The sequence below is a fragment of the Vulpes vulpes genome, chromosome 12, assembly GCF_048418805.1.
Source record: "Vulpes vulpes isolate BD-2025 chromosome 12, VulVul3, whole genome shotgun sequence".
In the NCBI taxonomy this organism is placed as follows: Eukaryota; Metazoa; Chordata; class Mammalia; order Carnivora; family Canidae; genus Vulpes; species Vulpes vulpes.
Genome location: NC_132791.1, coordinates 153,900,674 through 153,969,481, shown reverse-complemented (window position 1 = coordinate 153,969,481; position 68,808 = coordinate 153,900,674). Strand labels below are relative to the sequence as shown.

Here is a 68,808-nt window from a genome sequence, read left to right as displayed (position 1 = left end):
TGAGGAAGCTCCTTCTGGGGTAAGTCTAGTCATCTAGGCGGGAGATGACAACACTAGGGTTAAGCAGGTGCCTGGATCACCTGTGAACCAAAACCACCATCTGAGCCATCCCGCCTTCCTGTCGCCATAGCCGGAGAACCAAGGCCAGCATCTGCCCCCCACCTCCAAGGATGCTGCATCTCCAGCAGTTTCAGAAATCACAATACACTGGCAGGGCAGTTTCAGAGGCAGCAACCCCTCCCCAGATCAGTGCCTTTCCCTCTTCAAGAATGCCTGGCTCTCGCCAAGCAAAAGGCATAAAGCTCGTCAAATGTATTTTCCCTCAGGTCCTTTCAGGAGACCTATAATCTACGGCTTTATAGGTAGCAGATGTAAAAACATGGCTTAAAGATATAATCTTCAGCTTGACAAGGTGTCTTTTGGAAAGTAAATTAATGACAGACTGAGAAGCAATAAGGAGAGGCTTCTTTTCGCTTTTTCTTCTTTGAGAGAGAGGAAGATCTAAAGAGTTCACTCAATGAATCTCTTCTGAACTGTATATGCCTTTAGGGTGAAGAGAACGGACAGAGAGGAAGGATAGGCTGCAAAAACCACGCTGCAGAAATGAAACCGTCGGGAGTCAGGAAGGGAAGGGGATGTGATGCGTATGAAGGCAATCAGGGCTGCTACCCCTTCGCTTGGGAAATAGGCGAAGCACCCGGGGGAGCTCAGGGTGCTAGGCCCCTTGCCAAGTGCCAGAGATGCAGAAGTGAATCGGATGTGGTTCTGACTCTGCAAGAACCCCAGTCTGGTGCAGGAGGCCAGGGATGGCTACAGGTCTCATGCCAGTGGGAAGCCCAGAGGGCTGCGGGGGCTAGCCCGGCTGGGGGAGCAGGGAGGACAGCCCGGAGGAGGAGAGGATGGCCAGCGGAGTCTAGGAAATGAGTGGGAGTTAGATAAGCAAGGAAAGGTGGAGAAAGGGCAGAGGAAACAGCATGTACAAAGTCACAGGGGTGGGAACCCATGGGGTGGGGTGGCAGGGGTGGCAGTTTACTGTTCAGCGCCTTGTTTTGGATGCTGGTCCTTCTCAGGCTGGGGACTGCTGAGTTCAGACCTTTGGTTTGGTCACTGAGCCTTTCCTGAGGGCAGCTGGTGCTTGGTCCTGGGGAAATTTCTGTAGATGCCACTTCCCTGTCACTTCCCTGCTCATCTCGGGCACTCCTGGTGGTTAGTACCCCAGAGCCCAAGTGCTTTTAACTGGATTCATAAGGTTCTCTAGGATCTGATGCCACTCCATCTTCAGCTCCTTTTTTAGGTTCTATGAGTGACTTATACTAAAAATCTATTGCCCTTACAGGATGTACAAAGCCCTATACGTCTAGCTTTTGGCTCTCTTTGTTTTCTTCTATTTAGTCCTTCCTTCGATCATGTTGCTCTAGCCATAAAAGCCTGTTTGTGGTTCCTCACACATGCCAAGCTCTCTCATGCCTCAGAACCTTTGCATCTGCTGTCCCCACTGCCTGAAATGCTCATCCACTAAATGAGCTCATCCAAGACTCATGCTCTTGTTTCATTCAAGTCTCTGCTCAAATATTACCCCTCCAAGGTCCTTACTCCTATTTATTTTTCTTGTATGGCACTTAGCACTACCGGAGATTATAGATTTGCTTATCTTCTATTTTTCTTGGTATGCCTCCCCCATTAATACGTAAATTTTTTTCATGCCTAGATCCAAGGTGCCTAGAATAGCATTTGCCCTTAATGGCAAGGGGGGGGGGGGTGTGTGTGTCAACAAATATTTGTTGAGTGAATGATTTCCCATTTAGTTCCTCAAACATCTCAGGCTTTTTGTCCCCTGCAGGTTTTTGCACGTACTACCCCGAATGAAGCACCCTACCTGCCAACGCCCCCTTCTCCTAGCTCTTTGCCAGTAATCTTCAGGCTAGAGGTTAGGTGTCAACTCCGACCCCTCCCATTTGCCTGCACTTCATCAGGTGCCACTCCTTCCTATGGTTCTGTATTCCAGCACTTTCCAGTCTATCACTATGGCTTACTTGTCTGTCTCCCTCACCTAGTAGCATTTGTAGAGCAGATAGAAACTCATCTTTACTTTTGGAACCTCGGTACCTAGCATAGTGTCAGGCATGTAGGAGCTTCCTAGTCAAAGTTTATTGGATGCTGTTCTCTCTCTGGTCCCTCTGTGCTAGAAGCAAGGGCTCTGAAATGACCTTAGCATGTAAGGTCAAGAATTTGTGGGAGAGAACCCCATGGAAGATATTCTCATAGGACTTCCAGGTCCTGCAACCCTCCTGGTGTATCAGAGGAGAGCCCACACCATTCCAAGAGGCTGTGTAAACTTGAGACAGAGACCACCTTTTCAACCTTAGTGAAGAAAAGCCCATCAAATCGAGTTAAAAATTCTGCATTAGTGGCCTTGGGGGTTCTCCCCTCCCCTGGGAGAGATAAAGGAAACTGCTTCCCTTCTACATTAGCAGCTTAAAATGTGAGATAAATCCTCCTGCCTAACCAGTTTTTAACAAATGGACTTTGCTGTCCAGTGGCATGATACATGTCTGATGGATCTATTTATCCATTCTATTTCTTTAGAGATAGCAGCTAAGAAGTTTTATCTATTTTTCGCCTCCCTCCTCCATTCCTATTTTCCTAACCAAGCATGTAGAGCCAGCAGTTGATGGATGGATGGTGTTTGGGATAAAAGGGACCAGAATCAGATAGTTTTCAGGATATGAACAAACTGGCTTATTAACAAGGAGGCCCGTCAGGCAGGAGGCAGTGGGGGGAAGAAGGAGTGGATACCAGACAATGGCCAGTGATGGATGAAGGAACACCTGGGGTTGCAAGGTGGAGACGCGAGATAACCGGTGGGTGCAACCATGGATAATGGCAGTGCCTGGGCGCTGCAGCGGCCTCCCGCACAGAGGTGAATGTCAGACCAGCCATTTGACTCTCTGACAATCCTCCAAGAATTTCCTACCGCAAATGCAATCCCTGTTTCTTCCCCTTTTCCTTTCTGTAAAATGCAACCTACATGCCCCCAAAAGAGACAGATGTTAGGCAGGGTGAGAAGAGGCAGATGGTAGACAGGGTTTATTTGTTTAGCACCCAAGAATGGAAAGGCGGTTGAGCAGCGCCCATGTGCCACGCACCTGGGTGATGGCCGTCCCTCTGCTCATGCCATGTCATTCAATTCTCACATTGTGCCATGAGGACCACTGGCCCCATGTTCTTTTTTTTTTTTAAAGATTTTATTTATTTATTCATGATAGATGAGAGAGAGAGAAAGAGAGAGAGAGAGAGAGGCAGAAACACAGGCAGAGAGAGAAGCAGGCTCCATGCAGGGAGCCCAACGCGGGACTTGATCCCAGGTCTCCAGGATCAGGCCCTGGGCCAAAGACAGGTGCTAAACCGCTGAGCCACTCTGGGATCCCCTGGCCCCATATTCTGATGAGGGCACCAAGGCACACAGGATAAGTGACTTGATCATGACCACTCATCTAGGAAGTGGTGGCACTGAGTTTTATACCTCTGTCTGCCTGCAAGTCCTCCGAAACAGCTCTGCTTCCCTGCTGCAGGGATGCCAGACTGGGGGCCTCTCTCTACCTCTTCTATGCAGTGGGCAGGTGGTCAGGCACCTGCTGCATAATGCAGCTGGGTCTGCTTCTGTTGTGGCAAGAAACTGGGGTGCAGCCATGGGACTGAGGCAGGTCTGCCACTTTGCAGCTGTGTGGTCTTGGGCAAATTGCTCAGTCTCTCCGAGGCTCCTTCTCATCACCTGTCAAAGGCAGATAATAAATCCTTCCTCTTGTAGCCATTGAGAGGATTAAGCTGGATTAGGTATGTGAAAGTTCTTTGTAGCTGGTAATGCCCTCTGCAAATATTAGTTATTATGCTGTTACATTTTCCCTTAATAACCCACAGCTTGGGATACAAAAGCCTTCCATGTCCTTTATGAAGACATCTCCTAGGAGCTAAGCGATTTTACATCTTTCTTGTTCTCATGGTTATAGTGGGTTTAGCACTGAAATGTTTTTAGAGTAGTCTTGAATGACTTTTAAAAAACAAACCAACAAACCATCAAACCACTGCCCTTGTTGATGTTTTGAGAATCCCCAGAAACAACAACGTCAGTGACATAGCTAACTCTGGAGTGCTGACTTTGTGCGTGTTCACATATGCTCCCCGAGCCCGAGGAGGTTGCTGCTGTAACCATCCCCATCTTACAGATGAAGAAATGAAAGCACACAGATGGGTACCAAGCTTGCACCAAGCCACAAAGCTAATAAGCCGCAGAGCCAGACAATGCCTCAGAGGCAGGCAGCGTGGCACCAGAGCACACGCTCCCATAAACCAGGGCACTCAGCTTCTCTTCCTATGTGTCTCCAGTTTGGCCTAAGAGGTTGTGCCTTTCCCTGGGCAGCTCAGTAAACTCTAAATTTCTGAATGCCTCTGTATGGAATCTGGCCTGCCATTCATGAAAAATAGCTCGAAGAGGAAAACATTATACAGAAAAATATGATTTCGTGACAGCAACATTCAATAAACAGGGAATCCCAAAGACTTATGGTGGGGGCTACTCCAGTGTGTGGCTGTTGGGTTTTTAGGTGGGCGTTCCAGGTTTCAAATGAATCCATAGAGGAAAAAATGAGGGGGAAGCAGAATACCAGAAGACAAAATATTGAGGGGGTTACTCTTTGTTCATTTCCCACCTCTGCCACCTGCTGGGCCGGCCTTTAACCCCCGGAGCCTTGGCTTGGCATCCTCTCGAAATGTGCTTCTTAGATTCACCCCACCAATGGTTGCAGAGTTTTCTGCTTTCTTCCTCAATAAAGTTGCCCTGAAGGTTTCTGGCGGTCCCCAGTGGGTGTCACTGACACCCCTACCTGAGGATCATCAGCCCCAATCTGTTTTTCTCTCTCTTCTTTTTCTAGCTCTTTTATATTGCTACCCACAAAGCTGGCTGAGGATGCCTCCCCCAGCCACTGCTATGGGGGTTGTCCCTTCCCTCTGGGTTGCTGTACACCAAATTTCATGATGCTGCCGTCATGTGCCACGAATTCACTCAAGTTTCTCACCAGCCTGGGAACGTTCTGCCCTCGGCCCACTCACACGCCTATTTGTAGTTAATTAATTCATGCAACAATGATTTATTGTTGCCTGCTGTGCCAGGCACTGCGCTGGGTACTTGAGACCTCAGAGTGCAGTAGATACTATCCCTCCTTCACGGACATTATATTTGAGGAAGATTAGGAGATGGTACATGAGTAAATTATAACAAAATGTCCTCAAAGCCTAGAGATGTTGGCAAGGAGACATAATGTCATTAAAGACATCTTCAATCCATAAAACAAAATAGTTCTCCACCACGAGGCTAATCAGAAGGTCCCCAGGGAGACCTGGCTGGTGTCCCAAGGGCTTTCTGCTGCAGGCTCACTCTTTCCCAAGAGCTTTTCAAATAAGTGCTTGGAAACAGGCCAAAGTCCTCTTCTTTAAAATAAAGATGGCATGTGCCTCTGGATTCAGCATCAGCAGATGCTCTTTCTCCCAACTTCAGCAGCCCACCTTGACTTCCACAGTGAGCCCATTCATGGTAAGGATCTTGCTTCCCTATGAAGCTCTCTCTACACATCACCTGATGATTGTATTAATATCTCCGCCCCATCAAATTCAGATAAAGATGTACTGAGATCATGCAGGTTAAAAGACTCCATAAACTGAACAGCACTGTCTAATTGGCAGCTGTTATTATTATTACTATTGTTAAAATAATTATAATAATGATTATTCCCGTAGAAGTTATGTGATTAGGCCAAGGTCACACAAGGAGCAAGCAGAGGTGGAGAGCCCCCGCCCCGACATCAAGTGCACAGCATCACTCATGGCATTTCAGAGATTCATGCTCTTGGATGCAAAACTCTCCCACATCCAGGTATCTGGTGGCGTGTTCAAGCTTCCAGGACCACTGCCAAACTACACTGCCTGGACTGTGCCCCACGGACACTGCAGTTCTGTCCCGGGTACGCCAGCGTGAGCTACAGTTGCCGAGGGTTGCCAAAAACACAGCCTGCATTTATTTTGTTTAATTCTTACACTATGTTTCAGCCTCCTCCTAAATGCATTTGTTTGCAAAAAGAGCCACGAGGGGAAGTTCAGCCCACAAATAAGAATATAATTATTACACAGTTTAGCAGTACCTGGGCGTCACCCGGGTATTCACCGGCACTCCAAAATTCAATAGTTTCTCCTTCAAGACCGTATTTAATAGGATAAACAATTTCTGCTAAATGCAATAAACGTGAACCTGGGCTGTCATCTCCATAATCAACTTAAATTTCCCATTAGAAGCGGTGGCTGTGATTGAGATTCAGAATTTAATTTGGCAGTGCTGGCTTCAACGTGCTAGCACAGGCTTCCTGGGAGCCTCCCATCAACCAAAGACAGAACCACTCTTTCCCGTCTCTGGGGAACCTTAAAAGAAGATAGATTATAACTCAAGAAAATTATACAGCTTCGGTATAATGAAAGAGATAAAACATTATTGAATTAGCTTGTTGAAATAACAGCAGACGGCAAAGCAATAATATCAAGGCAAACAAGCCTAGGCCCATCAGCTCAGGGGCAGGGCTGTGGGGGACAAGAGAGGGGACAGGGCAGGGAACCTACATGCTTGCTGCAACAACCCCCAGAGGTCAGGACTGGGCTCCAGATTCTTCTATGGACTCGACTCCAGATGGCCGGGTGGGCCAGACTGGTGGGTGGCCGTGACCCACGCTTTGGTGCCATGGATGTGTGAAGGTCTTAGGCACCAGCCACCTAGCCCAGAGGCAAATGGAAGCAGATGACACGGCTGAAAACAAATTGGTTTAAAAAGAATAGGATGAACCAATTCACCTTCAACCACTGTCCCCCCCGCCCCCCGGGCCAATTTGATTTTGAAAACTCACATGAACTTCTGCAACCAGACAGGGAGCATCCAAAAACAAACAGATCCTAAGGGCTGTTTCAGTGTGATGGAATGGATGAGAGCAAGAAAGCCTGAATGATCACCTTGACTCAGTCTAAGAAACCAAAGTATTTTGGTTTTTAGTGACTTGAACATCAACAAACTGCCCAAGAGGGGGCAGAGTTTCTCTCTGCTCAAGTACCTTCCTCACCCAGGTGGGATTCGGACAAAAGCACAAGTGAGCAAAGTGAGACGTACAGAGGTAGGGGAAGGTGCATATTGCTCATTGCTCGACCCATCAAATTGAACTTTCCCTTGATGTTCCTTCTTCCAGCCACTACATCTTCCTTCCTTCCTCCTTCCTCCCTTCTTCTCTTTCTCCCTCCCTCCCCACTCTGTCCCTTCCTTCCTCTTTTCCCCCTTCCTCCTTTCCCCCTTCTTTTTTTCCTTCCTTCCTTCCTTCCTTCCTTCCTTCCTTCCTTCCTTCCTTCCTTCCTTCCTTCCTCTTCCATTCAGTGATCAGTATCCCTTGCTCTTTTCTCCAGCTCAGGACCTCCTCTGGGCACCCACTCACATCACAATTGAACTCTGTCCCAAAACTCTTGCTTCAGACGTGCCCAACCTTGCCCTTCCTTTGCTCAGCCTCAACGGGAGCGGAGGAGCCAGGATCACCCTCCTCAGGACGCAGGGGGTGAAGACTGTCAATACCACACACATACACCTAAACTACACATAAACTACACATACATCCTAAACTTCCGGAGCCCAAGCGCCTGGGCTTGCAGCCCAGCTTTGCCACTTCCTAACTGCACAACCCCGGACAAGCCACTTGGCTGTCGAGGCCCCAGTTCCCTCAGCTATTAGATAGGGCTCCTACAGCACCCACCTCATAAGGCCGGCTTGAGGATGGGATGAATTAACACTGAGCAGTGTGGCTGGCATAGTAATCATTCGATACGTAGTCACCACCATTGTCACTGAATGAGACCATGTTGTCCTCAACGGAAGAACAACTGAATAGCCATTCACTGATTCACTCCTGGGTACCTACTCTGTGCCTATCACTGCTGGATAGTAGGACTTCAGTGTGAACAACTCTAGCACAGTTCCTGGCTGGTTAGTACATGGGAGAGGCATAAAACTACACACGAGAGAAGTGAGCATTTCCGAGATTCTTAAGCCTTTAAGGAACCTGTAGTTTATGTTTAACTCATTATTTGTTCAAATCAGGGTGCATTTTGCAAATAACAGCTTTATTTCAAACACCCTGAATGGCACAGTCCTCTACCCTTGGGCCGGCCCCAGGTGGAAACTGGTATGAGGTATCTGAGCCGGAGTTCCTAAGAGCTCAGAGCTTTTGCAGTGAGCAGCCCACAGAAGTATCTACTAGAAGCTCTTCTTCCTTAACAGTTAAGTGTTTCTGAAGCAGGGCCCAAGCAGGGGCTGCCTTCATTTTGAGGAGGTGGATTGTTGCACTTCCTTTGTCTTGTTTTATGTCCTCCAGAACACGGAGACCAGTTTGACCAGCAATTCCACCTCCCATCAATGGGGACATCTAGAAGAAAGATCAGTGAACATTAGTTAGCCCTTGTTACACCCTGGTGCCCTATGGAGGGGTGGGGCCTATAAGCCAAAAGGCTCTGGGAGTCAGCTCTGATCTCCCTCCCATCAGCTGTCCTTGCACACCACTGTACTTGCATGCTCCCTTCCACCACAGGGCCTTTGCAGATACTGTTTCCCTGGCCCAGAATACTCTTTCCTCCTCTGTTCATCTGGTCAATCCCATTTACCCTACAGATCTCAGTCCTCTAACCTCCCACCAATTCTTCATATTTCAAGCTTTCAAGCATTTTATAGCAGTTACAACTAAAACTTTAAATGTATTTCGGAGACAATTCAAATGATATAGGTCTTTCTTTCTGAACAGCAGTCTCCATGATGATTGGATGACTGGATTTGCCTACCACTGAACCCTAGCACTTAAGCTGGCACATATGAGGCCTTTGGTAAACATCTGTTGAATGAACGGCTCTCCACTTAGTCATTTCCCAGCCACAGGATACTGGGTAGTTTACTTCTTGTCAATGTATAACCTGGCAGCTCTGTTATCTACCTATCTGTGGGTGTTGTGTGTCATATGAAATAATAACAAACAATGCACTCTCCCCTCCCTGACATTTGTCTTTACCTTGAGGATTTTTTGGTTGTTGATGAGATTGACATGTAATTGATTCCATCCACCACATATATCATGTGTCTGGCTGAGCCTCTGATGGGCAGTACAATTCCACATGCGTTACTTAGTATCTCTGGGCCTGCCCACTGGTAAAATGAGAAGGCTACAGTAGGAGGTGTCCAAGGCCTCCTCCAACCAGGAGAAATCCTATGGTTGTGCACCACACGCTCAGGGGGCACAGCACTGTGTGGGGCCTGGTTGCATTGTAGGGCTGGAGGTGGGTCAGGACAATCCTGAGCATTTCACTAGGGAGGAGAATAGTGCAGGCAGGAGTTGAAAGCAAAGGCTGTGACAGACCCATTGGACCTGAACCTGGGGCCCTACATTCACTGTGCAACCACTGAGGAAACTAGTTAGTGACCTACCACACCTCAGTTTCTTCATCAATACAGTGGGGATATGGATGGTACCTATTTTGCGGTGATATTGTGAGGACCAAAAGGATCTGATATGTGTAAAATACAAAGTAACACTGTTCATTTTTCCCTAAAACAAACTAACCAACACTTATTTTGCCCTTATGATGTGTTAGGCATTATTCCAAGGGTTTTATATGTTTCATGAGAAACTCAAGACGATACGAACTACCTCTAAGAGGTAGTTCGTATCGTCGCCTCCATTTTACTGATGAGGAAATTGAGGCACCAAGAGGTCACTTAAGTTGCTCAAGATCACAGTTACTGAATGATAGAGATGAAACCCCAACCCATGCTGAGTCTGAGCACTCAGCAAGGTGCCCGATACACAGTACAGTGCCTCCTTGTTTCTACTGGGTGTGTCATTTCCTTTTTTAATGGTACCACCGAAAAGAAAAGAGAAAGGGAGGGGAGGCGGGCAGAGAGAAGGGAAGGGAGGGGAGGGGAAGAGAGGGGAGCAGAGGGAAGGGAAGTGAAGAGAAGGGAGCATGTTGAGAACTCAGATAATAAACTGGCCAAAGAATTTGAGAGCTGGAAGGGATCTTGATGATAGTCCAGTCTTTCGTTGGTTCATTCAGCAGCTACCACTGAGCAGGAACTATGCTGGGCCATGGGGACACAGAGATAAATGGAACATGATCTCTGCTCACACACATAGGGGAGACAGACACACATAATCCAACATATAATGTACTAAGTACTATAAAAGCATATGTTCAAAGTGCTACGGGAGCACATAGGAGGAATTCACTAATTTTACTCAGGGGCGGAGGGTTAGAACTTTTACAAAAGAAGGTGATTCTGTGCTGGATTTTGAGGGTTGAATAAAAGTTCAGTTTTAAAAAAAAAAAAGAAGGTAAGCATTCCAGAATGATTCAAAGAAATGACTTGTAAATGCCACGCATTAATAGTCCTGTGAGATGAAGCACTCTTGGCTGTGAGAACAACAAAATATAAAATCAAGAGCCAGGATGTATCTCAAATGTCATAGCACCCAGCTCCCAACCTGACATCCCCAACCTGGGGGGGGGATGATGCTCTGGAATTCCCTAGATTTTCCTTTTTTTGACCTCTGGAATTCCCTAGATTTTCCTTTTTTTGATCCTCTGGAATTCTCTAGATTTTCCTTTTTTTGACCAACTCTCAGTCTCCTTACTTTTCTCATAGGTGACCTCGCAGGCTGGGCCCCGGGATCCAATAGGACAGATGCAGTCACAGCGTGATTCTGGAAAAGATGATGCACAGTGAGTGTGAATCATACCCTGTGAAGCACAACTCCTGAGCTCAGCCCTTCACAGCAAAGGGGTGACACTGTGCCATTAGATTAAAGTAGGAGAAACATTTAGTTGAATGGTTTTAGTGCCAAGGATACCTCCTCCTTCCTTGAGCGCCTTTTGCTCATGAAGGGCATTTATTGCCATCATGGGGAATCACACGGCATTGTTGAGAATTACGCGTGAGCTGACATTTGACCCACCCAGCATGGTAAGTTTCTAGCATCAGAAGTGATGTGAGTGTTCACTGAGGCCCCTGGTCATTGGTGCTCAAGTTCACCACGAGGCATTTAATTGTCCAGCCTCTGCTTGAACACTCCTAGTGTTGGGGTGGAGGTGGGGGGAATCTCACTGTCCTTAGATGTCTCATCCTATCTTTGGCCAATTTTGACCCTTTGGAAGTTATTCTTTATGTTAATCTGCAACAGGTCATCCTGGAGCTACTCTCATCTGGATCACACAGATTACTTTCGCAGGATTATCCTTTCTAGGTGAGGCCCATGAACACCTCAGTCTCTGCCCTCACAGTCTCCCTCATACCAGTGCACCTTCTCAGGTGGTTCCAATTCTCACACAAGGGGATTTCAGCAACCCTAGATCAAGCCCTTGGGCTGATGGGCTGATCCAATTTCTTGCTCACTTCATCCCCACTTAGGTGTCCCTATCCCAATGGCAGAATTTCCCAGCCTTAGGCTCTCACTTCTGTCTGCTTTGCTCCTATCCACTCTGTCCAAGAGTCTCAGTCTCTTTTGGGAAGAGGTCTCTGTGTCCCCTCTGTTGAGCTGGCTCTGTCCACATAGGCTAAGTCCAGGTTGGACCCTCCCTGGGTGGGGATCTGCTGCACCCAATTGCTCATGACACCTTGTTTTGGCTTTATGCTGGACTGGACTCTTCCTCAGCCATCATGACAGGAGCTTAAGGTCCCAAGGCTTAGCAAATGCCAAATTTGCTGTGTCCATTGCAGGGCCCTGGAAATGGCCCTTAAGTTAGGAATCAAGTTCAAGTGGCCCATCCTTGCTGCCAATCCTCCCTCCCATCCCCCAATCTTCTCACCAGTTATTGGTCAGGACACGCACCGCCCAGGGCCTCTTATTTGGCCCAGAGAGATTTCCCACATCCATCCCACCCCTTGTTACAGACCTCACAGTCTCAGCCTGCTCCTTCGGTTTTATGGGCTGCCCTGTGATGCACAGTGAATGTGCATCATACCCTGTGATGCATCATACCATCTGTCTTTAGATGAGACATCTAAGGACAGATGGGTTTTACTGTGTCCCCTGCGACTGGATCTTAGGTATTCTGGTGGCCAGAGCAGCAGGACCTAGTTGCCCACATTCTGTCCTCTTAGGAAATAGAATAACACTTGTTCTAATGCTTGGTACACTTCAGTGTGACTCTTTGGTCAGGCCCAGCTCCCCCACTAGCTTGTAAGCTGGGGAAATCATGGATCCTGTGTGCCAGTGAATTCAGCTGTAGAGCAGCTTCTCAGCCCTGACTCTACGGTGCAATCATCTGGAAGGGTTTTTCAAAGGCCAGTCCCAGTGATTCACTTTAGCTGTTCTGGGTTGAGGACTTTGTGTTTGTGCTAAAGTTCCCCGGGTGGTTCTCACATGCAGCCTGGGCTGGGGTCTGCCTTAGAGGCACATAGTGCTCTTTGTACCTGAGCTGCACCTGAGTGTGTGTGGGGGGCAACTTGGTCCCATGCCACCTCGTTGTGGGACTTTAGCAGTTGTGAGTCACACCCCAGCTGCAGATTAGAACTACTTGGAGATGGTTTACCCATCCTGATGAGGGGCCTTCTTGAGAGTCACACGATCCAGATGGGGCCTGAGCATCAGTAGCTCTGAAGGCATCAGGTAGTTCTAATGCTTAATGAGAGTGGAGGAGGTCAGTTTAGGAGGCTCTGAGTGGCCAGGGGGCTCTTTTTTTTTTCCCTCTGAGAAAATAAAGAGGGCTTTATGATAGTCCCTGGGACCCCAGATAGAGACCTTGGGACTGACCTAGAATTCTTCTGGAGATACCCTGGGCGGTATGTGGATTTGAAGACATGTTCTGGCCCCCAGCATCAGCCCCTCCAGATGATGTCTTCCACAGAGACACCAGCTGCCTGGAAATGGTACCTTTCAGAACTGGGACTCCATTCCCTTGGCAAGGAGCACAGCGGCAAGAGCTGACTTCCTTCTGGAACTCCTCCAGAGCCTGCTTCATGTTCTGTCTTACTGTGCTAGAGTAGGCAAAGTCCGTGGCTGTCACCAGTTCATACAGAGGCTCTGCCTGGGGAGAGGAAAGGCATGGATTTCAACAGAAAACCTCCAACAGAAGGATGGAGCACGGTTCCAAAGGGGTGAGCAAAGAGTGCTCACTTTTGCATGGAGACATGGAGTGCATGGAGACAAGTGGGTTGATCGGGAACTGGCTGGATGCCCCAGTATGTAGGTGGATGCTCCATCCTCTAGCTGTCCCATCCCACTCAATATCCACAAATAAATTCATTCGAGTTCAGGTCAACTCTTACTGGATACCTCCTAAGTGTCAAGCATTAAGCATAAGGAATGAGTAAGATAAAATCCACACTCTCAAGAAACTCGGTATCCAGAGGGAAAGAGACGCAGTAACAAGTTCTTACACCATCGCAGTTAGAGCATGAGTGCAAACTTGGAATGGGGGCAGAGGAGCAGGTGGTCAGTCTGTCTTTGATGGAGGAGAGGAAGTGATTTTTAAGCTGCTCTTTGAAACTCTTATGGAGCTTTGTCCCAACATCGCTTCCCTCTCCAAATTTGGCAAAATCATTCACATCATGCAAACACCACCATCATGAAGCCTTTCCTGAGCTCCAAAGCTCACAGAACACCTTCTCATCATGAAGTGTTCAGGATACAGTCCAGTGCTCATCTGATACAAATTCTCTTTGCTCCTTTGTGGTCATTATTTTTTTTTTTTTAAATGTGTTGAAATCTCCTTGTTTCCCTTCTTGAGTTAGAAGGTAAGCTGCTGGAGATCAGGACTGTATCCTGCTCAGCCCTGTGTCTCTGGGCTCTAGCCCCAAGCTTAGTGAGAACAGCTAATAAAAGTGGATGGGAGAATGAATGGGGGATGGGAGACCTCATCAAGGCAATAGCGGGGGGAGAGGAGCTGGACAGGAGACATGTAGACAAAGAGAGAGTGATGCTGGTCTCCCCTGGGCATGGCAGTGTTCCACAAGAGGAAGTCACAGGCCAGTGTGGTGATGTTGACAGGCTAGGAAAAGCCTGAGGCAAAGTGCAAAGAGGTAGTTAAAAATGTTCAGAGCCTCCTGGCCCTACTTTCAGCTCCAGGGCCAGGTTCCTCTCCAGATTTTGTTTGTGATCCTGCCCTAATCCAGCTCTGGAGAGTTTAGGGTCTGTCTAAATGCAGGCAATCATGCCTAATAGAAGCCTCCAGTGGGAAGAAAATTGCTTCCATTTCTTAATGCATCTGACGCTGACCTTCGCTCCAGTGGGCAAAGCAAGGTCCCTTGGTGGTCCCATTGTCTCACCGTTTTGTGGTCAATGAATTGATCCAGAGGCGGTTTGCAGAACCGTCCAGCCTGCTGGCCACACGTGGGGGAGGGATGGTAGAGAAGTGGGGGCTTTGCTGTACACCAGTGTGAGCTCCTCCAACAATCTGCATTCCCTGCCACAGCACCTTGAAAGGCTGCCTTTAGCCCCCCAGGCATTATCCTACCAGCACTGAGATTTGCTCCAGGACAGAGAGCAAGTCGGTGGCAAAACCAGAATAAACCTCCTACTTGTGTGCAGGCAGCTGTGCTGGTGGTTGACAAACGTGATCCCACTCCATCCTCACAAGGTAGCAATGACTAGCCTTGTTTTCAGATGGGGTTAAGTGACTTGAACAAAGTCAAAGAATTCATGCAACAGTATTGCCAAGATTCTGAACCAAAGCGTTCGTTTTTCTTACTAGTTTATAATAATTCTTGATAAAAATGGCTTAATTATTCCCATTTCCAATTTCTATGTCAGTGTTCTCCAAGTTTTGTGGACTGCAGTTTGCCTTGGGACTGAGCAGCACCTCCTAGACTCCCCAGCTGCCTTTTTATTCTCAGTCAGTAGGGCATAATTGTCCCTTCATTTGCTGGGCTTTCCCTCCTTTCTTTCGCCTTCTTTTCTCCTCTCTCTCTCTCTCTCTTTCTTCCTTATTTCTCCCCCCAACACACAGTCTTACCTACTCATATTGACCATTGGGTCCTAAGCACACTTGCCCTTGTGAAAACTTTATCATATCATGGCAAAAGGATGGTGCTCACTACTTATTAAACTCCATGCGGTTCCCTGTAATGGACCCTGGTAATTACCATTCTTTTGTTTGGAGGGCAGGGCAGAGGGAGAGGGAGAGAGAATCCTCAAGCGGGCTCCACACCCAGCATGGAGCCCAATGTAGGGCTTGATCTCGTGAACCTGACTTCCTGACCCGAGATGTAATCAAGAGTCAGATGTTTAACCAACTGAGCCACCCAGGCTCCCCAGGTGATCACCATTCTTAATGATAATAACTAACCATTGCACTGGCAGCAGTTACTAGCTGCTGAACCAAGTACATACATTATCTAACTTAACCTTTACAACAATCCTATGAGGTGGTAGTCTTTTGTAGCCCCATTTTACAGATGAAGAGGGTCAAACACAGAAAAGTTAAATGGATATACCAAAGGCAAACAGTCAGTAAACGGAAGAAAAGGATTCAAACTGTTAGCATTGTGGTTTGTGTCCTTTCAGTGTATATTTTTGGTTAAATGGACAGATATTTATACCAAACTGGTGGCATAAGAAAGCACAGTTTTCCATTACCTCAATTAATATCCTATTATGAGCATTTTCCCATGCCATTCAATATTCTTTGATAAAACGATTTTTTAGGGTTGGATAGAATCCTGTTGTATCGACGGACTACAATGTAGTCACCTCTTCCCCTGTTATTGTCTGTTTCCTTTTTTTAAAAAAAGATTTTTATTTATTTATTCATGAGAGACACACAGAGAGAGGCAGAGACACAGGCAGAAGGAGAAGCAGGCTACATGAGGGGAGCCCGATGGGGGACTCAATCCCAGGACCCCAGGATCACGACCTGAGCCAAAGGCAGATGCTCAACCACTGAGCCACTCAGATGCCCCTGTTTCCTTTTTTTTGCTACTGCAAACAACATAAAAGAAGGCATGTTTTTATACATACATCTTTAGCAACTTTTAAAATGATTCCTTTAGGGGGATCCCTGGCTGGCTCAGCGGTTTAGTGCCTGCCTTTGGCCCAGGGCGTGATGCTGGAGACCCAGGATCGAGTCCCACATCAGGCTCCTGCATGGAGCCTGCTTCTCCCTCTGCCTGTGTCTCTGCCTCTCTCTCTCTCTGTGTGTGTGTGTGTGTCTGTCATGATAAATAAATAAAATCTTTAAAAAAATGATTCCTTTAGTTGATTATTGCATTTGAGACTTGGATCAAAAACTATAAACATTTCTAATGTTATGGGTATAATTACATTCTTTTTCTAATGTGTTGTATCAACTTCTGTTCTCATCTTATTTTATAAAAGTGCCCATATCATCACTCTCATTGACACTGAGTATTGTAGATTTTTAATCATTATCAACTTGATAGGTAAAAAACATTATGCAGTTACTTTAATTTTTTATTCCTAGAAAAGTGAAACACTTTGCATATTTATTCACCATTGTAGTTCTGAAAGTTGTCTATTTCCTTTGAAATGTGTCTTTTGTATAAATTGTATCATTCATTCCTTACACATTAAGGATTTTATTTGTGGCAAAATTATTTTATTTGCGTGTCATCTGCCACTTAATTATTATTCATGGTTTCCTTATTTGGAATTCAGAATTTATTTTTGGAGGTGAGATCAGTAGCCCAAGTCCGACATTATCTTAGCATGGAATGTTACCTCAACATCTGTATTTTAAACCTTTTTCGGGCAGAGTAATTTGCCTTTAGAGAATCTGTGAGTACATTGCTTTAGAAAGTTATGATGGTCACATCTTTAGAAAGGTGTGATTATCACTGCTTACCAACTGATCAGCTGCTTTTCTCTCTGGGTACATAGCAGGGATGCCATTCCCTGACATCCTTAAGGGCAGGTTTACAACGTGACTTGTTTTGAGCAATGGAAAGTAAGCAGAGGGTAAAGCTCTCAGAGCAGAGTGAGGTGACATTTCCCCTTCCTTTACCACTGCTTTGGTGATTTCGGGAGCACATGATCACATAAAGCCTCCATCTCCTGGATCCCTGAGGGGCAGTTCAAACAGCCCCCTCCCCAATATGCTTTGGGCATGTTTTGTGATTTAGAAATAAACTTTTGTTGTATTAAATTGCTAAGATTTGGAAGTTTTCTCACTGCAGCATAATTGAGGCTTTCCTGGCCTCTATATGAGCACCATTCACAACTCTATCTTTTCCTTCTACCCCGGGCAAAGCCTGAGCTCTGTACAATAGCTTCTCCATCAGCTTGGACCTCAGACCACAACCTAGCCACCCTGACTACTTATAGAAATGTACCTGGATGGTAGAGTTTGTGACTAGCATTGCCAGTCAAATACAGAAAGCCCCAGCTAAATTTGAATTTTAGATAAACAACAAATAATTGTGTAGTACAAGCATTTCCCATGAAATATTTGGGGGATGCTTATACTTTAAAAGTTATCCATTGTTTGTCTAAAATTCAAATTTAACTGGACACCATGCATCTTCCTTTGCCAAATCTGGCAACTCTTTATGTGACTCCATTACTAATTAGAAAATGTCTTTGGGATTGTTCATCCATCAGTGACCATTTCACTGGGCTATGAGTCTTTCCTTCACAATCATGGTTGTCACTCCACTAGTCTTTCAGGCATTTAGTGTTTTGAAGAATTCTAAGACCAGTACAACTTTTATTTTTGTAGGATTATATTTGTTTCTAAAAGCAAAAAAAAAAAAATTACAAGGATATGCTTCAGTATTGTTTTGTTTTCCGTACTTTTGACTCCTTTTCAGTGAGTTCTTCATGTTGCATTATCAGCTCAGGGAAGTCTCTCTTATTACGTCCAGGATTAATGCATCTTCAAATTTAATCTTGTCCCCTTCTCAGGAAGAAGTCCTTGAGTTTTAGATTTCTCCTTCTGTCCTCTCTTTCCATCATATTTCTTTTACATCATTGTTTTAATCTCTTTGTCTTTTGCTTGTACATTATAAGAACATTTTTATGGCACCTTCCACATCACTGACTCAATTTTCTGCAGTGTCAATTCTGTTCTTTACAGTTTCCAATGTAGGCTTTCACCTGCTTTTGTGCCTGTGGTTTCCTATAGTCAGCCACTTCCTTTTTCATCTGATGAGTGCTCACTATCTCAGCTTCTATTTTTTTACTTCCTAACTTCTTCATTTTCTTAAATCTCATTATTATCACAAAGCAATGCATCCTAAAATTTACTTTTATTTTTCCACTTTTCAATATAGGCTGGTCTCCTGCATCTTCAATGTAATTTCAACCTTTTGTGTTTGGGACTCTCTTTACAAGACAGTCACTGCTATTTTTTAACCCTGAGCAAAGAGCGATTTCTCTGAGTCTAGAGTTTACCAGTAAACAGTGAGAGTGGACTCTTCAGTGCTCTTCTTTCCTGTCCACCTCGCTCTTATGGGAATCGTGCTGCAAGTCTCCATCTTCCAGAATGGTTTATGTATGTAACCCTGGCCAACACTCTACTCTGTATCTAGGAATGGCTTACCCAGTGGCCTCTGCCGTCCTGGAAAGCAATCACTCCTCCAACTACTTGGTGAGCTGACTTTGCAGAGAATTATGGTGAGATAATATGAAGCCATCTGCAGTTTTCTCTTGCCAGAAAGAGTGTGTGCAAGAGTGGGATGCCCAGAATGTATGTTTCCAACTCAGGTCTGAGACTTGCAAAGGGAAGGTTTCAAAGCCTTCACCTCCCCAGCTCCTGGAAACATTTCTCATTCTTTCATGCTTTCCCCTGGATAGCCCACACAGCCCTTCACAACACTGCACTGACAGTGGCTGTGATACTTTCCACTACATCACATGCAGGCCGGGAAGTCACTGGCCTTTGGTAGAGTGTAGTATTTCTGAGGTTGTTTGCAGATCTGATCAAGATGTTTAGCATGGTAACCTGTCCTACCTCTCTTCCTCCCTCCCTACCTCCCTCAATCTCTCTCTCTCTCTCTCTCTCTCTCTCTCTCTCTCTCTCTCTCTCACACACACACACACACACACACACACACCATATCATACCACATGCTTGGCACTTGACACTCCCAAAGCCCAGTCTGGCATATCCAACCTATTTAGGTGGGTAACCAGGGAAAACTCTCTTAAGTCTCAGTTATAGAAAAAAGATGCAGGTAAAATATAAGTGTTAAGTAAAGGCCAGGGATCTGCTTTCCCTTGAGCTCTGTTCATTCCCATGCCCCTCTGTGATACCAAGTGATGTCACCACACCAACAGCCAATCCCAGATTTCTCTGGATCTGCCTACAACCTACAGCTGACTTTATCTTCCTTGATGCTTGTTAACATAGTGACACTGATAGTGTCACTATGGAACACACAGCAGAGGAGAGAATTTGAATGGCAGCCTTCTTGTGCCATAGAAACTATGTATTTGACATACAAGTAAAGACACCATGGGCAACTGCCAGGGCTGGGAACTGCAGAGCCTTCTGTCAAGAGCTCCAGTCCCTTGTTGTCCCTCCTTGGCGGCAAGACTAAATCTCTGGGGGTGGTGGGGGGTGGATGCCAGACAATCCATGACTGTACAGATAACGACAAGAAGAAGATGGCCAAGGATGGAACACGGACACCGTGCAGAAGTTCCCATAGGCAAGGACCCACTCTTGGTGCTGTTCATGACAATCTTGTTCAAGCAAACATCTATTTAGTTTAAGGTTTCAAAACTGCTCTTGTGTGGGTGACAGGTGGTTTTTATTCACCAAACCCACAGGAAAGTCTGGAGGGGAGGCAAGAGGTCACTTGGGTCGAGACCTAATGGAGGCTCTCAAGCAGCCACAGACGGATGTATCACCTTCATGACCTTGATTTTCATCAGCCACAGAATGGAGATCAACATATGCAATCTGCAGACTCATGAGGATTAGATTGAAATAACACTTCTAAAGCCACTGGCAGAGTGTTATGAATCCAGTGGTGCTCGAAATGTTAGTGATCTCCATGAGGTATTACCCTGTCCTGTAAGACGGTTGTGCCTGGATGTGTCTTACTGCTCAGCACAGACCATATGCTTCATCCTTAGAGCTCCTTGTGTTTTCCTCCATTGTTTTAGCTCCTGTCACATTGCAGGAACTTAACTATTTGCTGGTTGAATGAATGAATGCTAAAATAAATAAATAATGGAATGAGCAATTCTCTGATGAAATGGAAACATTATCAATTTAAGAAGCTGGAATTAGAAGCTGATGGTTAATTTCCTTTAGCAAGTTGGGGGCCTGAGTAAGGCAGACTCACGGTTCTCTAGCTCATGCTGAACAGTATATTGCAATCGGTCCACTCCAGATATATTATCCACTATAATGTGTGTGCCTTGAAATTAGGGTGTGGGTCTTAGTGAGCTCTGTATCCCATATCCTGGCTCCTAGTAGCAGCTCATAAGCTGTTTTCTGAATAGAGGAAAGGGTGGGTAGAGCAGCTGCCCAGCTGTACCTTAATCTTGATGATGTCTGGGTTGTACTGCACCGCATCTCCCCACTCCTGCATCAGGTCCGCTGTTGGCAGCTCCTTATATGCCAGGGTAGTGATGTGCTCACTTGCCCCTCCTCGTACAAGGACCACCAAGTCCTCCACCATTGTGTTCCTCTTGTTTCTGTCTGGAATGGACACAGAGACCTGGCATGTCAAGGGATTCTTTGGCATTGTGGCACCTGGCATGTCAAGGGATCTACTTTGGCACAGCAACCCAACCAACAACCTAATTACCACAATATTCACTAAGCTCATTTGCAAGTGCCAGTAGACAAGATGCATTCCCGCTGTCTAGGAATTCATGGTGAGAGGAATAAAAGGCAGCTCAGCTAATCACGTAGGACACAAGTGACAAGGAAGGGGGCAGGACAAGGAAGGGACATCTCTAAATGCCAGTCACTGAGTCTATGAAAGATAGAGAGCTGATGGACAGATAAATATATATATGGATAGACAGGTGAATAGGTTGATAGGGATATGGGTTATGGATTACTAATGTGTCAGCCAGTAATCTAATTGTTGTACATGTATTAACTCACTTATCTTCACTATGAAATAAGAACTATCTAATCCTCATTTTGCAGATAAGAAATCTTAGGCACTAGGGGTGAAAAGGCCTATCCAGGTAGCTCTAAGCTATAGTTCTTCTTTGTATGCAATAACAGAGGTAGGAAATTTGTAAATGCTGGGTTTTGCATGTGATAGATATCCACTAAAGAGTGTCTAGTATAAAATTATTATTATTTTGACTTCTCACGGAGCTTCCTAGAAAGTACTGAATCAAATCAGTGAGTCCTTCCCATTCTAATTTGTTCATGTACCCAATGCCAAAAGAAGTGGTGTCAAGTGACCATTTAGCCCTGAGCTTGCAATACCTGAGGACCATGGAGAGGGAGTCTTGTACACTGCTGACTGGGGTGTATAGTGGTACAACCATTTTAGAAAACAGCTTTGTAGGAACTAGTCCTCCTTAAAAAGCTTTGTAGGAACTAGTCCTCCTTAAAAAGTACACATCTCCAACCCAAAATCCCACTCCTGGTGCATTCCCTGAGAAACCTTTGCATGTGTGTACCAGACTACTGCATGAGCATATTCACAGCCCCAGTGATTGCACTTGCTCAGAACAGGAACTAACCCAAATTCAACAATGGCATGGACAAAGACAAAGTGCTACATTCTTAGAATAAAATACTATGTAGCAATGGAAACTAACTATAGTTATACACAAAAACACGATATTGGATGAAAAAAAAAACAACCAACCAACACCCAGAACTGAAAAGATTACATTCCATCCATATAAAGTTCAAAAACAAGCAACACTAAGCTGTATTTATTAGTGACACATACGGTGGTAAAATGGAAGGATGTGTTTAACATAGAATCAAGGATGATGTTATCTCCCAAAGGGAGGAGGAGCTGTAGTTAGCAAGGGTTCCAGGGTCCTGGAACATTGGAACAGGGCAATGTTCCATCCAGTGACCTGCGTGGGATGTTACTTACAAGTCTTCTTAATTTTTTAGATTTTAAATTTTTTTTAAAGATTTTATTTTTAAGTCATATCTCCACCCAACATGGGACTCAAACTTATAACCCCAAGATTAAGAATTGCCTGCTCCACTGACTGAGCCAGCCAGGTGCCCCTATGAGTCTTCTTTAAAGAGCACCTTTATTCTATGGACGCCTCTCTTACAGGACATATCTTGCAACCTAGCCAGAATGAACAAATAAACAATATCAACCATATATCATTCACAAAGGCAAGGGATTGTTCTAGACCAGTAGTTAAATTTTGGTTGTTTTATTTTGTATTGTTTCAGCTGTGGAACTCTCTCCATGTACCATCCCAGGCATAAGCTGAGTAAGTGGAACAGGTAGAGGATTGCTGCTCAGGGTGCAGCAGAGGTCAGGGACTGGGTCCCTGCTGGTTGGCCTCTCTTTCCTACTCCACTTGCTGTGTTGATTCCCAGTTCCCTTGAATGACCTCCAGGTTTCCTGCTCCCAGACACTTGGTGCTACACCCTGTCTTTGATATTCCCCTCCGATCTGGTCTCCCCTGCCGTGTGGGCTCTAGTACGTGACTTAGGTCTTTGCCCGCTCTTCTAGTCTGTCCCCCCATTGTATCAGGTAAGGACTAGTCTCCTCACCTGCCTCCCCCACCTCTTCCACCTGCTCCTGACCCCTACCTGTTACCTCCAGCCAGGCCAACTCTCAAGCACCATTGTCATTTTTCTCCTGCCTTAAAAACAACCTTGCTGGGACACCTAGGTGGCACAGTGGTTGAGCATCTGCCTTTGGCTCAGGGCGTGATCTCAGAGTCCTGAAACCGAGTCCTGGATCAGGCTCCCCGCAGAGAGCCTGCTTCTCCCTCTGCCTGTGTCTCTGCCTCTCTCCCTGTGTGTCTCTCATGAATAAATAAATAAAAATCTTAAAAGAAAAGAACAAAAAACCCCACAACCTTGCTGCTTTACTCTTTGAGCAGCAATCCCAATGTTCCCTCCCTTAGGAAGCCTGTCCTTATGCTCCAGACCAGGTTTGGTGCTTATTGCTGTCTCATCATGGCATCTTTAATTGTTTGCCTGCTTCAGGTGAGCACCATGAGGGTAGAAATACAATTTTATTTGTTTCTGTATGCCCAGAATATAGTAGGAGCTAAATAAGTTTTATTGAATGAATTATTATTTTAATTGAAATGCCTTAGAATAGCCAGCCTTTGGCTTAAAGAGAGACTCAGTTCTGGGGATGTTAGGAAGGGAAAGATAATGTACATAGAAGTCACAAACCCCTGCTACTCACCTCCTATTTCCCTCAGAATATTCTGGCACGTGTCCACTGACACACCCAGCTTGACGTAGATCTTCTTAATGGCAGCACCGATTTTAAAATCATTCTGGGCACAGGTTTGGATAGCCTTAAGAGAGTAATCTGATGGAAGCAAGAAAGAGGACCATGACCTTGGGGTAGTTCACCCTGTCCCTTTTCCTGTCATCAATTCCAAAGGCCTTGCTCTTTCTGGATGTCATGGGGCCCCCAGTGTTGCAGGTTCATGTAAAAGGGTGGCCAGCCTGGTGACCGCAATGCAGGCATCCACTGACACCAGGGTGGAGACCTCATGAGGAATCTACACCAGCTTCCCCTTTAAGGTCCTCAGAGGCTCTGAGGCTCTTTGCTGCCCTCCAAAGAGCAGAAGTGCTCAGAGTCACTTCCTAAAAATGTGGCTCCTTATCGAACCTCTAGGGATTGATCCAGTGAATTGAATCCCCTTACCCTGACCCACTCTTTTAAAATCTTTGCTATAGAAGAGAGAGCTTGTTCATTAATTAATTGAGGTGATGCATTTAAAATGTGGGTCTAGGACCTGGCAAAGAGAAGGGGCCAATTTCTCTTCATTTCTTGGCTCCTTTCCTTCTTGTTCCTCCCTAGTCCTCCCCAAAGCATCCTCCTCTCCTGGGCTTGCTCAGAACTCAGGTGTGACTTGTGGGCACTCTGAGGCCAGGCAAGGGGAGGAGAGCACTTCTAACTACTGGGCTGTCCAGTGGTATTAGTGCACATCAGTATTTCCCCCAAAGCATGTTCCTTGAAATACAAATCTCATGATAATATATCTTGTAATTTTTGTACTAGTAAGTATTATGAGAAGTAGTGCTTCTGTAGTCAAGTAAGTGTGACCAATGTTGTTTCAGAGGAGGTGGAGAGGTCATTTTATGGCAGAAGGCTTGTGGAATGCTAAAAGTGGGATCCATTATATGTTTCCCCAATTAATTTGATAATCGAGTCCCTCTGCAGGAAGCAGTTTGAGGAAAGATGAAAAGTTCTTTTGAAACCAGTGGTATGGAGGAAGCTATCCTCGACCTTAGTGAGACTGAGGCCACATGGGCTTAAATTTACATACATCATATGCCATGTATCTTCTTGCAAGTATACTGGAGTTATAACTGAGCCCTGGTTCTGCCACTGTCAACTGTGTGACCCAGGTCATGTCACCTGGCAAGTGCCATGTGAGAGAACACTGGATTGGGAATCAGGAGTCGTACCTTATGCCTGTTGTTGGTCATGAGTGGAAAATCCTGTAATTATATGTATAGGGAGAAGAGACTGTCGAGGCGCAATGGAAGGTGAATATTAGTTTGGAGGCTATTTTAATAATCTGTGACCTTAGACCTTGATACTTAAAACGTGGTCTATGGATCCACAGCACTGATATCATGTCAAAGCTTGTTAGAAATGCAGAATCCTGGGTTTCACCTCAAACTTACTGATGGGACCTGCTAATTGACTGGAAGAAAAGAAATACAGTCAAGGTTGATTCCTAGGTTTTTGGCTTGAGCCACTGGTTGGATGGTGAAACCATTCTGAGATGTGGGTGACTATGGAAGACACAACTTTGGGAAAGAAAAGCAAAAGTTGACTTTCGGGACATGGTAAAGTTATGATGGTCATTGGACATTCCAATGATGGTATCAAGGAGACATTTGGATGTAAGCTCCTGGGTGCAGGGAAGAGAGTCAAGGTGGAAATATTGTTGAGTTTTCCATATGTTGAAGGCACTTAAAGCCATGAGGCTGGATGCTGTTGTCTAGATACAATAGTTGTAGAAAAGAGGACCCCCAGACACAGGTTTGGGTGCCGGAGGACCGACATGAACAGGTTATGACAAGGGGAGAACTGCAAGTGAAACTATAGCCAGGAAGGGAGAAGGGAACTAGGAGCAGATCTTATAACTCTTCTCCCACCAACTAAGGGAAGCGTCTCTCCACAACCTTACAGAGCTTGTGTGTGCCCCAGCAGCAAAGCCATAGTCCCCTGGGCCGTGTACCTGCTCTCTCCATGGCTTCTTTGTTCATAATGAGCGTGTATTCATAAATGCCCCCCAGCACAGCCTCTGTGATGTAGTGGGTCCCGAAATCACGGAAGAGATCTCTGTACTCCCCATAACTGTACTCCAGGGGCAGCAGCTTGACTCTCTGAAGGAATTCGTAATGGAGCATGAGGCTTCTGGGTTTCAGCTTGTAATGTGCTACTTCAAGGTCAGAGCGCGCGTACAGAAATGTGCTTTTCTAAATGAAATACCAACATGGGAAAACCAGACCTTTAAAGTTAGGAATCTGGAACGAGAAGATGAACTTTACAAATACCATCCAACGTTCTTGGCCTGGGGTCATCACTCTTATGATTCCTTGAGGATACTTGAGGGAAGACGGCCTCTTTGATGAGCTTTCATTTCTCATAAATATTCCAATGTCCTTTCAGCTTGGGAGAGCTTGCTCTTAACTCACTTCCTTACAATAGCAAAGAGGGAATGAGAAGGGTAGGTAGCCAGAATGGCGGGGAGCAGCAGGTGCACATGGGCCCACTCTGCTGGGATACAGGGTCTGCCTGCCTGCAAAAGCAGCCTCCTTGTTTATGCTTTTCAAATTCTGAAGAAAGGCATCTTAAGAAAGAGTCAAAGTGGTGCTTTAGGAAGGCCAGACATTGCAGTATGGTGGGTCAACATACTACAGCTTGGGCACCAAATCAGGTGCCTGGTGTTACAGATGGAGTTTTACTGGAATGTAGCCATGCCCTTTCATTCATGCACTGTCCATAGCTGCTGTCCCCCTACAATGGCAGAGCTAAGGAGCTGTGATAGAGACTCTACAAAGCCTAAGTTATTTACTATCTGGCCCTTTACAGAAAAAAGTTTGGTGACCCCTGGTGTGGGGACCAGACTGAAAAGATGGTGATGCTAGGTGAAGTGCAAGCATCCAGGAGGTATTAGTATAATACGAAGTGAGGGGGGCTTCTTATACTGGGGTGTACAGGGAAGGAGAGCTAAGAGTGAGAAATGTCCATGAGGCACATTCTGCTCCAGTCTTAAAACTTCCTGCTAGTTTGACCTACCTATTCTAGAAGGCCATGCTAATTCCCATGGTGCCTACTGCCCAGGCCCCTCATTGCTTCCTGGCTTCCCCTCACTTCATTCTAGTCCTGCCCCAGAGACTCACAACTCTCCCTTCTTTCTTACCCTTCCAAGCTAAGCAGTGCTCTGTTCATGGTTTTTCTAAATATTGTAGGTTTCTTCTCTCGCTTGGATTTTGAGAAAAGCCTTTCCACCGATCTCCTTTCTTTCTCTAGCCTGCTTTCAATGCACCAATCAGACTTGATGTCTTAAAACCCTAAGAGTATTATGGGCATGTCTTGTCTCACTGTGCTTCATAGATACTATGTTTTTGCCACCCTGCATCAAGCAAGGCTATCGGCACCTTTTGCCAACAGCATTTGCTCTCTTTGTGTCTCTGTGCCCCACGTTGGTACTTCTTGCAATACTTCAACATTTTCTTTATTGTTATTTTTGTTATGGTCATCAGTGACTATGACTTGCTGAAAGCTCAGATGATGGTTAGCATTTTCAGCAGTATTTTAAATTAAGGTACGTCCATTGTTATTTCAGACATAATGCTACTGTACACTTAAGAGACATAACTTGTGTGTGCCCTGGGAAACCAAAAAATTCATTTAGCTCACTTTGTTGTGACATTCACTTCATTGTAGTGGTTTGGATCCAAGCCTGCAATATCTCTGAGGTATACCTGTATTACAAGGCCCCCTGGGCTTAAAACAAAACCCTGCATTGGCTCTCTATTGTTTCCAGAATAAAATCCATTCCCTCACTGTGAACATAAGAATTCATACTCTGTTCCCTGGCAGTGAAGTATTCTTCCCATACTTTCCTATTTTCCACCACCCACACCATACATCAACATCTGTGCAACTTCTCATTTTTCCCCAAATCTGCCATTCTCTTCATAATATGATTTTGCACACACTGTTCCTTTTGCTTTAAATGCCCTTCCCTCCCTTTTCTTCTTGATACCCATCTACTTATATTTTAAACACCTGCTCAGCTACTGCTGCCTTCACGGCACCATCTCTCAATTTCCCACTCCATTCTCCAGGATGCCACTGCACTTTGCTTATATTTCCCTTAGAGCACATACCATGCTGTATTACTACTGATAGAAAAAAAATTGAGAATTAGTTATCTGCATACACATTTACCTCTCTTCCTAGAATGTGAGCCTGAAGGGAAGAATCAGGATGTATTTATCTCTAGCTCTAAGTCTACTAAAGTGCTCAGAACACTTAAGCATGCTCTAACTGGCTATCTGAATCAGAGAGGTGGGGAGAGGGCGGGGAGCAGGAGAAAGGGAAGGAGTAAATGGATGGCATCCTTGTTTGCTCCCAACAAAATATGTTCCTTTTCATCAGTCCCACCCTTCATCACTATATTTCAGTCTTTCTTTTTAAAGATTTTACTTATTTATTCATGAGAGACACACGCACAGAGGCAAAGACATAGATAGGTAGAGGGAGAAGCAGGCTCCCTGCGAAGGGCCCGACGCAAACTCAATCCCAGGACCCTAGGATCATATCCTGAGCCGAAGGCAGATGCTCCACCACTCAGCCCCCAGGCGACCCTATATTTCAGTCTTAAACACCTACTAAGTGCCATCGTAAGTCTAAAGATGAAAGAAACAGCCTTGCCCCCAAATGGCTCAGAGCATAGATAAGGAAAAACATGCAAAGACCATAACAATCTTGTTAAAGTTTACTACTCATTTTCTGGTGGTTGGTATTTCAGCAGCAGAGATTTCTAAGCCCTTCAACACTTTTTCCTCATATGAATCATTATAGATGACTTGATTTCCTCCATGTTCCACTCAGATTAATTTTCTAACATATTGCACCCATGTTGAAAATGCTCAGGGACTAGAGAATAAAATACATCTTCCTCACTCAAGAATTCAAGGTTCCTCAAGGCTGCCTTTCACCTGCTTCTCCAACATCATATCCCTTCACTTCCCGATTCAATGACTCCTCTTCCACCAACTCACAGGCTTTGACCTCCATCTTAGAGGCAAGGGGGAGCAGGTGCCATGATTAGATTAGGATTGTAGAAGTATCTTTCTGGCAGCACATAAATATGAAGGGGCAAGTCGGGAGACAGGAGACCCCTCAGGGGGACCAAGCAAGAGGTGCAAGGATCCAGGTTAGTTAAGATATAATCAGAGTTAGATTAAGAAATATTGGAGAGTGACACTGAATGATTTGATGGCCAAAAAATGTGGAAATGAAGAGAAGAGAGAGTGAAATATTATTCAGAAATGCTTAGCCTAGAAAAGTAGAAGGGAACAAATGCAATTTAATGTGGAAAATTTGGGAGGAAGAGCTTGCTTTGGAATGTCCATGAGGCATCCAGGTAATGATGCCCAAAGAGTGTGCAGTGCAGGTCAGAATGTAACAGAAAGGTCAGAAGCAGTGATTAAGGTGCACAGTTTGCCCTCGTGATGGTGGAGGGTGAACAGAAGAGGTCACCTGGTATGGCTGAAGGGTAAGAGGAAGAAAAGATGGCCTCAAATTACATAAAGAGCAGGAAAGGAGATTAGAACCCAGAAAGGGAAGTGATGAGGAGCAGCAGGCAAGCAGGGGGTACAGGTGTGTGATGGTGTGGCTGACTCTACCAGATGCCCTAAGAGGTCGGAGAAGAGGTCTTGGGTGACATTCTGGAGGGGGACTTCAGCTGAATATTTAGGATAAAAGTTAAACTGCTGGGGGTGAAATACCTCCAGAGATGATTTGGTCTGGAAAAGCTACAATCTCAAGCTTAATGAAAACCATGGTGGGGTGGGGGCGCCTGGGTGGCTCAGTCAATTGAGCTCAGGTCATGATCTCAGGTCATGGGATGGAGCTCCGGGCTCATTGCGGAGTCTACTTGTCTCCCTCCTTCTGCCCCTGTGTGTTCTTTCTCTCTCTTAAATAAATCTTTTTTAAAAAAATCTAAAAAAGAAAGAAAGAAAGAAAGAAAGAAAGAAAGAAAGAAAGAAAGAAAACCGTGGGATAAAGCTCACTAGAAAGGGAGAGAACATAAATATAGAAGAAGAAAGTAACTATATGCCTCAGCCTGGTCTTTCTAAAAAGTAAGTCCATATAAGACCATGCTTTTTTTTTGTGTGTGAGAAGATTTTCAAGACCACAGAAATATACCTGGTTATGAGGCTTAGTAGTAATGGGGAACACAGACACATCTAGGCATGAAAATTCAAATGGAAAAATACATACATAATAAAAATACGTACATTAGAGAGCAGTAGAGGGTACTTACGGTGTGAGAGAATCGTTTGATTCTGCTAATAAAATGTTTGCCATTATCACTTGCCATGCTAATGCCAAATTCAAATATTTCAGGTATTTTAAAACCGAAGCTGAAACTGGACGTGCTTCTTTCTGTCTTTGTGATGTTATGTTCGAAATCTGAGTACGACTCATATGCTGTCAGTGCAAATTTGTATTTGCCTTGGGTCTAAAGGAGGAAAAAGGAGAATGTCTCATTTCATTTGACTCACATCAGTTCAATACAAGTCAACAGATCTCCACTGTACTCTTCCTGTGTGTAAGGCTCTCCAACTAGAGGGTCTGGATACAGAAACCTGAAGGCCAACTGGGGCCCAGCCCTATGGCTCCCAATCCAGTAGGAGAGAGAGATTGTGGGAGATACTCAGAGGTGGGTGCTTGATTTGGGTTTCAGCTGGTAGAAATGCAGGAGAACACTCTGGCCTGGGGACTCGGCTTAGGCAAAGTCACATAGGAAAGAAGAGGACGCATTCTACAAAGTTCAGGGATTCTAGTGTGGTTGACCCAGAAGACGCAACAGTGAGAGGAAGGGACAGGTGTTGCGAGGGTGTGCTGGCAAAAAAACATTGAGGTTTCTGCATTACTAGAGGCTCTGAAATGTGGACTTAATCCAAAGATGAACCAACATAGACATAGCTGAGCCTCCAAAAGATCATTTTGGGATAACACAGAAGTTGCACTGGAAGGAATGGATCTAGGGTCAGAGAGGCCAGTGTGGAGGCTATCAGGGAAGAGCAGCTGATAGTGGACGAGGTCTGGTCAAAGGGGGTGCAGCAGGGATGAAGTGGCATGGAAGGAAAGTGCCTTCCAGAGAACTTAGAAGAGCCGCTTGCTCAAAAATCAGTGTGCATTGTTCTGTGCACAGGGGAGCTGCCAAATGGCCTTGGCGGGATGGCCTTGGAGGGACCAGTCCCCACGGGTCTCCACTCATACACGTCAGCTGCCGGTTGCCTGCAGTTCCCGTAACACTCAGCTGCTGAGGAAGGGAGAAGTGATTCCCAGTGTGGCCTGGGGTAAGGTGGCCTGAAGTGGAACACGTCACCACTGTTTTCCAGTTGAGCAACCTTGGATGACCAATTTAACCTCTGTATGCCTCAATTTCTTCATGTGTAAAACAGAGATGATGATTGTTCCTCCCATTAGGCTTATTCTGAGGATTGAATCTATGTGGATAAAACACACACAGTGCCTGACTCGATACTCTGAAACCACTGGCTCTGCAGAGGGAAGACCTACGATGTATGTCCTGCCGGGTCAGGGGCTATTTCAACTGCGATGATAAATGGCTGCGCTGAGATCCTCCCTTGAAAGTAGAGACCAAGGAGGGGAATGGCAGTGGGTACTGTAGGGCAGGCTGTGCTCCTCCCTGGGCTTTTTTTTTTTTTTTTTTTTTTTGCCACTAAGTATGTGTGGGGAGAAGAGGAGGAGGAGGAGGTCCAGCATGGAGAAGGATCTCAGCCCAAAGTAAGGCTGGAACTCACGTCCTTCCTTTGGATCTCCTGCGTGTATGTGCGTTGTGTGTCCCAAACCCCACTCTCTGTGCATATTGCGTTGAAGTTTGCATGTTCATAGCAACACAGGCTTATATTGACAGAGCCAGTTTGGATTTAAGAGGCTTCGCAGAATGCTGGTTCTAATAGATGGGGACTGGCAGCAACAACAAGAAAGCGATTTATATTTCCTGAGGACTCACCATGAAGCCAAGGGCTTGCTGCATGTGTTACGCATTTCTACACGTGGTCTCACTGATCCTCGCAGAACCCTTCCAACCCTCAATGTAAAGACTGAGAAACTGAGGCTCAGAGCATGTAGGGTTACTCGGGTGCTATCCTGCACAGTCACCCAGTCTGAGTCTCCAAATCCGAAGCTCTACTTCTGTCTTCCAGCAGCTCTGATGCTGTTGCTCAAATAATTCTGCTCCTGCAACTCTTGCTGTTACTGTATGTGGCACGCCAGGCTCACCACTTTGCCCAGAGGAAGGAACTGTCCATTTTACATAAAAAGGATGGAAGCTCAAGGAGAAGTGATACATCCACGCTCACCAGCTAGCAGGCCGCGGGGCAGAGCCTGGACTCCCGGTCAGCTGGCTCCTTAGAACGCGCTCCCTCCCTTGCCCCAGCAGTGGCCTCCTGGCCGTCACATACCTGTGGGGTGTAGCTTTCCACATTGTAGGGCTTCCTGAATCTCGTGTTCAGTATGTAATGGGGGGAGCATCCTCCGGCGTAATACCTGTGATCGAGCACTGGGCCCTCAAAACTGTTGGTGAACAGATTTACCCTGCACGGAAGGCATGGAGAGGGGGGAGGGGTTAGGGTCATCGGTTTATGTAATCTTGACTGGTAGACCCTCATGATGAAACCAAATCTCCTCGGTGGAGGAGATCTGTCTCCTATACCTTCAAGATATTTGTCTCCTATACATTCAAGGTCCCCAGTATCTGGTCCAAACCAGCTTTCCAGCTTCACCTCTGGCCCTTCCCGACCACGATCACATACCCTAGTCCCAGCCATTTGGAGATGCTTAATCTTCCACCAGTGTGCTCTGCTCCTTCTCTTTTGCAGAAGTGCTGTTCCTTGTACCCAGAATGCCTTTGCAGCCGCTCACTGTTTTATCTCTTTCTTGTCTTTCAAGATTGAGCTCTGTTGTTGCCTTGGATGTCCAACACTTGCCGTGCTTGCCCCCTCAAGGAGTTATCACTCTGTACTTTACCGTTAGCTTAGGAGAATGGCTTAACAAAATAGCTAAGAACATGAGCTCCGGGGCCAGACACCTGGATTCAAATCCCTGTTCTGCCATTTACTAGTAATGTGACCTCGGGCAAACCAGCTAGCCTCTCTGTATCTTGGTCTCGTCATCTGTAAAATGGCACATCTGTAAAATGGGCACAAGGACAATTCCTGCTTCATGGTGTGAGGATTACATATACCCACTGTGTTCAAACACTGCTCAGTCTGTGATAAATGTTTGGTATTATTTGTCCCACTAGACTGTGTGCCCTCAAGGGTGGTGGTTTCCTTCTTCAATCCTCCATGATGTCCATCACAAGACACTGAACGATTATCATTTACCTAGGAGCTAACTGGAAACAGACCAGCAGCGGGTGGCTCTGTGTACGGATCACCATATATAATGTCCCGCCAAGCCCCGGGCAGCAGATATCATCATGTCTATCTAGAACGGATGAAAATCCAGGCTGTAGCTTTATTTCTCACTGCCTCCCAAGGCAGGCCTCCATTCCTGCCCAGCTCTGACTGCTACTGAAAGCTCTTTTTTGTGTGTGTGGTTGGAAGGAGTTCTGTGTTCCCTCAGCTTCTGCGCACTGGCCTCAGTTCTGTTCCTAACAGAATCATCTCAGGCTCTCTTCCCTGTGACAGAGTTTCATGCATCATAACAATGTCTATACATTTATTTTTATGAAACAGTACAATGATGTGCTGATGTGCTTACTTTGTGGAGGCAGCTGTTGTAATCGATTTACAAATATTGGCTCATTTAATCCTTATAAGGATTCATCGTTAAGACATATCGATTATAAAAAAAAGACATATCGATTATGATGATGGTGCTCATTTCACAGAGGAGGAGGGTAAGGCACAGAGGGTAACTGACCTGCCCAAGGTCTTACTGCCAGCCTGCATCCTCCCCACCACATAAGCTGCCTCTCTTTGCTTGTCTGCTACAACCACAGTAGCTTATTTGATCCTTATAGAACTTGAGGGGAGGATATTATTGACTTCCTTCTACAGATGACAAAACCGAAGCCCCGCCTACAAACGTGCCTCCCGCAAGGTCCCAGGGCCAGTGAGCTGTCCTTCCATCTCTTCCTACGTGGTCCAGTCTGGCTGGCTTGGAATATCCACTCTGTTGCCCTCTTAGTCATGTGAACCCTAGGAACTCTTTTAACTTTTCTAGGCCTCAGTTTCCTTATTGAGGAGGTGGAGATTATAGTCACTGGTTTAGAAGTGGTCCTGAGAGCAGGTCTTCTCCATATGAGGAGTATCTCTCTCTCTGATGACAACCTTTAAGGAATGAGATTTGATTTTTGTTTAGGAAGAAAGTGAATTCCACTCAGGGTTACTGTTCTCCCCATACTGCATCATATACGATGACTTCTAGTACATGTGAGGGGAGGCTCTCACCCTTCCTCTTGGAAACTAAGAAGCTGCAGAATGTGGCAGGAAATCAGGGAAAACACCAGGCTAGCTTGGTCCCTTTTGATCTCACTCCTCTGATCTCTCTAGAGGATTAGAGCAACTCAGAGATCCCCAGAAGCTTGAAATACAGACTGCAGACCCATCTTGGAAATCCATTTCTTCACTAACAACTTAGGAGCCTAACCTCTGGGCCAGGCCCTATGCTGGGGCCTAGATATACAGAAGCAGATTCAAACCTCCCCTGAAAGCTGTCAATAGGATTTGGAGGTGATGCTTAGAAAGCACCTAACACAGTCACATAACAGGTGTTAAATAAACATTCCCCCCCGCCCAACCCCAGCGTCTCCACACAGCTCTGTCCCTAGTGTTCCTAGCCCGGCCCTCCATGTGGCCTGTACCTCTCCTCAAGACATGTCCCTGGAGCTCCCTGGAGCCTTCTTCAGAGAGCGGCTACAAAGCATCCACTTACACCACAATCTTTTTTCAGAAAGGAATAAAGGAGAAACTCTGCCAAAATCAGCTCCCTTCCTCTCCTGCAGACTGACATTTGATTTTGTGCCTTCCTATCTATACGGCAGAAAGACAGTGACTTACCCACTGGCCAGACGGCCGATTGCCCAGTACTGTTCCATTTCGTGCTGACATTTTTTATAAATCCTCCTACAGTTTGCTTCATCAGACTGGTCTCCACAGTCATTGTCCCCATTGCAGAGAAGTCTGCGGTTTACACACCTCCCTGTAAGGAGAAAGAGTGTTACCTATACTCACATGGCTGCTAAGAGGGGAACAAACATGGGATGAGCACCAACTATGGCCAGACATGCTCCTGGGTCTTTCATGCCACTTTGATTAGTCCTCATGTATCAGGGTGGGTCAGTAGGGCATTAACATTCTTCCCCCCAAGAAGCCAGTATTGCATTTCCCAATGCACTTGGAGGGGAGATTATTAAGGATGGGGAAAGGGAAAGTGTGTGGGCAGGATCAAAGTGGCCAGACAGGAGGGAAGTCTAGACTTCTCTCCCTGAGGCTGGCTGTCCTGCAGGGTCCTGCACAGTGCTACCTGTGTGACCTTCCACAGGTTACCTGACCTCCCTGCCTCAGTTTGCTCATTTGTAAAATAGGGAGGTCATCCATTCTTAAACCCCCCCTTGTTGGGGGGTTTAAATGAATAAATGGAATGGTAGTGGCTCATGGTAAGTGCTAGATAAGAGTCATTCCTCTAATTACTATTTGGGTAGGCCAAATGCCCATGGCTGGTAAATATTTGCAACAGGATTGGAAACTATGGATTTCTAATCACAAATTCTTCCCACTGAGCAACACCACCTTCAACACCATAGCCATTTAGATTATTTTTAAGCTTTAAAAGTATTTGGACTATATATTCAAGATTTGCAGCACTTTTGCTTCCTTTAAATGTCTTACCCCCCTGACTTGACTCCCTTTCTTATTTGCATATTCTTGGGGGATAAAGCCTGTAAGACAGGTGACCCTGTTTCTTTAGGTGTGTCTGATCATTTATAACCAATATTAACAGCAGAAGAATATCAATCTGGTCTTCAAATATTTCTTACAAGGCACTTAAACTAAAGCCTGCCTGAATAACCATTATGACTTTGGTCAGAATCATGGAACACTGGCCATAATGAGTCCACGGACACACCGTAAAAGTCTTTCAGATTTATTACATAGAATCCTGCATTTGCAATAAGCCCTAGAAATTCCTCTAAAAATCTCTAACTCTTTCCTGAAAAATCCTGAAGCACAGTTCACATGAGTAAAGTGACTGTAGAGAGTTGCAACACCATCTAGATAGTTTGGGTCAAAATACTCGGAGTTTTGTGGCAGACTTTGAGAAATAGGCACAGGTTTGCTTGAATTCATAAGATGAATGAGTTGGAAAGACAAGTGTTGACTTAGTTCTGCAGCAGATGATTATTTATTTCCTTCCCTCTGTCCATCCATCTGTCCTTTTTCTCCTTTACTTCCTTTAACCAAAAAATTTTACTGACTATATCACATATTAGGGGCGATGCTATACTTGGTTATGCAGAAATGCAAAAGTCAAGAACTATCTCTGCAAAAACTGTTCAGAGATAAATGATCTAACCACCTGTGTAACCATTGTAGGTTCTCCAAGCTGTACTGAGCCCCAAGCCTCTGAGAGAGGCAGCGCTGCAAAGAATATTCATATCCATTGTGCCACTTAATGCTTAGAGCACACTTATAAAGTACTAACATCACTTTCAATTTTTGTTGAGAGGACCAACATGCAGAAAGATTAAGTGACTTCTTCTAGGTCACAAAGTCAAAATGAGACTTGACTCAGGATTCCTGATTCCAGCACACATACTTTTGGTGTCCTTCAGGTCAGTGAATGTAATTTGCATCCCAAATTTCTCACCGCAGCTCTTCTACTTACCTGCTGTATGATGTTGGGCAAGTAACTTCCCCAAGTCTCAATTTCTTCATTCATTCAGTGGAGATAATATTAACACCTACTCTATAGGGCTGTTTTTGTGAAATAATACATGTAAAGAGAGATCAAGGAGGACAAGGAGTCCTCCCAGCCTGACATATGACCCTGACCTTGAGCACTAAGCTATGGCCAGTCCCCCCCATCATTAGGTCTCATCACTTCATTTGCTAGATTTCCCCTCCCACTCCTGCATCCCTTTATACCTGTCTGTGCACACACAAAGCCTTCACATCGCACTTGGCTTCTGCATGGTCTGCTGGTAACACAGTCTTCAACTTCCTTGTCAGAGAAGTTACACGGTTCCCCATAGAACTGAGAGGGCCGGAGCAAGGAGGCATGTCTGTACTATGGCAGAGAGGAGCAAGGTGAACCAGGGGCAGAGCCTCGGGGACCTCAGGAACTGAGGGGTACACTCCGGGGTCCATGTTGCAATTGGCTGTTGGCTTGCCTGTTTGAACTAGACTGTGAGCTCTCTGAGGGCAGAGACCTTGCCTTTGATCTCTGCAGCTCCAGTGATCAATAAAGATTTGCTGAATGGGAGAAAAACCCCAGCTTCAGAGTCAAAGCGTGAGTAAACCAGTTCAATAGGGTGAGTAGACGTAGCCAGTTCAATAATACAAAACCACAATCTCTCAGCTTGATTACTCCAGTGGGTTGATTCAAGTGTTCTTGTTTACTTGGTATCTTATAAATGAAAAAGCAGGGGCACCTGACTCTGATACTTTGTAGTTATGTGATGTTGGCAAGTTACTTAGCCTCTGTGATCTCATTTTGTTAAATATATAGAGTAGGGGCAATGAATTACCTAAACATACAGTTACGGAGTTTCAATTACATATATGATTTATATGTGAAATCAAATTATGTTGTCTGGTACGTAGCTGGCACACAATTTCTTATACTTCTTTTTCTTTATTATTATTAATAATTTTTAGCAGTCAATATTTCTCTAACTTCCTGTTTATTCCAAAAATACTGAATTTCTAGAACATTAATTGAGCCACCCAATGTTGAAAAGGTAGGTGTTTATGCTTGTTTGTTTTTTCTTTTTTACTGAAGTACAGTTGACAATGTTACATTAGTTTCAAGCGTATAACACAGTAATTCCACAACTCTATACATTATATCATGCTCACCACAAGTGTAGCTACCATCTGTCACCATGCAACGCTATTATAATATCCTTGATTATATTGCCTATGCTGTACCTTTCACCCTGGGACCTGTTCATTCTGTAACTGCTTATTTATTTGGTTTTAATCATAGTCCTGGCCTCTAGCAGGCTCTCAAAGAGGTTGTCACAGATGGTGGTGGTGGTGATGGTAAGCACCAGCCAGTGACAACACAGTGTGATGGCTGCCATGATTGAGGAAGGACAGACTGCTCCTTAACTGTTAGGGGCATCCCTGATGCAAACTCAGAGATGCAAAGATGAGTAGAGATGTCAGGCAAACAGGAAGAGGTGGCATGAGAAGGGTAGAGAAGAATAATCTGGATGGAGAAAACTGCTATACCAAACCTGAGAGACTAGAGTGTGCCTGTTTCAGAATGCAAAAAGAAATTAATCATGGCTGGAGAGAAGGGTACAAGAGGGCAGATGGCCACGGGTGGAGGGAGATATAGCCAGGGACAGGTAACGCGGGGTCTCCCAGACCTCAGTTAGGTTAGGTTCAGTATTTTACTACGAGGCAATGAGAAATAATTCCCAGGGGAAAGTAATCAGAGTTGATGGCTTCCAAATCTTAGTTGTAGATAAGAATCTGGTGCAACAAAAGGATACAAACCAAGGTAGCAGCCCCTTTGAAGAATGCCATGGTAACCAACCATGTTGTTAGCTAACCATGTTGGATAGTGTCTGGAAATCCTGCCCCGCCCCCAAATACAGACAACCATTCACCCATGCTCTTTTGCACTTCCAGAGGGTCTTTCTTCTTGGAAGGCTGAGACTGGCAGGACAGAGATGAGGTCTTCAAAGAATATGCTAGATGACCAGCCCCAGGCACCAAAGACAAAATGGGTTTGAGGAACGTGGAAATGATGAAAAGAGACATCTCGAGATGCCAGTTGGAAGGTTTTGATACTCCCAGCCAGTGACCCTGCAGAGAGTGATGATGTCCACTGAGGGCAAGCGCGTAACAAGCTCCGAGTGAAGAGCTCTGGCTGGCTGGCTGGCTGACTCACACGGAGTCTTCCTGGTTTATGGGGCAGATGAGGCAATTATACAGATAACTGGATCGATGTTGATAACTTCAGCAATAAAGCTCACTTTGGGAATGGAATGATACAGCTCGAATCTTCACAAAGCTCTACTTAACTGACCTGGGCTCACTTTCACAACCTCATTAGGGTCTTAGCCCATGGATGCTTTGATGTCCTGAGGAGTTGGGGAAATGGCAATTGTTCTCTCTTCTCTGACACACCTGCTCTGCCCACGGCTGGGATCCTGGGTCAGCTCTCTTAGGACAAGGGAATCTGAATAGCAAATACTGCAAAGACCATGTGGTTTATTTGTTGTTGTGAGGTTGTTTTATGGGAAAACACCATGCAAGAAGCCAGAAGGCTGAGTTCAAGGCCTGTTATTTGCTACCAGGTGAATGTGACAAACCACCCGTTCTGAGTCTGTTTTACTCATCTGCCTCACGGAAAGTGTCACAACCGTCTTCCTTTTCTTACAGAGGTGTCATAAAATATCATGAAGTCAAACAATATACATTTATGGAGCACCCATTATGTTCCAGAAATTTAACTACACCGAATTCTATACAGAACTGAATAAACCTTCAACAGCTCACCATTTAACATAAAGGTAAATAATTAAGGGAAAGTAAGTGACAGGAAGAATACAGAGCTATTACAGCTCAGAGATTGCCTATCTAACTGAGCATATGGCTGAGAAGTCAAGGAGAGGCTCAGAGAGGTGGCCTATAAGAATTTCAAATCATGAGTATGTGTTAGCCAGTGATGGACATGGGGAAGGTCACTCCAGCCTGAGGAAACAGCATGAATAAAGGCAGAGAGGGCATGAAAAGTGGTCAGAGAGAGACAAGTGTTCTGTGTGCTGGAGCAGGGGACGTTTTATGGAGATGTCAGCCAGGTCTATGTTCCGGAGGCCTTGAATGTCATGAGTCTGGATTTGAGCCTAAGGGCCATGTGTAGACTTCAAATGGTTTCAAGCTGGGAAAAGACAGGCCAGGCTTGCATTTTTGATAGCTCCTCTGGTTGCAAAATGAAGATGCATTGAGATAGCAAAGTTGGAGGCAGTAAGTCTGAGAAGGAAGCTGTTAACAAGAGCCAGGAGAGATATGCTAGGAAAATAACTGGAAGGTCGAAGAAAGGATCTACTACTTGGAAGCACAGAGGAACAGAATTCATGAATTAAATAAGCCAATATTTATCGAGGTCCTACCATGTGCCAGGCACTGTCAGCACTGCCCCAGCCAATCTCGCTGAGAGCTAGGGCTTCTTGAAGCTTACAGCTCCCCCCAGGCCAGAGTACTTACCCTTTTCTTCTGACAGGGATCACACATGGTCCAGGAGGACCAGCTGGAGAGTTCACAATCAATAGGCATCAGCGTGACATCCACACTCCGTGTTTGTCTGCTCTTGGCAAGGCTCTCATTGACTGCGTTTGACTCAAGAGATTGTGGCCTTTCACTTCTACAGGATCATCATGAGAAAACAGAGTCAAGTGTCAGAAGGGAATTAAGTATACATGCAACCATCCCTCCCATCCACTCAGTAAATATATACTTGCTCAATTATGTGAGGCTAGTAGTTTATCATTCAAGTATAGGTTAAGTCATCCAGCAAACAGTTACTGAACAGCCATAAGTGCCTTATATTTTGGCTAGCTGTGGTTGAAAGAGTACTGAGCTCAGAGCAGAAGATCAGCAGTTGGGGGATCTTGGGGTGCTTTTTCTACCTGTGTGAGTTCCACTTTTTCTCATCTATATAATTGGAGAACTATAGCTATCCCACAAGGTTTTTTTCTATGATTAACTAAGAAAGTACATATGAAAGCACTTTATAAACTCTAAACTGCTATAGATATGCAGGTAATACAACCACAGCTGGATAGAGGACTTTAAGCAAATCCCCCCTCTCTGCAGGTCTTGTGTTATGCCGTAGGAAAGGAGAGGTTTGAACTAGATGGTATTTTGTTTTTTGTTTTGTTTTTAATTTTTTTTTGAAGGGGAGAGGGGCAGAGGAAGACAGAGAGAGTGACTCTTAAGCAGGTTCCATGCCCAGTACAGAGCCCAATGCCAGGCTTGATCCCACTACCCGGAGATCATGACCTGAGCCCAAATCAAGAGTTGGAGGCATATCAACTGCGCCATCCAGACACCCCTGGACTAGATGGTCTTTCAGGCACCCTGTCATGTTAAGAGCCCATGAAACATTGGCTGAGAACAAACAACATTCAGGGTACTGAGCTACAGGGCACACAGGGACACAGAGAACATGGACTCTGCCTTCTAGAAGTCTCAGTTTGTTTTAGAATGGGAAAAGAGAACCAGATCTCCTATCTTAGCTCTTTGGGACTTTATCCATTAGGCAAGGTTTTTAAGCATGCAGGCCCCATGGCGAGAGCTTTGCTTTTTAGGGGCTACAGTATGGAGCCTGGGCAGGGGTGGGGAGAGCCTGGATGTGGGACAAGCAGGTAAGAGCCTCTTGGCAGTAGCACCAACGAGTGATGTGAGCTTGAACCATGGCAGCATCTGGGGGAGAGCACTTGGGGAGGACAGGTATATGAGGCGCTGCCCAGGTGGAATAGGAAGGCATTAGAGAGGACGGGGTTCGAGCCGATGCTTGTTTCCCGTTTAGGAGCAAAAGGGCTTGTCGGGGAAGATGTGGTTGGGACATGCTGAGTCCCAGGTGCTCATGGAACACCTGTATAGAGTATTCAGCAATTGGTTCCTACGTGGGATTCACACTCAGAAGAGAGATTTTCACCAGAGATATGGATCTGATCGTGCAAAGCTATGGAAGAAGATGAGACTGTTCTTGAGAGGAGACAAAGGCCAAGGGTAAGTCCTTGCGGAACATCACTACCACCCGCAGACCAAGAAAGGTTGGTGCCCTACCAGTCCTGAGCACGGGCATCAGAGGACAGTGGGTGGGGGCATAGGTGAGGCCAGGGTGGATGGTGGGGAGACAGGCAGTGTCACATCTGCGGAGCAGTCAAGCGATGTGAGACCTGAAATATGCCCAGAAAGTAAGGGAACCCTTTTTGTTGAGTTCCTGGCACTCAGTGGGTCATTCCATAGAATGAATAAATGAACGTGTCACTGAATCTGTCTAGGCCTCCAGTTTCCCCACGTGTAACATGATGGGTGTATTAGGATTTTGCTTTTCTTCCATCGGAGAGCATATAACACTGTAAGATCTTTGTCATCTGTGTTCCTTTACAGGCACGAGAGATGAGAGAGAAAACAGATTTGCTGAGCACCCAGGACATGTCAAGACCGAGCACGGAGTTTGACCTGTGCTATCTCACGGAGTCCCCACAGCAATGTGAGAAGACACTGCCGCTTAGACAGATGAGGGAAATGCCCGAGAGTCCTACAGCTGGCTCGCGGTGGTCTGGGGGTCTTAGCTGAGGTCCGTTGGACTCTAGAACCTCTGCAACCGTTTCCCCAAACCGGGAACCAGGCCAGCATCCACTCCACCGGTGCCCTCCTTCTCTGTGCAACGCTTCTTCCCTCCTTGTGTCCAAGATTGAGTCATTAGGGAGAGCATCACAGAGCTTCCACTGACTCAAATACATAGTACATCACTCCAGACAAGGTCATTAACAATACATTCTCACTTGGCAAAAGTCCTAAAAAGAGTATAATATTAACTACAGTGAAATCCATCTCCACAACCGCCCCAGAGACCAGCAAAAATCAATTGCCTAGTAAAGTTGGATCTTTAACGAAAGGTCAAAGACTCTCCTGGAAACCACAGGTGGATGCTTTAAAATGGTTACTTGAGGCAGGATGCTGCACACCAGTGGGGGGGCTCAGAATGTGCTCTTATCTACTAATTTGCCCAGGTTTGACAAAACAATACTGTCTGTGATTCGGCTTCTCCTAAGTATATATTTGACAGCTCGGCAGGGTACCTTCTTCCTGTTTCAACTCAGAAACGGTTACATTGTGTTTTCAGCAATGATCAACCCAATTCTGGGACACAATTGAGACGGGGTGGATAACTAACAGGAGTGCACACACACACACACACACACACACAATTCAGAGTCACAATTATTTTCCTCTCTAAGATTTGAAAGCCTGTTAGTAGGCAAGATGATCGTTTACAGAAGGAACTTGTAAAAAGTAGTTAGAGCCACCGGATGTCTCATTTTTGTGCCCCATTTTCATTATGGAGGTGGCAATATAATGAAGTAATCAGCTGCGTAAATAGTATGTTTGTAAATTACAGCAGTTGGGATGTGTGTGGTTTATTAGCCCTACAAAACGCAAATCTGAAAGAAAGGCTGGCACTAAGTCGCATCTTTAAATCCTGGCCTGTGTAGGGATATAGCTAATGGCTCTCACGCCTATGGATTTTTACAGAAATAAACTAGATGCACTTTTGACTCGCTGAATTGACTCTGTCATTCAAAATCCTCTGTATGGGGGATGCCTGGGTGGCTCAACGGTTTAGCGCCTGCCTTTGGCCCAGGGTATGATCCTGGAGTCCCGGGATCAAGTCCCACCTCGGGCTCCCTGCATGGAGCCTGCTTCTCCCTCTGCCTGTGTCTCTGCCCCTCTTTCTGTGTCTCTCATGAATAAATAAACAAAATCTTTTTTTAAAAAAATCCTCTGTATGTTTTTTTTAATCCTCTGTATGTTTTTAATGTTGAAAACTTAAACATGCCCAGAGAAGTACAGAAAATAAAGTAATAAACACTCATGTACTCAAAACACAGGATTGGCCATTATTAACATTTTGGTATATTTCCTTCAAGTCTCTCTCATTCATTCATTCATTTATTGGAGAGAGAAAGAGCATGAGCAGAGGAGTGGCAGAGGGAGAGGGAAAGGGAAAATCCTGAGCAGACTCTGATGAGCTGAGCCCAATGCAGGGGCTCCATCCCACAACCCTGAGATCATGACCTGAGCCAAAATCAAGAGTCGGATGCTTAACCAACTGAGCCACCCAGGTGCCTCTAGTCTTTCTTTTTTTAAATAAAAATGAATAACCCTATACATTTCACATCTGCGTGTGATACCAGTCCCAGTTTTGTTTCCTTCTCCTCCTTTTCATAGGGAACTATTGTTAGGAATTTACACATATCCTTGAATCCTTTAAATATTTTTATGTATCTATCCATATGTGCAACATAGAACACTGTTTTTGTATGCTTTACTCTTACTGTACATATCATTGTGTAAATTGCTTTTGTCAATCTCTATGTCTGAGCCCAATGCTCGTTGGTTCAAAAAGAGATCTTTACCTAGATATCCCATCAGAGGACATAAATTGCATTTGATTTATTCTTTTTCTTTTTTGAAGGACATTTATATTTTCCCACTGTTTTTCCATTGCAAATAATACTACAATAAACACCCTGCTACAGGTTCTTGGAACATATCCCTCTACATAAGGAATGGCAGGGATGTGCCTTTCCTCGAGGTGTGTGGAATGATACTGCCAACATCAGGACATATTTCACTGGGTCCCTGTCTCTTACTCTCTTTCTAACAGGAATTTCTGATCAAAATAAAGATGGATCCACCGAGTAAGGCAGGATTAGGTCAGCAGTAAATTGTAAGCCATCAGCTTATATAGATGTGGTATGTCAATATATTTTGGCTTTCTGTAGAAATGCCCTGACACAACAACTTTCTTGTCACACACAATTTGTTAGGCAGCTGCATCCCCTCTGCAACCAGCATCCTTTCTCTTTGCTAGAAGGGGCAGCCTCTGGGTGGCAGATTTTCAATTTCTCCTTTCTCTGTCAGTTGCCATTGTAGGCGTGAAATTTAAAGCAACATCTCAAGGCAACAAATGTGTGGCCCAGGGACAGAGAAAGGGCATGGAGGTCCAGTAGGTCAGATACACAACGAGAGGGGATAATGCACTTGAGAGGTAGAATGGTGCAGTGTTACACAGGAGCTCTGGAACCAGAAAAAGTCTTGGATCTGAATCCATATTCTGTTACATATGAAGTAAGTAGCCTTGTGACAATGACATTATCTCTCAATCTTAGTTTCTTTTCCTCTCAGTTACACTGTAAAAAACAGCACGTACCCCAGATAGCCGTGAGGAATGAGAGCTCATGTAGCTCAGTGCCTGGCACAGAGTGGCAATAAATAAGCCACCGGTCTGGTGACAGTGTGATGATTTCATCTGGCTTGATTATAAGAGGAACTCAAGACAAGAAACCGTTCTCAGCTAACAGGAGGGAGGTCTCAGCTTCTCCTGTTTCAGAACCGAAGCCTGTTCTTCCACGCTTCACGTGGAAGCCTGTTCTTCCATACCTGCCACTTGCAGGGGTGCCTGGTGGAAATCACGGGGAGGGGCTGAGCACCACACCTGGTTTGAGACTGACAGAGCATGAGTGAATCTCCTCCTCTCTTTGAGGATCATTTTGCTACTCTACACCGTGTAAGTATGAGATTAATATCCACCTCTGGACATGGTTGGAGGGTTGAACAGGGCCTCTACTTACCCTCTCCTACCTCCGCTTCCTACATCAGAGTGAACCTTCTAATGTATAAATATGATCATGTTGCTCCTTGGCTTAGAACTTTTCAATGGCTCCCTATTGCCTGGGAGGGTAAGAGTCAAGCTCCTTAGCCAGTACCCTAGTGTTCTTGGTCCTCTCTGCTCTGACCCTGCTCACTCCCACTTTGGTGGCACTCCACTGTGGCCTGTGCTCAAGGCCTCTTGAAATAGATTTGAAGCTTCAGGGACACACCAGGTTTGTCCTACTTCCATGCCTTTGTCTGTGGTGCTTCCTCTGCCTGGAGCTCCCTCCACTGCCTTGGCCGTTTGACAACACCTATTCATATATAAAGATTCAGTGCGAGTACCCCGTCTTCTAGAAGCCTTCCCACATACCCTGCATGCCCAATAGAGCTGGTCACTCCCTCTCTTGGTTTCCACCTGTCCCTGTATCTTCTCTTGCAACAGTACACATGGAGTGTGCTCACGTGCTGGCTTTCTCCATGAGAACACAAGCTCTCTGTGGCTTACTCATCTCTGAATCATGCAGGGGTCACTGCTGTGGGCAGGGTTGCTATGAGCCCCTTCAACCCTCCATTCCAGACACATTTCCTAGGGTCCATAACCCTTCTCTGTGTATACAGAGTGCGTGCACCTAAGGAAGGCCTTGGTAACCTTGGTTCTTCTTGGGGCCAAGTTGAGATTCTCGACAATCATAATAGTTACTATTTGTTGAGTGCACAATGCGTAGTGAACACTCACCGTCCTGGTCTTAGGGACAGTGCCCAGTGGCAGCTGAGTGCTAAACAGAGCTGAGACCAAGGCGTGTGTCCAATGGGTACTGGTGCTCCTCACGGTAAGTGGGAGGTTGTGCTCAGGAAACATTTATGGAATGAACAAAAGGAATAGCACTAACTAACAGTCCTTCCTCCCAGAAGGTTGCTCACAAGGTGGCCTGGGACACCTGAGTGCTTCAGCATTCATGGTAGGGACTTTTCATGTAGAGAGGATCCCCCAATTGCCAAGTCACTGGCACTTATCTCACTGAAGCTCAAGTTTGAGCTTTCACTCAGATAATTTCTTTAGCCTGTTTTATATCCTGTTAACAAAATGATGAAATAAATCAATTAGCATTTATCTGCTGAGAACATATGGAGTGTGTGTGTATGTGTGTATGAGAGAGACAGAGAGAGAGAGAGAGAGAGAGAGAGAGAGAGAACGCCACTGGGTGAGCAAGAGCACCTGAGAACCCAAAGAATTTGGGTTGATGAGCAGAGAGAGTGAGTCCCTCCCATAAATTAAAATCATTGATGTGAATTGGCTCTTTTTTCCATACACAACAAACCTTCTTTTGCATAAAGAATCACACCGGGGCTTTGTTCAGAACACAGAACAAGTATCCTATTCTTCTCAGCGTGACAAAATACATTCAAACATGTCAGTTTCTTCTGGGCACTTTTGTTGAAGTCAGATGCTTGGTTCCACAATAATTTCAAGGGAGTTGTTGATATTTTATCAAATGCATGCAAACTGCTTCAAGAGATGTTCCTTATTCAAAAGGCACTCGACAAAGAGGCGGTCAGCACTCTGTGGCTTTATACTCCCTGTCACATGATTGACTGGGGAATCATGTGTAACCGTCACTTACCTGGAGCCAGGTAAACTGAGGCAGCCCAGAGCAGCACAGAGAAGAATCAGCTCTGCCAGTGCCCTCCACCCCTGCAGCCGAGATGTCTTCATTTTCAGTATGAGACCGAGCTTCTGCTGAGGCTCCTAGGTCCATGAAAGGTCCACGCAGGGAGCACTGCTGTCAGCTTCTGTCCCCATAGAGCAAACAGGTCAGCAAAGTAAACAAAAAATCAACAGTGACCGGAAACCCCTTAGACTTTGTACGGACAGAAACTTACCTATGACTCTGAACACCAGGGAGAACAATGGAAAGTTCTACACAAGGAAGAGGCAGCCAAGAGGACAAGCTGTTAGTGAGGATGAGGGGCTCGAGGTCCAGAAAGCCTGGGTTCAAATCCTTTCTCTGCCACTTGCTCACTTTGTCACCTTTGGCAAGTTACTTTATTTTATTTTTTTAAAGATTTATTTATTTATTCATAAGACACGCAGAGAGAGAGAGGCACAAGCAGAGACAGAAGCAGGCTCCATGCAGGGAGCCTGACATGGGACTTGATCCCGGGTCTCCAGGATCATGCCCTGGGCGGAAGGCAGCACTAAACCGTTGAGCCACCCCAGCTGACCTGGGCAAGTTACTTTACATTGAAGCCTCAGTTTCCTCAAATGCAAAGCAGTGAGGCTTAAGTAGAATAACAGAAGTAAAGTGAGTTGAACGGGCCCATGTTAAACACTCAGATATGTGAGCTATTACTGCGACGTGGAAGGCAGGGTGGGAAGTCCAGCCAAGCTTTGCATTTTGTCTCTTTCTAGCTCTGTGACTTTGAGCAACTTGACGAGAGGCGTAGAGCTCTAGAACCTATCTACCTGAGTTCCAGTTCTCTTGGTATGTTTCACTAGCTGTGTGGCCCATGGCAAATCATTAACCTCTCCGAGCTTGACTTACCCCATCTATAAAACAAGAAGAATAATAGTACCCAACTCACAGGTTGTTGTGAAATTTAAATAAATTTCATGATTTAAAACACTTTGTTTTTTTAATTTTCTTTTTTTTTTAAGATTTTATTTATTTACTTGAGACAGAGAGAGTGCACAGAGGGAGAGGGAGAAGCAGGCTCCCCACTGAGCAAGGGATCCTGATGCAGGGCTCGATCCCAGGACCCTGGGTTCACGATCTGAGCCAAAGGCAGATGCTTAACTGATTGAGCCACCCAGGCGCTCCGAAAATGCTTTGAAGAGTGCCTGGCACATTCTATGTGCTCTATGAGTAAACTGATACATTTTTATTGACTCTCTCTGACTCTCTTTCCTCATCTGTAAAATGTGGAGGACCATGCTTACTTGGCAGAGTTGAGAGAGTCAGATGGGATACTAGATATGAAAATGTTTCACAGGTAGACATTATAAAAATGCTAACTATAAGAGAATAATTATCCAAATATGCGGTGGTGTTCCTATATAACTACGTGGAACTTCACTGTAGCTAGGGGGAAACAGAGAGCTTCCCTGACCTCTCTGGGAAGTGAAGCAGGTGGCTGGTAGGGCTAGATTTCACATGTGTCTCCCACATTTGCTAGTAACCCCCATACAAGCATGAGCGGTAGCAACCTGAAAAGAGTCCATAAACACCACTGCTCTTCACCTATCACCTCTCCCATGTCACGGGTAGGGGGGACTCACTGTCCTCCCTCTAAGGTTGAACATGGCAAAGGCAGGTGCCCTTCATGTATGGTGGACCAACCTGTTTGATTTAAGCCTAGAAGAGAGTTTCACCTTCCACTTTTCATTATTCTGAATAAACACACTGATTGCCTGGTCATTTCTCTGTGGCCTCCCCCTTAAATGGGATTAAAGAAAAACGTCCCCTAAAGCTCTCTTGCCACGGCCGAATCCAAGCAAAAGTGCACCTCAACACCTCTAGGAATGATTCCCAGAGGACCCGCAAGCCGAAGGAGGATGGGTGTCTTCACCTTTGTGGTTGCAGGGTGGACATGTGAGCCCCGCCTCTCAGCTGGAGATGGCACCTGGCCTGCCTGTGGAGCAGCACAGCACAAACTCATGGCAATGTGCAAACGGCCAAGGCTCCCACACACAGCTCCCTGAAAACCATCACTGACTGCCCAGAATCAACAGATTAAAGTCCAACCTGCACGGACCTGGCATCCGCAGCCCATATGGGGCTTTATAAATGTGGTGGATGACCCTTCCGTTGCTGTTAATCTTGCAGGTGTAGACGAGGGGACTCGAGGTGGGGGGAGACAGGAGGGAGCCTGAGGATGGGCTGGGAGAAAGTGCATGTGACTTCCTTACACAAGGTACCCAATCTGTCTTCTAATCTGAAAAATGGAGATGATAATTCCTTAATATCTACTTTATGAGGTTCTGGGGTTTGAATGTATAAAACATTAAGGCTTTAACCTACCTCCTGACACAGGGGGGAGTACTCTTGAGTGCCAGCCTGCTCCCCATCCCACCACACCTGCCAGAGGAGCCCAGCTGGGGCTGGGAATGCAGATGAGGAAGATCAGCGGGGGGGACAGATGGAAAGCCCCAGAGGGCAGCCATGCCTTCACATTAATTGGGTCCAGAACACAGAACACAAACTCTGCTGTCAGACCCTCCTATGTGCATCCCAGTTATCATTACCCCGAGCACAAGGCACTATCTCACTGTTGTCCCAATGGATGCAGTGACCTGAACTTTGCCACAATTGATTGTGGTAGTTAATCATTTGTAAACAAGCAGAAAATTGCATTTCAAGAAAGATCCATGTCCTCTCCCGTGCCTGCCTGCATTTAAGAGAAGCCACATCCTTACAAGATAAGGCTCCCCTTCCATCTCCTCAACCTGCTGGACTCACAGAGAAACTTGCACATTTCAGAGAGCAGTGACTTGAATGACTCATGTGCTCTCTCTTGCCAGATTTTTTTTTTGTGTGTGTGAAAGCTGTTCCTTTTCCCCAGACTGTGTGCTACTTGGCTAAACAGGACTCATTATTTATGTTTCATACTCATGTCACTTTCTCCAGAAAGCCTTCCAAGTGACTCTCCTGGGGTTCTGGAATTCCCACCTCATGGCGCTCCCTAGTGGTTTCAGGTGCTGCTCACCTGTGATCAGGCCAGGAGGATGGTGCCTTCAGGTTGTGGTGATAAAACATGTTTTTCATGGGCAGGTCTTAGCATTCTAACAGTTTTTCCCATACATCATCTTGTTTGATTTTGACAAAAGGCTAAAAACAAGTGTCACCTTTCATGCCTCTTGGATAGGGTTCCATTACTGATTCCAAGGTAGCAAATCTATGGTCAGATATTTTTTTTTTCCTGACTCCCAAACTCTTCTGTTTATAATTCCAAGACTTTACCCTCCTCTTAGGAAGTTCCAGGATGGATCTAGGCCCAGCACAATGACCACACCTCACCACTCTCTGGCCGTAGCTCTCTTGTCTCACCAAGAGAAAGCTTTCAAAAATGATGATGTGTCCCCAGGCCTTTAAATTTTATGAAGAAATCCAGTTTCAGGTCTATGGGTCCATTAACAGATCATTCATTGCTTTTTCCCATCTTTGATAACTGATTTTCTATCTTCCATTTCCATAAATCAATTCCACAGATTTTAGGTTTTGTTATGGCATTACTCTACCCCCAGTACCTGTTTTTGTATTAGTTTGCTTTTGCTGCATAACAAATAATCCTAAACTCAGTAGCTTAAAACAATGGTCATTTACTAGCTCAAAATTCTTTGGGTCATCAAGTAGGTCTGGGCTAAGCTGGGTGGTTCTACTGGTCTTGCTGGGTACACTCATGTAACCTCAGCCAGCTGGTGGGTTGGCAGGGAGCTGGCTGATACAGGATGGCCTTACCTGCTTGAGGATTCATTCTGTTTACTGGTGCTGGCTGTTGACTGAAGCTATGGGATCTATGGGCCACAGATACGTCTCCAAATAGACTAACTCAGGCTTCTTCATGGTGATCTCATGGTTCCAAAGAACAGCAAGAAAGGATAGGCTCCAAGGCACAGTGCCTCTTAAGCTTCTGCTTGAATTATGTTTCTTAATGTCCCACTCACCAAAGCAATGGCCAAATCCACATTCAAGAGAGAGAGACACAGATCATACCTGTTGACAGGAGGGAAGGTAGAGTCACTTTGCAAAGGGGTGTGCATCCAAGGTCGGAAGGAATTTGTGGGTATTTTGCAGTCTACCACAGACACACACCATTTTCACACTAAAGCAGTTAAAAACCACTGTGCCTCCTTTGTTTCTCTCCTCCTTCATCCTTGTGGTTTGGAAGCGTGTGTTGAGATATGTGTCTTATGGTGGAGGGAGCCTCTAGCTCTGACTCGCTGGATGGAGAAGAACCCCTGCTGGCTCACAGAGAACTTTACGACGGAGAATTAAACTTTTGTTGTGTTATGTCATTGACAGCTTGTGGCTTATATGTTACTGCAGCAACAGCTACCCTATTCTGATTATACCCATGTTTCACACAAAATTTGGTGTGTATGTATGCACATTTTTTCTGAGGAAAAAGCCCATAGCTCTCCTCAGATTAAAAAAAATCTAAGATTCAAAGGGGGTAACAACAAAACAAAACAAAAAGGAAAAATTCTCTCCAGAGACATAACTTTTTCAGCTCACGGAGTTGTGGGTTCCCTCTGGAAGGCAGTGTGGAGTAGTTGGAAGTGTCAGAGGCAGCAGACAGACCTAGATTAGCATTTCATTTCTCCCGTTTATTAGTTTAGATCCTGGACAAATCCCTTAAGCCTTCTGAGCAGTAGTTTCCCTAGTTTAAAATGCAGGCTTGTTGAAATAATGCTTCAATAATCATTTATTGCCAGCCTTCTACATGGCAGGCACAATGCTAGGTGCTTGGGTCTAAAGATGAATATGTAATAAACCTTCCACATAAGAGCTGACAACTTGGTGAGAGAAACAGACACAGTAATACATCAGGGCGCTAGGGCAATGAGTGCAGTGGTAGGTAGCAGAGCCCTGCATGTATAATCTGGGCACAGCCAAGTGTATGCATGCATGGAAGGGTGAGAGTGTGTGCATCTGAGTGTGTGTGCGTGCGTGCATGTGGTCACTGGGAAAGGTTTCTTGGATGTGATGTCTGAACTGGCCCATCAGGGGTGAGGAGGAGGCAGCAAACCAAAGGACCCAAGGGGAGGGCAGGTGCTCTCATAGGGAGAGAGGCCAGAAAACTCAAGATACAAGGGTTTGGGGAACCGTAAGTCACTTGGTGTTGTGGGAGCTCAGAGTTCAGCCTCAGTCGTAGGAAGGAAAAAAACAGAGGCAGGCAGGAGTCGTATCACGGAGGGCCAGATGGGCGGTGCTGATGGTACAGATTTGTATCCTAAGTGCCAGGGCAACTACTGGAGGGTTCTGGGATGGGAGGGGAAGGAGACTGCTCTTGCTGCGGTTTGGGAAGGTGAGTGAGAGGGATAGGCCCGGAGCAGAGAGCCCAGCCAAGACAGCCCACTGAGAGAGCAGGAGGCCTGAGCCAGGGCAGTGCCAGCAGAGTTGGAGAGGAGGGCATGCGCCTACCATCTGCCTTCTGTTGGGGAGAGAAGTAAATAACACACTATTTGTAAAGGGCTTTGTAAAGGATGCTGCTCTGCACGAGGTGGGGTCATTATGACTGAGATTGTGGTTCTGTGTTAAGGAAAGTAAATGAAGGCCCCAGGGCAGAGCTTGGTAGCTGCTCAGAGCAGCACTGCTCCCATGTCACCCACTTCCTCCTTAGTCAACTCACCGTCCTGTGGATTAAAGTGCCCACGCTTATCCCCCTTCATAGGACTTCCTCATCTTCCAGGCTCACCTTCTCTGGACCCCAGGGAGGCAGGGAGGGAAGCTTTATCTCATCCTACTGCTTCAGAGTCCTAATCATTTCTGGGATCCCCTGGTCGGTCTCCAGGGTTTTCACTGCACGCTTTTCCTTAGGCTTGGGGGCCTGATTTTAAAAAGCCCACAGCAGAATTGTGCGATGACCACATCGCTCCAGGAGGTCATGTGCCAGGAGAAGGAGCTCCTTCTCCATGGCAGGGTATGGACACCACTGTGGTTCAAACCTGGACCAGAAAGAAGTGTGGGTGGGTTGAGTGGGAAGCAAGGCCTCCAGAGGACTAACTGGGGAAAAATAACCCAAAGGAGAAAAGAAGATGGCTCTATTTCCAATGGGAAGAATAAGAAGGAAAGAAAGCCCGCAAAATGAAGAGTCTCCTCATTTTGTGGCAAAGAGAATAGCCCTCCAGGGATGCCCCACACCTTCCCTTGCATCCAGCTACCCTGCACTTCCTGGCACCCCCACTCCCATGATTTTTCTAGGCCTCACACCTGACCTTCTCTCTTCCCTGCATCTGCACTGCTGAATGTGGATGCCAGGGTGACCTTGGAAGCCCGTGTTCACAGGGCAGACGAGCTGGCAGCCTGGGCTCCTGCGTGACTGCATGGAGCGGAATCCTCCGCACTCGCACTCCCCGCTCATTACAGCATGCCTCCGTAAGGAACCATCCTCCCTTGTGTTCCAGCTGCTGACATTCCAGGGTTTTCCTGTTCCGGTGGCTAGCACTACCCAAACGAATACACCAATACACCGTCCTCACAATCTCCGTTCCCTACCCCACGGAATCGACAAACATTCACTGGAAGAGTCTCAGGTTCCCAACAGCCATGCAAGTAGCTAATGTTAGGATACAGCAGGCAGTTTGGGGGGGAGCGGGGAGGAGAGCAGAAAGACAGCGTCTCCTTAGCAGAGGAGGCTCACTGTATGTTTCAGGGTTTCGTCTGTCCTTTGTGCTGACAGACATGAGGATTTTGTGTCCTCTATCATGTACATCTTTCTAGGTGAGGATGGATGTGTATTTCTCCCTGGAGACACGCAGATGCCCTGCTTCTCCTGTTGTGTATGTACATGAATATAGTATATGGTATAGATACAAACTTCCTCTGGCTTTAAGTGGGGAAGAATAGATACGGGATACTAAGTGCACATCACGCAGTTCGGCAAAACAAGAGAAGTGTACCAAGAAGAGCTGAGCAGCACTGATGGTGACAACAGAGCAGGTAGGCAGAAGGGGCCCACAGAGCTCCAAGGTGAAGGTTGGCCAGCTTGCTGAGAGGTGACTTTGCAGGGTTTGCCTCTGTCATTTGGGATGCAATTGCCAAATACAATTGGGAGACCAGGTTTAGGTGCAATATGATTTGGTGCTAGTGATCAAGGGCCTGGAGTAGGCTCGTTGCTTGGCTCTCGGTCACTGCCAGAGTGCTGATCAGAGAGGACCACACAGTACGTGTGAGGAGAAGGGGTAAAGAAGAAACAGTAGAAGACAGGTGGGCCATGACTGTAGTGAAAAACATGCTTTTAGTGGGGTCCCCCAAATGGGGAAAACTTTTCAGACATGGACCATGAAGCAGTAGTGTGTTTAGGATTCACATGCTGTCAAGGCAGATGAGTCACAGGCCACCCTGTGGTTCTCAATGTCTATATATAATTACCTGTTTAATATTGGAGCACAGTACACTATATTTTCTATTAAACGCTTTTTTGGTTCCCACAGTCTTAGGATATTTTACTGACCTCATTTTGCTCATTGACATCATTGGCACGGGCAAGGAAACATCTCGAGTTCAGCTCAGAGCTGCCCATTTTTGTGATATTAAAGTACAGGCAATTCTTTAAAAATAAAATGTTGAGCGCTCATTTTCTGCGTCAGATACTTCTAGGAATGCTAGAAATGTGTGAGGAGGGGAAATGGGATTCCACCTGGCAAAGAGCCAAGAAACTAATTACCTGGGGGACTTTCAACAACTCGATGGATTATGTAGTTGCATTGATATTGTGGATTAACTGTGGCAAATAAGAAATTTAAGCCACCCTGTTCATCTGTTCATTCACTTACTAGCAGATCAGTTTAAACTCCTCAGCCTGGCAAATGAATGATTTCTAAATCTGTATGCCTCGGCTACTCTGAATGTCACACCAATTCATGTATTCATTCAAATATGTATATATTTCGGTGCCTACTGTGCTAAAACAGGGTACACCGAGATAAACAGAACTCGTGGCTCCTTGCTCACATGGAGCTTCTGGTTTCATAGAGGAAATAAACAAGGTAATTATGCCTATATCCATAACGATGGCTTGGATATCTTTAAGTAGTAAAATACACTTCCCTGATGACGGGGGGGGGGGGGGGGGGGGGGGGGCAGGGTGACTGGGGGTGGGGAGGGAACTCTGGGAAATTCCCCTGTGCTTGGAAGCCCCAAACCAACGGGCGAAGTGACTGAATGGTCAGACTTTTGAGCTGCTGATGCTACATAGTAGCACACAGCATTTCTGCTCTCTGGTGTTGCCACAAAGAACAATCCCAACACTAGTGGCTTGAAACATCAGTTACTTTACTATTACTTACAATTCTGGAGGTCAAGAATTTGAAGGTGGCACAACAGGAGTGGTCAAGATGACCACTTGGACATTTGTTGACTCTGCTGGGAAGCTGGACAGCTCAGATCTGGCTGGGACAGTGTGACTATGGCCTTGGTCCTCCCCAGGGCCTCTTCCTTTCCAGGTGGCCATTCTGCAAGGCCTCTCCACAGCCTGGCCGGACTTCTTACATGGCAGTTCAGGGCTCTCAAGAGCATAAAAGCAGAAGCTCCCAGACCCACTTCGGGCTCTAGCCTGAAGCTAGCTATAGTACCACTCCCATCACATTCTACCCGCTAAAGTGAGCCATAGGGCCAGCCCAGATTCAGTGTTGGGGGAGCTATACAAGGGTATGAATACAGGGAGGGGTGGTTCATTGGGAACCATCTTTGGAGACCAGCTACTACTATTTAGGAGGTGGCATTGTGTAATGAGGTGGGCTTTTGGGATGCCTGGGTGGCTCATAAGCATCTGCCTTCGGCTCAGGTCATGATCCTGAGGTCCTGGGATCGAGCCCTGCATTGGAATCCCTGCCCAACAGGAAGTCTGCTTCTCCTTCTGTCCCTCTCCCCCCTGTCCAGCCCACTCATGCTCTCTCTCTATCTCTCTTTTTCTCTCACTTGCTCTCTCTCTCAAGTAAGTAATAAAATCTTTAAAAAAATGAGGTGGTTTTTTTTTTTAAACAAAAGTCTTATAATCGGGAATAGACTCTTTCTCCCTAAAAGAGTCTAGAAGCACCTTTCTTTAACTTTTGCTGCTAACAAAATGCAGCTCACAGAGATAGGCAGAGCCTTTTGATTAGAGGCTTAAATATACCATTGTAGCACCACCCACAGGGAAATACCACCTCTAGTTTCATTTGGGATCAGGACTTAGAATGGGCTTTGAGAATTGGCAGGTGTAAAGGCCAAGATATTGCTTCAAAGGTTCAAAGACCCCAACCCATGGAAATGATGCCAATTTTAAGACAAGGCATGAGAGAGAAGAGCAGGGACATTCTGAAGTGGTTCAACAGATTAAAAGCAAACTAAAGCAGGATACCTGGTCCTACCTGGACAGAGCCTGTACTCTTAGCTGAAGAAGATGTCAGCTCTGACATCAGAACCACAGCCTACCATCCCCATCGGTCGTTCTACATGTTTTTGGCTTAACCATGTGGTAGACAAAGAATGTGACTCTAGGCTCTCCTTCTATACATGTTAAGAGAACAAGTTCTGCAGCCAGAATGTCTGCCTCTTCTACTCACTGAATAAGTGGCCTCATGTCAAGTTATGTCACTTTTCTGCTCAGGATTGCCAAGGTGCTTAGTGCAGTGCCATATATAACAGGACTTTGATAAATATTTACTATTAATATTACTATTGCTCATATTGTTAATTTCATAATTTCCAACTTATACATCTTTCCAGCTATATATTTGACTTGGATGGGCTACTATATCTGCCTATTGATGTGAAAATTTTGGCACCCAGAGGGGCAAAAGCAAAATAATAGCCCTGTTTTCACAAGGGGACTATTAACATCTGTCAACGTGCCGCCAGTATGCAACTTTGCAGCATTTACTGAAGAGGAAAACTCTGGCCTCGTGAGCTTGGCTTCCTGCACAGGGTTGATAAACAGCAGAGTCGATGTTAAGGCTGAATCATCTGGGTGTCTAAGTCATACTGACTGACTAACCCAAGAAAAACTTTTTTATGTTGGTTTGATGTACACATGAGATATTTTAGAAGTCCTATGTGAATGTAGATAGATGGTTTTGACTATTATTCAAGATACTGCTTTGCAAGTTTCTATGTATCCCAAGTACACAAGTCTATTAGCTCTGGACCTGGTGAATTTGAATAACTACATTTGAATAACTACATTCATTGAGGTGTGCAATTGCTCCTGTTCAGAGGCTCTCATGACCCTGGCTGTTGACATCACAGTCTCCACCCATAAGCCAGGTATGAGGGCATTCCTTGTCTCCTGAGAGGGGCACCATGAGGCACTGGGATACACAGACTCTGCAGCAGTGCTTCATGGTGCAGAAGTGTGGGGTGGTGGGAGTCTTGGTCAATTCAGGCTGCTATCACTAAGATACCATAGACTAGGTGCCTGATAAAAACCAGAAATTTGTTTCTCACAGTTCTGGAGGCTGGAAGTCTAAGGTCAAGTGTTAGCAGATTCAGTGTCTGATGAGGGCCCCTTTCCAGGATCAAACACTGCCATATTCTAGCTTTCTGGGTCCTCACATGGTAGAAGGATGAGAGAGCACTCTGGGGTCTCCTTTATAAGGGCACTAATCTCATTCCTGAAGGCTCCACCCTCATGACCTAATCATGCCCCAAAGGCACCAGCTCCAAATACCATCACACTGAGGATTAGCTGTCAGCGTATTACTTTTGGGGGGTGGGGCACAGACATGCAGTCTCCAGCAGTGGGCTTCTCTATCAGGGATGCTTCTTATCCTCAGTTTTCCTATCTGGGAAATGGGGCTAATTGCGTTTACCTCCTAGGGCTCTTCTGGAGATAATGAGTTAACATTACATAAGACATTGAGAACAACTCATGGTTCATGATGAGTACGTTTTATAAACATTAGTCATTATTATTATTCAGCTTCTATATCAAGTATGGGGGTTTATTTTAGGCCCCAGGCCTCTCCTGTCTAGACTCTGACCCTGAACTCCAAGGACTTCTCTGGAAAAGTGTGAAACAGAGGGGTGACCCTTTAAGATGTGGAGTTCCACTTGATGCCTGGAGGCTGGTGCCAGCTTTGAGATTCTTCTATGAGGCAGAATGGACTGGGAGGGAAAGTTCTGGGAGTCACACTAGAGAATGGGACTCAGGACTCATTCTTGCTACTTGCATGCCACCATGTGTGTCCCATCTGAGGCTCAGTTCTCATCTGCACAATACGTATACCATGTCCTATGGACAGGGCACCTGGACTTTTCAGATCCAGGCAGACTCACTGAGGCGGGGCAAGCCCAAGCATCCAGGCATTCAAGCAGAGTCACCTGGATTCCCATAGAAACCTGGAAGTAGGTGAGGCCTGGAGCCCGACTCCCAAAGACTTAAAGAGGCAGGCCATCAGCTGTCTGGTGTTCAGATGCTTGCAGAGAGAGTGGCTAGGTTGTCTTACACCCCTACATCTGACAGCCTGTGTTTTCAGAGGCTGTGAGGACAGCTTGCAGTGGGCTCCAAGGTATACTAAATGGGCCCCCCAAAGTCCGGCCTGTCCTTCCCATACGGATCTTGCTAGCAGGCTTCTTTCCAAGCCCTGGAGAAGCATCCCAGGCCTCTCCAATCTGTTCAGATCCTCTGCTCTTTTTGGCATCTGCTCCCGTTACTTCCACCACCCATGAGCACCTAAACTTTGCTGTCCCTTTGGTGAGAGGTCAGCTCTGCCCAATCACAGCACTTGCTTCTGTTTTGAGGAATTTTACTTTTGAGACACAGTGCCAAAGAGTGGGCAGAGGGTGGGTGTTGGAGGAACCACAGTCTAAGCTGGAATCTCAGTTTTGTCACTCATTAGTTAGGTGACTGTGGGCAGGTTTCTTTGCCTCTCTGACCCTACCCATTATAAAGTAGAGAGGACAGTACTTGTATGGGAGTTGGAAGGACTAGAGGTAATATGTACAAACTTCCTATGCCTGTGCTTGACATGCAGGAGGCATTCAGTATCTGCTGCTGCTGTTCCCACTGGAACTCTTACTAAATTACCATCTACAGTGCCCTATCCACGACTGGGATGGGGCAAGGGGCTCACATGGATGTGGAATCAAACAACCATGTGGGTCAATCAATAGGTCATTCTAACCTAGGGCATCCCAGGTCCAGACTTTGATTGGCCATTTAGCCAAATCTCAGACTTTAGACAGAAAGCCTGACCAGAACACTCACCAGAACTCTGTCCTCTCCTGGGATCTGCAGGCATCCCTTTCTAGCTGAGCAGAAAGAAGAAACCTTCAGAGGAAAACTCATCGCTCTGAGTTTCCAGCCGTGGCCCCAATTCCACAGGTGTCCCGGAAGAGCACTGGTGTCCTCTAACTACTGAATAAGAATGACAGTGATAATGACCATCAGAGCATAAGGATGATCACAGCAGGTCGCAAAAACTAGGCTTCACATGGACTGCAAAAAGGTGTAATCACATGGTCCCCACGGTGCTTCTTAGGCTGTCATTTTCCCCAAGCTCTGATCCAGTTGCAGAAAAATCAACTCTGCAGAACTTTGGGAGAAAGGAAAGCATCCCTCTCCCCCAGAGCCCTCACTGCTGGCCCTTCTGGAAAGCAGAGTCTGAGTGTCAGGTTGCCAGGAGGGCGCTAGAGTGAGGGAGGCAGCCGCCAAGCCCCAGCCAGGGCTGTCTTGCCAGATTTCTTGTCAATACCTGTTGACATTTCTCTGAGTAATAGTTCCAGGTGCCTCAGGTATATTTCTTCCTATCACCGGATGGATTATGGGGGCTCTATTGATTTTGTGGTTTCATGTGTGAAAGATCTAATCTTAATCCTCCGTTGTTCATTTTCCTTAACCTTTTAATAACATGATAGGGAGGCAACCCATCAGAATGGAAATTGTTTCTCAGGCATGTTGTCATAAATATATGCCACAGGACTGCTTTATTGTATGGGAACAGCCATATTTTTTGAAATAATAATAATGATAAAATTTGTATGGTGTATGGCAGTTTACAAAGCACTTTCCCCTATCAACTCATTTAATTTCGACAGCAACCCTGATAGGTAGGAGTTATTTTATTTATTTTGATTTATTTGTTCTGTGAGTCTTTCCACAACATGAATTTTTATTATTACCCACCGTGTCACAGATGAGGAACCTGCATCGCTCAAGGTCACACAACTGTTAAAAATAAGGTTTGGAGTCGGAGTGATCTGTACTCAAGTCCTGAAGCAGCCGAGTTGTCCCTGTCTAACTCTGGCTGAGGGGTTTAAGAACCCCATGGTCCATTCACTTCTTCACAAACAAAACAGAGATGATGAAACCTTCCTGGGGTTTTGTGTGGATAAATCACCTGCATAGCACCTGGCGCCAAGGACAGAATCAATAAATGCTAGCTGTTACCATTAAAATAATAATAATATTAATATTAATTATATAATAAAGGTAGGATCTTAGCCAAGGGCTTTACGCCAAACCTCAGTTCTCCTCTGCTGATGGAAAACTGGAGTCGGGTTTTTTTTTTTTCTTTCCTTCTCTCTCATTTCTTTCCCTAACTTTTAAAAAATATTTTATTTATTTATTCATGAGAGACACAGGGAGAGAGGCAGAGACACAGGCAGAGGGAGAAGCAGGCTCCCCGCAGGGAGCCCAATGTGGGACTCGATCCCAGGACCCCGGGATTACTACGCGAGCCAAAAGCAGATGCTCAACCACTGAGTCACCCAGGTGCCCCTCTTTCCCTCACTTTTAAAATCCCAGGGAATGACAGTAAACCAAAGGCTCTGCAGGTGAACACCTGAAAGTCTCTGTTGGCACTGAAGGTAAAGAACAAGAGCCATGTGATAGGCAGCAATACCCTTGAATCTTTCTAGAGCAGGATTCCAGCCAATGGTCTGGAAATTGGCACACAGTGGTACAGTTCCCAGTCTCTGGACATATCCTGCCCATATCTTGTGTCCTGCTTTGTGAAAGGCTGATGGGAGCATGTAGATGCTCCTACCGTAGCTTGGAGAAGTTAGGAGGATCATTGCCTTGAGCCAAGAAAGTGGAGGGACTGAGGCTTTACTCCCACCCCTGCCACTCACTAGCTCTGAGGCCTTGAGAAAGTAATTCCCCTTATCTGGGCCTCAACCTTCTAATCTTTATTTATTTATTTTTATTAGTTTCAGAGGTAGAATCTATTTATTTATTTATTTATTTATTTATTTATTTATTTTTATTCATTTACTCATGAGAGATACACACACACACACAGAGGCAGAGACACAGGCAGAGGGAGAAGCAGGCTCCATGCAGGGAGCCCAGTGCGGGACTCGATCCTGGGTCTTCAGGATCAGGCCCTGGGCTGAAGGCGGCACTAAACCGCTGAGCCACCCAGGCTGCCTTCAGAGGTAGAATTTAGTGACTCATCAGTTGCATATAACACTCAGTGCTCATTCCATCATGGTAATGCCCATCCACCATTTACCCTATCGCCCCACTCTCCTCCCCTCTAGCAACCCTCAGATTGTTTCCTCCAGTTCAGTGTCTCTTATGTTTTGTTCTCCCCTCTGTTTTATTTTTTCTTCCCTTTCCCTACATTCATCTGTTTTGTTTCTCAAATTCCACATGAGTGAAGTCATATGGTATTTGTCTTTTTCCGAAGTTCACCTGTAATTTGTGTTTCCCAGCCCCAGTATAGCTGGAAACAAAACAAAACAAAACAAAACAAATTCCAGCCCCCTATTTCCAATCTCAGAAATGAGGGTGGGGAAGAAGGAGGCAGCAGGAGATGATGCACAAAAGAAAAAAGAAATGCTCATGTTAGGAAATTTTAGTTTGAGTGGTTTCCAAGTCTCTCCTGGAACTCACACTTGATGTGAGTTTGTGTGTGTGTGTGTGTGTGTGTGTGTGTGTGACCTATGGCTCTTTTTATTCCCAACACACAAAGTATATGAAAAATATCACTTATTTCTCTTTAACTCTCTGCCTCCTCTTTCCAGATGCTTTAAACAGGATAGAAAAAGCAAGCAACAAAAACAAACTCCATCCACTACACTGAGGGCCAACGCATCAGCATTTCTTTCACGAAGAGTCAATAGCAAAGTCATGAACATAAAGAAGGAAAACAGTGGTCACTTAAGTGCTTCCTTAGTTCCTGAATTTTTTCCATAAAGACTAAATGTGAACTGAAATCCACGGTCATGCTGTTTCATGGCTTTCTGTATTAGCTCTTGAGTGTTACTCATCAACTAGGTAAGACAGAAACAAATGTATCCCCAGCCTCAAAGGATATTTTCTTACTTCTCCCTTCCTTTCCTTTTATGAGAAAATGCATTATCTTCTGAGTCAAATCCTGGGTGTTCATAGATTAAACCCTAAATTTCCTGACTGGTGCTACTTGGTACATGTCATTCCTTGTGTCTGGAGGGACTTTCTCCTTAGACCTGTCTGGGGAGCTCATGTTCCTATTTTCAGGATCCACTTCCAATGTCATCTCCTTTACCAAGCCTTCCTGGACTATCCTGAGAAGAGAAACCACTTCCTTTTCTGGCCCCACAGCACTATCTTTAGGACAGTACTCATGACACTGGGTTCGGATTCCTCAGCTACCATACCTTGATCTTTCTTTTTTTTTTTAATCATTTTTATTTTTATTTATTTTTTATAACTTTATTTTTTATTGGTGTTCAATTTGCCAACATATAGAATAACACCCAGTGCTCATCCCATCAAGTGCCCCCCTCAGTGCCCGTCACGCAGTCACCCCCCCGCCCCCGCCTACCTCCCCTTCCACCACCCCTAGTTCGTTTCCCAGAGTTAGGAGTCTCTCATGTTCTGTCTCCCTTTCAGATATTTCCCACTCATTTTTTCTCCTTTCCCCTTTATTCCCTGTCACTATTTTTTATTTTCCCCAAATGAATGAGAACATACACTGTTTGTCCTTCTCCGATTGACTTACTTGACTCAGCATAATACTCTCCAGTTCTATCCATGTCGAAGCAAATGGTGGGTATTTGTCATTTCTAATGGCTGAGTAATATCCCATTGTATACATAGACCACATCTTCTTTATCCATTCATCTTTCGATGGACACCGAGGCTCCTTCCACAGTTCGGCTATTGTGGACATTGCTACTATGAACATAGGGGTGCAGGTGTCCCGGCATTTCACTGCATCTGAATCTTTGGGGTAAATCCCCAGCAGTGCAATTGCTGGGTCGTAGGGCAGGTCTATTTTTAACTCTTTGAGGAACCTCCACACAGTTTTCCAGAGTGGCTGCACCAGTTCACATTCCCACCAACAGTGCAAGAGGGTTCCCTTTTCTCCACATCCTGTCCAACATTTGTGGTTTCCTGCCCTGTTAATTTTTCCCATTCTCACTAGTGTGAGGTGGTATCTCATTGTGGTTTTGATTTGTATTTCCCTGATGGCAAGTGATGCAGAGCATTTTCTCATGTGCTTGTTGGCCATGTCTAGGTCTTCCTCTGTGAGATTTCTGTTCATGTCTTTTGCCCATTTCATGATTGGATTGTTTGCTTCTTTGCTGTTGAGTTTAATAAGTTCTTTATAGATCTTGGAAACTAGCCCTTTATCTGATATGTCTTTTGCAAATATCTTCTCCCATTCTGTAGGTTGTCTTTGAGTTTTGTTGACTGTATCCTTTGCTGTGCAAAAGCTTCTTATCTTGATGAAGTCCCAATAGTTCATTTTTGCTTTTGTTTCTCTTGCCTTCATGGATGTATCTTGCAAGAAGTTACTGTGGCCGAGTTCCAAAAGGGTGTTGCCTGTGTTCTCCTCTAGGATTTTGATGGAATCTTGTCTCACATTTAGATCTTTCATCCATTTTGAGTTTATCTTTGTGTATGGTGAAAGAGAGTGGTCTAGTTTCATTCTTCTGCATGTGGATGTCCAATTTTCCCAGCACCATTTATTGAAGAGACTGTCATTTCCAGTGGATAGTCTTTCCTGCTTTGTCAAATATTAGTTGACCACAAAGTTGAGAGTCCACTTCTGGATTCTCTATTCTGTTCCACTGATCTATGTGTCTGTTTTTGTGCCAGTACCACACTGTCTTGATGACCACAGCTTTGTAGTACAACCTGAAATCTGGCATTGTGATGCCCCAGCTATGGTTTTCTTTTTCAATATTCCTCTGGCTATTCGGGGTCTTTTCTGATTCCACACAAATCTTAAAATAATTTGTTTCAACTCTCTGAAGAAAGTCCATGGTATTTTGATAGGGATTGCATTAAACGTGTAAATTGCCCTTGCGCTTTTTCAAGGGGAGGGTCATGTCCTTCTTCATTTGATATTCAGAGCACTTGTAGAGAAGTCCTATTTTGATACTGTCTTATCAGTAAGAATAGTCATAACCCTGTCCAAACAGCCTTTATTATTCACTAATTTATTTATGTATAGACTTGGAATATTGTAAAACATGGAAATATATTACATTTATCATCTAACCTCTTCACTTAACTTAGAAACTGGGGGCTCAGAGAAGTAAAGAAATTCACCCAAGGCTAGCCAGCTAAACAGACACAGAGTTGCACGTCAACTCCAGGACTCCTACTTTGGGCCTGTGCCTTTTTCTCATCCTTTGTTGTTCCCCTACTATGTGCTGGGCACTGAATGAGGTATAGGGAAATGGAATCAGCATGGCCATGGTTCCTGCTCTCAAGGGGTTTACCGTCTCTTAGGAAAGCAAAGACACTCACTCACGTCATCTAAACCAGCCATGAAAATATATGTCCCACTGATCCACTAATGTACTGAGCAACCACCTCCTGCAAGTGGGTCACAGATGCCGGCTAATGCTCCCTAGGGGTCACTGCCCTGTCCTCACCTGTGCTAGCTGCCTAATGCTCCTGATTCTGAACCCTACACTTTGTACTCGGACTTTGACAGCTGTTTCTGTCCACATGCTGTCCTCTGTTCACCCCCATTTTGGAGTCTGACTCTTTCTCCTGGCTTTTTTCTGTGATCTTGAGGCTCTTCTCAAAACTGTTGCTTGCTTTCTCAATAGACTCCCTACTTCAGTTTTCAACCCCACAAATCCCCTCTGCCACACTCCTTACTATTCCTCAGGCTAATGCTAGCATCCACAATGAAATTAACTTGAATCTGGCACAATTACAGAGGTAATTCCATTGGCCACTTTCTTCATGCCTCTGGCAATGTTAGTTTTCTTTTACCGGAGAACGAATCTGCTAAAGCACATGTTTCTTGAGATGACGGTTTCCAGTGTAGCACTTGGTTTGCAAATTATAGCAGCATTTGCAAAATGCAATCCTTGTTCCACCTAAAACACTGTCAGTGCAGAGCACGGATGGCTTTTTAGAATATGATTTTTTTCCGGAAACGCATGTGGAGTTTGATAAAAACCTTTTTTTCATGATCCATATGCCAGATGTTTCCACTGAGAGAACATGGCATCGTTAGCAGTGAATCTCACACATCAATGTAACAGATACTAGCTAAGTTCTTCCCATCCTCTGCTCAGGTAAATGGGAAAGAATTGGAGAAAGATATCATAGCCAACCATGGCCAAGGAGCCTCCTGAAAGCCAGGTGGGTCCCGGGAAGGGGGAGAACAGTCACCTCACTCTCACTTTCCCCAGAAAGCACAGAGTAGACAAAGAGCAAAGGATTTGCTGTCTGTGGGTCGGGGTTCAAATCCTGGCTGCACTATTTATCTGGAGAGGTATTTCCTGCCCCTGAATTTTGGTATCTGCCTTTATAAAATGCTAGTGAAGAATACTCATCTCATAGGGCTGTATGAAAACAAAATAACAATGTGGATCGGCTAGCCCCCACCCCAAATACCAGTGTCTAGGAAAAAGACCTGGTCATAAGGAGTACTGAGGAAGGGCCTGGGCAAAGTGGGGAAACATGACTGGTAGAGATAATAATGAGCTGGCCAAGGGACAGACTCCTGGGCTAGATGTTTGAGAGTGAGGAGCCAGAGGGTGCTGGTGGCCAAGGTCAAATAACCATGTCAAGGGGAAGGGGACAGCGTGGTCTGTCCCAGCTCAGTCATGAGTCAGAGGGAAATTTCTGGGGGTCTAAGGGGAGACATCAAGCAGCCTTCCATTCTGACAAACAGGATAGGATCCAGTCTCCCTGGTGGGGTCAAGGGCTTGGCTTGGGTGAGTATGTCAGAACCCCAAGTAGGCCTGTTGGCTGGCACTGTGGCAGGACTCCAGTCTCCTTGCAGCACTGGGATAGGCATCAGATATTGTAACTAAAACCTGACTATTGGGCTTGGGTGCCCACTGCCAGGATCCATCAGGCGGGGTGGACGAGATCCATTGTGACTGGGGCAGCAAAGCCAGCTCCAAACCCCACCTGCCGATGGGAATGCAACTGCTAATAAATTGCCTCTGTGGTCAGAACTGGCTCAGGGCTGAGTAGGGTGGTGCAAATTTTCAGGAGGCTTCCAGGACATTTAAGGAGGAGACTCAGCAACTGCTCAGGGTATAACTTCATGACAAAATTCCAGAAATCTTGCCACTCATTATAATTTTAATTCTTCCCTGTCTGTTTGAAAGCCTGGGTAGAAGTATTCGATTCATTGGGACTTACTTCTACAGGTAACATGGAACCATGGAAGTCCTTAGAAGAATGGAGTAAATGGGCAGAGCCATGCTTAATATTTATTAGACATTGTTTAGAAGGAAAGACAAGGTGACCATTTAGAAGGCATATCCTGCAGTGGCAGTGGGATGGAGAAGAAGGGACAGATGGACATATGTGCTCAAAGTGGAATTGTCTGAGTTTTCCTGTAAAGGCTGGGTGGGGGGGAGGATGGGATGGTGGATCACACAGCACTTGTTACCTTGCCAGTTGAAGATAACTGACTCCACAGGAGAAGGACTGGGATAACCACACCCACCCTACTCTTCCTTGCAATGGAGAAGCCCACTGGGGCTGTAAGAAAGGGTGAGGCTGAGAACCCAGCCATTTGGGGTGGTTCAGGTAGAGCCTTAGAAGGAGGGAAGGAGAGGTCACACTGGCTCATTTCACAGCTGACTTTCAAATCACTTCTCTGCTTCCCATGGGAAGGATGGGCTTGGTGACCACTACTGCTTCTAAGAGAGGATTTTAAGGGACCGTAAGGAGCACCAGCAGCCAGGCAGACCTGCGAGAGCAAATCTACCTCTGCTCCTCACCAGCTGTGGACCTCAGACGCTTCATTAATACTTAACAGACATGAATGCAGAGTTTACATATGTTAGGCACTTTGCAGATGCCAGCTCATTTATTCCTCATTACAATGATATTCTCATCTCTGTTTTATGGATGAGAATATGGTAGCTCAGAGATGTTAACTCACCCAACGTCGCAGAGCTACTAGGTGACGGAACTGAGCAGCTGGGACGTGAATTGTACACTGAAGCCTTGTGCACTTTACCATAGGAACACTGTGCCTGTTTCATATACACACATGTGCATATGCATTTATCTAGAGTCATCTATATGTAGATGAAAGGTGATATTCCAAGTTCACGGTTCAGTGAAGATAAACAAATTACAGGCATAGCATAATGTTTATATATTTAAAAAGCAAACACCTAGGAGATAAAACTAAGTATTTCTGTAGTCAACTCTTGTGAGGGGAAATACCTAGAAGACTCTAGAAGAGTAGGCTGAATGAATAACTGGTTTTCTCCAGGAAAGGAACAAAGATGGAAGGGCATGGTCAAGAGTTTGTTTTCTCTGTAATGTTAAAATTACTGTCATATTTAAAAAAAAAAAAAAACTAATGGCAAAACAGGGTGGCAGAGAGAGCAGCATTAGAAGCAAACTTAGGAAAGCTTTATGTTTCCATATTTAATATTTACTATGTTTTTAATTTTTATATTTACTAAAATAAGGAGCACCTGCTAAATAAAGAGAATAGTGTTGTTAGAAGTTATAAATCCTAAATTATGGGTTTCATAGATTAACTTAGATGGTTTCCCTTGATCATGGCATGGCTTTCTGAGGCAAAGAGACCAGGGTGGTGATCACGGGACTAGGATAGCCACGAGAAGAAAGGCAGATTATGGCTACGTGGGAATAGGAACCTCTAGGCCCTCTTCCAACTCACTCACTGCTGCCATCTCTAAAATGTCTTTGGTGTTTCACAGTGGAATTTTGTGGCTGCTGTCGGTCATAGCACCCACTGGCTATGCAATATGCACATTGGCCCAGCCCTCCCCAGACTGTTCTCACCTTTTTGAAGCATGCATGCAGGGCAGACTGCTGGGTGTTTCTTCTGGCCTCTTCGAACCTATTCAAAAGAAGATCGTGAGTCATTCAAATCTTGTCCAAAGATCAGCTTCAAGAAGGGGATCAATAGATCTCTAGCAACTACTTCATTAGGGTGGTTTGAAGTGCAGAGTGAAAAATTGCTTGTTTTTGAGTCAGTTGTGTTGATTCCAAACCCTTTTCTCTATACTGTCCAACATTACCAAGTCACCTCTGAGAAATTCAGTGGGTAATTTCTGTATTGATGCTAAGTGAAGAGTCATTCTGGTGTAATTAAGAAACTGAAGTCTGGAGTTAGACTCTGGGTGTGAATCTCAGCTCTTCCAATAGCTGCTTCTGTGATCTAGGTGCTTTCTTTCTAAACTTACTGCCTTTATTTGTAAAATGCAAAGTAGAGGAGTTTAAAACTCACAGAGCTGTAGTAAGGATAATGAACTGATTTAAGTAAAGCAGTTCACATGGTATCTGGCACAAATTAAAAACTCAGCAAATGGGGCTCCTGGGTGGCTCAGCTGGTTAAGATATGATTTTGATTCCAGCTCAGGTCATAATCTTACAGTTGTGAGATCAAGCTCCACAATGGGCATGGAGTCTGCTTAAGATTCTCTTTCTCCCTCTCGCCCTGCCCCTCTTTAAAACAAACAAGAAACAAAAAAATCCTCAACAAATATTATGCATTACGATGATGCCTGCCATTTAATATATTTTGTCTAATGGCTCCTTGTTTCTTAAAAAATTTTATGCTTAAATAGGTAATGATATTCATCATAGGGAAAATGTAAAATTGAAAACTTTAAGCAC

The 68,808-nt window shown here is 45.4% G+C and overlaps 1 protein-coding gene across 1 annotated transcript; it reads right to left on the bottom strand.

Annotated features, from left to right (window-relative positions):
* Window positions 1-8,172: 8,172 nt before the first annotated feature.
* Window positions 8,173-46,928, bottom strand: C8B (complement C8 beta chain). Its single transcript, XM_026006896.2, has 12 exons — window positions 46,707-46,928; window positions 39,901-40,057; window positions 36,604-36,745; window positions 34,516-34,657; window positions 31,912-32,044; window positions 29,739-29,936; window positions 25,413-25,653; window positions 23,393-23,521; window positions 20,558-20,721; window positions 12,987-13,140; window positions 10,749-10,817; window positions 8,173-8,495 (listed from the first exon to the last, which is right to left on the bottom strand). The coding sequence occupies exons 1-12, from the start codon at window positions 46,796-46,798 to the stop codon at window positions 8,344-8,346; spliced, it is 1,773 nt and encodes a 590-aa protein (XP_025862681.2). The 5' UTR covers window positions 46,799-46,928; the 3' UTR covers window positions 8,173-8,343.
* Between the last annotated feature and the right edge of the window lie 21,880 nt (window positions 46,929-68,808).

What these genes read in the sequence shown, in the direction of transcription:
- C8B (XM_026006896.2), bottom strand. Translation starts at nt 46,798, where the DNA reads ATGAAGACATCTCGGCTGCAGGGGTGGAGGGCACTGGCAGAGCTGATT. An exon ending in TCAAACGATTCTCTCACACC is followed by an intron (nt 25,654 to 29,738) that starts GTAAGTACCCTC and finishes TATTTCATTTAG; the next exon opens with AAAAGCACATTTCTGTACGC. An exon ending in CGAGGTCACCTATGAGAAAA is followed by an intron (nt 8,496 to 10,748) that starts GTAAGGAGACTG and finishes TCTTTCTTCTAG; the next exon opens with ATGTCCCCATTGATGGGAGG.